The following is a 72,089-nucleotide window of genomic DNA, read 5'->3' on the forward strand; positions in this document are numbered from 1 at the left end:
TTGATCATTCAAAATATGCTCCTCATTGACTTACATTGTACGGTAAAACAGCTCTCAAAGTCACTCTTTTAGCACATAAACAAACACAAACAAAGCTGATTCAGACAATATAGAACATCACCAAACCCAGTACTGTTTGTTTTTTTAAATAAAAATGCCAACTTCTTGTTGATTTTACTATTTCAAGATCTGGATCCGGATCCGTAGGTCCAGTCCAGGTTTTCTACTTATTAAAAATGGCAAAATCAACAGGAAGTTAACATTTTTATTTAAAAAATAAACAGTACTGGGTTTGGTGATGTTCTATATTGTCTGAAACAGCTTTGTTTGTGTTCATTTATGTGCTAAAAGAGTGACTTTAAGAGCTGTTTTACCGTACAATGTAAGTCAATGAGGAGCATATTTTGAATTATCAATTTCTAATCAATGGAGCAATTATTTTTAATTTCTTGCCCACCTTTGGAGTTACATCATGGCAAGGTAACTACACAACCCAAACCTCTACCAAAGTGGTCTTACCCTTTAATTATGACAGCATTTCCCCCCCATCTTCTCTCATGATGGCCCTCTGCCAATGAGCCTGTGTGTGTCCCTGCCCTCACCCTTCCTCTTTGCTATTTCAAAGTGACGTTTGTAAAGCACAATCTAGTAGGCTATATTGCATTGCCTTGTTGTTGAAATGTGCTTTACAAAAACACTTTCCTTTCCTTACCTTGTGTTTAACTTTGATGCAATTATTATATATCACATAAAAATTGTTATATTTTATGTGTTGTGATTATTTGTGCTTATTACACGGCTTGGTTGAATGCCCTAATCTGATTGGTCAGTCATCGGTCATTGTCTAATCAGAGACTCAGAACACCTGCTCATGTCAACCTGCGCTGCTTGGTTTTATGCTTTATCCAACATGACAGCCATGTAAACAAACAAACAATGTCATTTACAACTAAACGTTTAAACGTTTTGGAAAACATTTTAAGTGAGAAATAGACGATGCAATGACCGAAAAGTGATTCTATTTGATCCTCTACACTTCCTTGTTTATCGTGGCGCACCGACGCAAGAATATCAAAACGCTTGCCCCATGACGCAGTCACCCCGGGGCAAATCCGGCGGTATTATAGGCAAATCCGGTGGTAAAGAATGGGGGCGAGTGTGTTTTGGGGCGAGTCTTCCGGTTACCTTATGGACTACTGTCATTTGTTTTCCGAGGCGAACTTGTCCGCCCAGCCCAATACTTATGGAATACTTTCTTTGCCGTAAGCAAGGAAATACTTTGTTTTGTTGTTACTTTTGGGTCAATTTATTAATGTATTTATTAAGTAGCCGTGTAATAAGCGGCTTATTACACACCCCTTCAGGGTGATTATGTACCTCAGCTCCGCCTCGGTGCATAATCACCCTGTCTGGCTTTAAATTTCAATAATGACTACCTCCCACTATAATATACATTATCCCTTGCATGTGTGAGGCCTTCAATGTGGCTATAAATAGGCTATTGTTCTAAGGATAGGGGGTGCATCAGCCCAGTTGGTATGTAGAAGGGGGTGCAATGCCTAAAACGTCTGGGAACCGCTGCTTTAGATCTAAAGCCAGTGATATTACCTGTAATTACATTTCACTTTTATTGTAATTTATTATTTACGCCAGAAACAAAACCACTTTTAACATTTATACCAGTCAATAAATGCATTAAAGGGTGAATTGATAAAGGTTGATTCCATGAGGCACCGTAAGTGTGCATTGCAGTACAAGGAAGATTACAAATGTGTTTAAGCTCTTGAAAGGATCTGAGACCATATGCACTGTCTGATCATTTGTGAATACCTTGTTTTTGCCAATTGGGGAATGTTTTATCACCCAACAATAAGAAGTTGTTATCAAAAATAGGGGTATAGGTGCCATTTTGTGTATCACTGTCCCAGGAATACAACATACATCATCAGTGAACTGTAGATCAGTGGTTCTGAACATGGGGTCCAGGGACCCTCAGGGTTCCTTTAAGGGATTCCAGGGGTTCCCCAACATAATGAGGAACAGATCAAACATTTAAGCCCAGAGCTGGATCGCTGATTGGGCCTGTCGGGCCTAGGCCTAGGGGGCCCAAAGGTCAGGGGGGCCTCTATAAAATTGGTTCGACTTATACACTTCCCCTCTACTCATGAAAGGCAAAGACCCCTGCACCTTCTGTATACTGGTTGTTGATGACACATGGCAGGACACTACAGCAAGGCATGATGTGTCAGGCTTTACCGGCAGCGGTTCCCTTAGGGGACACAAAGAGTCTCCTTTGTGTCTCCTACTGGAACCACTGCCTACCGTTCCGCTGGTCATCAAATTATTGGCTTAGGAATGCAACAAAAACAATATCCATGAATTGAAGTCTGTCAGTCATGGGATGACTAATCGATAGATTTTTTTTGTGTGTGTGTGAACTATCCCTTTAATCCCTTGCTCACGTTATTATCAATCTGTTAAAGAGGTTCTGTACTGCATGGTTGTTGCGCTGTACGAGGTAAGATGTTCCTTTGTTGTCAGTATGTGTTTTGCATATTATAATCCATAACTATTGAGCCTTGAGGATTACCTTTTCCATGACTATGTCTATGCCACAATGTTTTGCCTTTGGCTGATACAACCTAAAATACTGATCAGTGTTTTGAAAATACTTGAAGACATATAAATTATGCTGTGTGGTGGTTTCCCCTGTGATGACATAACCCAATAGGCCTACACAAGGCTGGAAGTGGCGAATGACTGAATGGTTGTATAGTCAAGAAAACACAAGTCTAACATGTGTATGGACGGTCGTGAATTGAGATTCAATTCAAAGGAGCTTTATTGGCATGAGAAAACATACGTTTACATTGCCAAAGCAAGTGTCAAAATATAATAAAAACAGTTTAAGAAAATGGGGAAAGTATATACAGTTGGAGTGGGTACAGCTTTGTGTTAAACAGAGCTATGTCACATTGCGTCGTTATATACATGTTATAAACAGTATACAGGGTATAAAGCTTTTTGAAACAATTTGACATTAAATACAAACGCTAAAGGGTGACAATTGTCATTTCCTGGGACCCCAAATGACTCCCCTGCCGGAGCAGGGGAGTCTTAGCCTGGTAAACCCTCCCTCCGGAAATCTCACAAATGGAAATGAGATTTCCGGAGGGAGGGTTTACCAGGCTAGGGGAGTCTTCCCTAAAACACCTTCCCTAAAACACCCTGGACAATGCACCACTTGTCACAGACTCTTCTCCCTCCTGGCTCCCAAACTGTGGAACAAGCTCCCCCTTGCAGTCAGAACTGCAGACACACTCCCAATGTTCCTCCACATTTGACTCCACCTCAACCGCTAGCATCTCTTCTTACTTTATATACCTTCTAGTCACTTTATTTTGGGTTAGATGCTAGTTCACTATGCAGACATACTGTATATGTTGGCTGCCTGTTTATGTTATACATGTTACTATGACATTGGACATTTAAAACGAAATAACAAAAAATGATGGTCGACACATTCATCAGAAGTTATGAGAAGAAGGAACGTGTGTTTACTATGAGTCTCACGTAGAATTGATGTTGACTGGGCTTATCTAGGATGCTCAAATGAATATTAAATATCTAAATATTGATGTAAGCAAGTTAAAAACTGTCTGGGTTCCACGCAAAATCCCAGGTTGGTTATGAAAATCATCTCATAGGAAATGGAATTCTGCCTAAAGTTTTTTTCTGGGGTGCCATGATGAACATTTTCAGCTTCATTTTCCCCATTTGTTTCCCCAGTACCCAAACTTACTTACAAAAATGAATTAAATATTTATTCATTAAGCCATTCATTTAATGGTGAAAATAGACCAGATTGTAGATCATCAATTTTCACTTTCTTAAAATTCATTTTGGATTTTTTAAATATTTTTTTATTTTGAAATAAGAATAAAAAATATGAAATAAAAATATATACACTTGTGAGTCGCGACCCGTAAAAATGATTCCCAAAAACGGGTCCCGACCCTTGTTTGGGAAACTGTGCCCTAGAGAAAACGTTTCCAATAAGAACGCTCCAACATGTCCCAGCACAACACTTTCATCCGGCAGATAATTACCCTTCTGGTGAATGTGCTGTGCTGGAACACGTTGGACTGTTCCTACTCTTCTACTACACGAACAAGCCCTTAAAAACATTGTATTTGATGAGCAGTGTCTTGGACTTCATTTTTCCTCTGCTTTTCCGAAGAGCACCTTCAATCACTTCTTAATCACTTAAGGCCCTTTACACTTAATTGTCCGGAGAACCAAGGGCTCTATACTACAGGTAGGTCTGCTCCTTTTTCCCCTCTACACCAAATATCTTCACCGAATGTAGCCAATCTTCGTCGCAGATCGGCTACTTTCACAAGAATGTTCGCCCCCCAGAATTGGGACACTAGGGTTCATGCGCATGTTAGATGCATGTTAGATGCATGTTAGATGCATGTTAGATGCATGTTAGATGCTCCAGCCATCTTCATTTGTCTTTGGATATTATAATACTTTATATTCATATTGAATGTGGGCTTACAATTTCTGTGAACTGTGACATGATGATGTATTTGATGTGAGGATGCTGAATGGTTAACAGTTTGTCTACGTGTTCTAAAAGATGTGATTGTTAAATGTGAGCATTAAACTATTATGTTAGTCAACGTGACTCAGAAGGCATGTTGCACTAAATGCTTCTGTCTCTGTGTGTTCAGCAACAATGAGTAAATGGCCTTCTTAATGGAACTCGCATTTAAAGTCCATCAGAGTTAATTAGACAAAACACACAGTCAAACACAGACATTAAACACACGCACGCACGCGTGTGCACGCACGCGCACACACGCGCACACACACACACACACACACACACACACACACACACACACACACACACACACACACACACACACACACACACACACACACACACACACACACACACACACACACACACTCAAACATGCTCTCATTAAACACACCCACACAAAACACATACAAACATTAACCGCACTCAAACACACACACAGACGCACGCACGCACGCACGCACGCACGCACGCACGCACGCACGCACGCACGCACGCACGCACGCACGCACGCACGCACGCACGCACGCACACACACACACACACACACACACACACACACACACACACACACACACACACACACACACACACACACACACACACACACACACACACAAATAATGAAAACACTCAGACATTCCATCGTCACCACTGAGCCCTCCTGCTGTCAAACAGGAAGTCATGTGACCTGTGGAAGGTGCTTAAAAGAAGACGCCTGGCACTGGCTCATACACAACACAACCCAGACACAACCTCCAGCACCCCGACCACATCAGACCACATCAGCAGATCCAGACCAGACCTGCAAAACTCCTCTGAGATCAAACTCAACACAGAAGTAAGTACAATACCCCCCCCCCCCCCCCCTCCCCTCCCCTCCCCTCCCTCCCCTCTTTCCATCGCTCTCTATCTCTCTCTGTCTGTCTCTCTCTTTTTATTTGTTAAGTGGTCTTCATATATGGGCATGTTTTTGTTAGGTCTATGACATAACACGTCATGTAATATTATGTCCGATTTGTGACAGTTTTGTACCCGTTAATATTACGTTTCCTGGGAGGATTATTTTTGCAGCCATTAACATTAGAATGTCCCATTTGTGACATTTTTGCACCTGTTGATACGAACCACGGACGTGGTGTGACAGTCTTTTTTTTGCACTCGGTAACATTAAAATGTTCCACTTGTGACGAAAGTTTTGGGACAATTTGCACCTGTTAACATTGAAACGCGAGTGGGACATGGCGTAACATGTCACATTTTTGTACAAGTGGTACCCGTTGACATTGCGAACACAGATGGGACAACAACACAAAAAAATGCCCTTGGCAGATTTGTTTCTGGCCCCGCTCGGTTGTGATTGGATTTCGCTGCCCCCTAAGTTGTGGGGCACCAATCAGGGCCCAGCATGCAAATGTGCGGTGGGTTTATCACCAGAGGCTTTTTAAAAAAATCATCCCCTTGGAAATGCAGGTTCCACACAGAGATTCCAGACTAATATCTATGCAGTGATATTAGTCTGGCCATGACAGGCTAAAGGTTGGTGTCGGGCAGAAACCTCTCATCTCCAAAATTCAACGTCTTTTTTTTGTAAATGAATGCCTGACTTCATAAGAGTGTCGCACAAAAGCATTGTGAGCTTGTAGATCGGCTATTTTCACTATTTTTTAAATAACATAAAGGAACGGTTTTGGACATACAAGGTTTCCACCCGACATGGACGAGTACAGTGGTTATCCTTTTGGCATAACCTTTGACTTTACTACCTGTACTGTTGAAAAATCTGTTAATAAAGTAGTATTCAATCAACCAATATATTATGTAGCATAATACATGGTTGTAATATCAGTTGTAGGTGTAGTAGGAGTAGTAGTAATATCAGTAGATTAGAACTATTGACAGTGGGCAGTGGTGGAAAGTCACTTGAGTACATGCACTAAAGTGCTGTACGAGTATTTCCGATTTCCAATACTTTTACCTCTACTCCACTACATCTCACAGGCAAATATTGTACTTTTACTCCACTACAATTATTTGAAAACTAGTTACTAGTTACTTACTAGTAGATTTTGATTATTATTACAAAACAGTAACCACTTCAGCCCTATATCGGTCATTTGCAAATAGCCGATCTACAAGCTCACAATGCGTCGTGATGCGATGCATTGTGAGCTTGTAGATCGGCTATTTTCAAAAGATTTCTATACATTTGAAAACTTGAAATGGGACATTTTGTCTAATGAGTACTTTTACTCTTGGTACTTTAAGCACATTTTTATGCAAATACTTTTATACTTTTACTCAAGTGCATTTTTAATTCCGGACTTTTACTTGTAACAGAGTATGTCTACATTGTAGTATTGATACTTTTACTTAAGTAAAACATTGAGTACTTTTTCCACCACTGACAGTGGGTAACTGTCCTAATGTCCTCTCCCCGCAGACATGCAGTCAGTTCAGACTTCCAGGGTGGTGATGCTCTTTGCTCTCTTCATGGTGATATCAAGCCCCGCCTCTTCTCAACCTCTCCACCCATTGCCACGACAACTCCAACCTCTGCAGCACCACCCGCTGCTGCAGAGAACACGCTCCGCCACCCTGCTTCCCCAGGTGACACACCGACACCACGCTATCTTACTGATAGTGACACACCACACTACTGTTATTAGTGACACACCACACTATATTTTTTATAAAACATTTTATCCCACGATTTTGTAACCTTTTTTCACCCATTGCCAATTATCTAAGTGATCCTGGGCCCTACACTCCCCCCGCTAGCCCAGTGGCGTCAGTTCAGCAAAAGCTAGGGTATGGCAGCATGCACGCGACCTCATGCACGCGCGCGCAGCGGTTCTGGGCGGGTTGAGTTCGTTTTTTTCCAGTTTTTGGTTACTTTATTTCGGTTTTAGGGTTAGGATTCGGGTTAGGTTAGGGTTATGTTATTTAATTCTTATTTTTGCCTGATTTTCCCGATTTATTGTCAAAAAAGGTACTCTTTTTTTTTTCTCCCCTGGAGCCAGGGTATGGCAGCTGCAATAGCCTGCCATACCCAATTGACGCCCCTGCGCTAGCCTAGGGAGCCCAGAGCCGAACTCATGCCTCCTTCAATGCATGAGAGCCAACTGACCTTCTTATCACCTGATAGGGGAGAGTTTCCCCGGTAGGACGTAGTGCGTGGAAGGAACATGTTATTCCAACCAGTTCCTTTCCCCTCCATCAGGCGCCCCGGCTGTCATGGGGGAGGCGGTATAGCGACCAGGATTACTATATGTTTTTGTGAGGCCGGGTATTACCTACCCTAGGAGACATGGGGGGAACATGCAAACTCCACACAGAGTAGGCCCTTTCGCCAACCCCACCTAGGGTATCCTTGCACCACACTATCTATCCTTACTTTTAATAGTGACGCACAGGGCACCAACCTTGGGGCGGGGGGTCAAACAGTCATACAAGAGAGTCGTGCAAAAGTAGTGGAAATAGCCGCCTCAGAGCCACATCTGCTCTGAATGATCTGATAATTCCTCTATTTGTTTTGTCTTTCTCTTTTTGTTTACTAATCTTGAAAGTGAAATTGAAAGTGGTTAAAGCTGCAAAATAACTTTCCTCTTCTAAAGTGTAACATGGGAATGTTTGAGAACAACTGCTCTAACAGAAGTGTACCCACAGCACACACACACACACACACACACACACACACACACACACACACACACACACACACACACACACACACACACACACACACACACACACACACAGAGTTGTACTGAAAAATTATAGCAGTAGTCTGTCTTCAATATCCTAACCCAGCGTGTCATGATAATTCTTAGACAGACAAATCCTTAGTGTCAACTGTGTGTGTGTGTGTGTGTGTGTGTGTGTGTGTGTGTGTGTGTGTGTGTGTGTGTGTGTGTGTGTGTGTGTGTGTGTGTGTGTGTGTGTGTGTGTGTGTACTTGTATCACTATACTTATACTCCCCACAAGTATGGTAGAAATTGAGAAATAGACAAGGTGAGGAACATTTTCCTGGTCCTCACAAGAGAAATGGTTGTATGTATGGTTAAGCTTCTATTACAAAAAGTTTCACGCTGGGGTTAGGGTTAGGATTAGGCATTTTAGAGGTTAGGTTTAACGTTTAGGATTGGAGTTATGCTTTATTTATACTTAGAACCTAAAAGAGCCGAGCTACAATCTCACAATGCGTCACGCTGTAGATTTCAGCTGTAGATTTCAGCTGTATTTTCAGCTTCAGGATTATTAAAATGACAAAAAATAAATAAAGGACATTCGTAAAATTGCGCGCGCCTGCGTGTCTGTGTCTGTGTGTGTGCACATCCAGGACTGGAAGAAACGTGCGGTAGAAGACCTGCTGTCTCAGCTCTCGTTGCCAGGGGGCGATGCCACTCAGCGTGAGGCGGAGGTGGTTTCCATGGCAACGGAGGAGGGGGAGACGGTCGCCATGGTGACTGACGAGGAGGGAGGCGTGGCTAAAGAGGACTTGGAGCGCTCGGTCGACGCCCCCAACAGCCTCCCACCCCGAGAGAGGAAGGCTGGGTGTAAAAACTTCTACTGGAAAGGATTCACCTCCTGTTAATGGTATACTATTGGTAATGGTTTACTATTTACTGTCACTTATACTATATAAGTCAGTGGCTCTCAAACATTTTCATGTCAGGGACCCCAAATTTATATATATTTGACGGCGGACCCCCATCTGAAAGTATGTTGTACTATATTCAGGGGTGCACATAACTGGTGCACAGGTGCGCACCCAAAATAAATAATGCGCGGCACATCAGACAACGCGAGGCGCTTTTGCGCACAAACAGCTGGGACAGGAATTTCCAAGCTTTTATTTTTTAGCAAAACTAAAAAATAAAAGTCTGGAAATCGAGGCTAGGAATTTACTTCCTGAAGCCACACTCACACAATCACGCTAAAGCACGCGTCGGCCCCATGTACAACCATTAGGTGCAGGGGGAGGGGACGTGTGCTGCACGTGATTGTGTGAGTGTTGCTTCGCATCCTGACACACAGACACGCAAAATATGCCGTGAACGTCCCAATCTGGCGGATAAAAGCAACGCAGCACAGGGCACCAACCTTGGGGGGTTCACCAAACGGTGTGAAAAAAAAAGGCGAAAAACGGCGGAATTTGGAAGCAGAGCGTCCTTCTTTCTCGCGCATGTTTTTTTTTTCTACAAAAAAGAAAAACATCAAAACTTATATTATGATGACCAAGACAACAGCGTATGGGGTTTAAGTGGTTAATGATTTCCTGTTTCTGAGCCTGACTTGTTGTTTTGCTCCTAGTTGAGAGCCCGCCCACGGCCATGCCAAGACCAATCAACCAATTACAGACGATGACCTGTACCTGGCCAAGACAAGCTACCAATCAGCATGAAGCGTGTGTGTGTGTGGCACCTGCCTAAACCAATCAACCAATTACAGACGATGACCTGTAGCTGGCCAAGACAAGCTACCAATCAGCATGAACCGTGTGTGTGTGTGTGTGTGGCACCTGCCTAATTGTCCAATAAAGAAATTAATCAAGTCTCTGACTCCACCCCTTTCTTACAAACTTTTTATTATGTGTGTCTGACTTTGTGCGTGTGACTGTGCATGCGTATGTACAATATGTGTGTGTATCTGTGTGTGTATATAGCAGTATGTGCAGAGATGGTCAGTATTTTAAATATATTATAGTATTTGAAATACGTATTTCAAATAAATTTGTATTGGCTGGGACGGAAAGAAATTGATCTCATTTGTATAAAGATACTTTCAAATCTTGTATTTTCTGTATTTTACATACATAAAATACATATGTTATTGTGTAATTTTATTCTCCAATTGACACATTTTAAACATTTACACAGGTTTATAGTGCATGTGGAATAAATAAATAAAACACAATGTGAGATATCACTTCTACTCTCTGATTGGCTTACCCACCCAAGAACCTCAAATGAGAGGCGTTTGTTTAAAAAAAAAAAGAAAAAAATCATATACCCTCCAGTAACCATCGGAGGAAGCGTATCTGATACGCAGGAGGAGGGGCTGGGAATGTAAACTTAAAATAGCCTTTTTCATGTGATAATGTGATGTCCGACTCCGAGTTGAAGGCTTACAGTATGTGTGGCTATTGTCTTGAGGTGATAATGGCCACTGGACTCATGTATGATGCACTGTCTGAGCTTTCACACAGTCTATGCAACTACATGGCCACTCAGTCACACTTCTGCTAAAAGTTTCTGAGTCGCGGCAGCATACGAGAGCTTAAATCGTAAAAAAAATCTCCAGGATTGTAGCGTAGCATTTTAAAATGTTTTTCAAAATAGTAAAAAAAGTTTAAGCATAAGGATAAGGGGTAAGGCACGCGCAAGATAGAGCCCAATTATTATGTGTGTTTCTTGTCTATGGCACAGGGGGTGTGTGGTCTGTCTGTGTGTGACACACCAATTGCTGTTCCAATCCATCCATGTACGTATGTGCGTGGTATGGTTTCTGGGTTGACTTAAGTAAATTTAAGTTAAAAAAACTAAACAAAAAAACGAAATACTCCTACAGTGTTGCTATAGCCAAAAATAACTGATCTGGAAGTTAACTACTTTGACTAAGCCTATAGTACCAAGTCAAGAGTGTGACCCATAGAGTGGATAATATGGATAATATATCATTAGGCTATGTATAAAGAAAACATCCACCCCTACTAGTTAATCTAGTTTGGTGAATGAAGAAATATCCTGGCTGGGACACACTCATCTGGTTTTATCCATGATTTTTGCAATCATAAAATCCAAAGCTGTGCACAAAGTTATAAAAGCCCCCAAACTACTGTCTTCCTTGATCCTCAAATGCATCTAATTATTCATTTATTAGCACAAAGATGCTGGGAAGCCTATTATTGTTGTTCAGATCAGATTTTACTGTCCAGTTTTTCATTTTTTCCAAAAAATGCAAGTTAAAGTCAACCCAAAGCTCATTATGGATATTTGGAGGACCCATCTGGAGGTCAGAGGACCCATTCCCGGTCCATAATACAGCCCCAGTTCAGATTATTAGGGGTCCAAGCACCGCAGGTATCTGGATTGCAGTGGTGGGAAAAGTACTACATTTTACTTAAGTAAAAGTATCAATACTGCAATGTAGAACTCTGTTACAAGTAAAAGTCCGGAATTAAAAATGAACTTCAGTGAAAGTGCAAAAGTACTGGTATCAAAATGTACTTGAAGTACCAAAAGTAGAATGTACTCATTATGCAGAATGTCCCATTTCATTCTTTTGAAAATAGCAGATCTACAAGCTCACAATGCGTCGAATCGCAACACATTGTGAGCTTAGATCGGCTATTTTAAAAAGGCCGAAATATATAGGGCTGAAGTGGTTAATGCATGTTTTGTAATAATCCAAATCTACAAAGTAACTAGTAACTAAAGTTCTCAAATAATAGTAGTGGAGTAAAAAGTACAATATTTACCTCTGAGATGTAGTGGGGTAGAAATAAAAGTATAAAAGAAATTGAAATACTGCAGTAAAGTTGGGTGAATTTCACCCGAACAATTGTAATTATGTAATTTTCATAATATTGCTGATGTCTGAGGTGGGCAGGTCCTTACGTACCATCAGGATGCTCACTGACGTCATAGAAGGTAGGTTTGTTTCCCTGCCCCCATTCCTGGCTTTTCTACAGGCAGATCTTCGGGTGATTTTCACCCAATGTTAGTGATAGAGGGTAAAAAGAAATCCCATAATCCAACAATGGTCAGCTGATGCAATTAGACTGTGCCTTCACTGGACACGGTTCACATGTCCCAGGAATGGGTGGACCAAAGGAAAAGTTCCCAGCTCCATTATTTTATTTTAGGAATATTTTTTTTAACAATACCCATTTTTTTCACAGATTCTGCTGCTTTTTTTTAATAGGGTTCCCCCATGATATCTGTTTTTTTTTTGTGAAATTTCATTTTGATGTGTATCATGGTCAGTATTATGGTCAGTATCATGGTCAGTATCATTCATGGTCAGTATCATGGTCAGTATCATGTTAGTATCATGGTCAGTATCATGGTCGGTATCATGGTCGGTATCATGTCAGTATCATGGTCAGTATCATGGTCGGTATCATGGTCGGTATTATGGTCGGTATCATGGTCAGTATCATGGTCAGTATCATGGTCGGTATCATGGTCAGTATCATGGTCAGTATCATGTCAGTATCATGGTCAGTATCATGGTCGGTATCATGGTCGGTATCATGGTCGGTATCATGGTCGGTATTATGGTCAGTATCATGTCAGTATCATGGTCAGTATCATGGTCAGTATCATGGTCAGTATTATGGTCGGTATCATGTTAGCATCATATATCATGCAACACAACAAGCAGAGTTGCCAAAATATGAATACAATTTTTGTTTCAACTGAACACTTCCGCTCTTTTTAGTTTTTGTTTTTTTTAGCTGTATTTATTAGCACATAAAGGGTTAGGGTTAAAAACAGAAGGAAAAAAACATAGTAACCATATTGTGCAGATATTTAGAAGCCTAGGGGCTCATAGATTACTTCCCCTATTTTGTATAATTAAAACAAACATCAAACATAATTAAAAAATCACACCCAGTGTGAAGTGGGCGGTGTGTGGTCATCACAACATGACTCCCTTTAAAGAAAGGATAAATTACTTTTTTTAAAGTCCATACTGCTATTCATAGGGCTGCACATGTGTCATGTGTTTCGCTAGCCAATCACAGTCCTGAATTTGCAAAGTCAGCCAATCACATTACAGTTAGTGGTGATGACACTAGCTGTAATGTGATTGGCTGATATGAAAAAAGTATCGATTTGCATTAACAATGGAAGGGTTAGGAGGTACACAAATGTTTTGGTCGGTGTCCAAAACTCACTTATAGGGGGCGGCTACACCGCCCCAAAAATCACACCCAGTGTGAAGTGGGCGGTGTGTGGTCATCACAACATGACTCACTTTAAAAAAAAAAAGGATAAATGACTTTTTTTAAAGTCCATACTGCTATTCGGCTGCACATGTGTCATGTGTTTCGCTAGCCAATCACAGTCCTGAATTTGCAAAGTCAGCCAATCACATTACAGTTAGCGGTGATGACACTAGCTGTAATGTGATTGGCTGATATGAAAAAAGTATCGATTTGCATTAACAATGGAAGGGTTAGGGGGTACACAATTTTTTTGGTCGGTGTCCAAAACTCACTTATAGGGGGCGGCTACACCGCCCCAAAAATATATACAAATTATTTAAAAAATACCAGTAATAATTCAAGAGATATGTGTAAATACATACATACACACACACAGTACATACATGCATATATACTGCATACATAACCACCTACACACCCGCCTACAAACCTACACACCCACATAACCAAATGCACACATACATACATGTACATAGACCTATTTATCTACTGCTTTTTGGATATGAGCTTTTTTTTAAATGTTTTCTTTAAAGACAAGCAGAGATAGAAGTCCAGTCTTATTGAAAAGGGCCCGACACTGAAATCTCATCACAGTACTGTGTGTCATGGTGTGTGTGGATTTTATCACTCTGGGTTTGATTGCTAATACCTGAAAGCCAAGACACGCCACCTCATTAGCATATTATGGTTGAAGAAATATAGAAATAGGTGTACCCATATTTTGGTAGCTGCATTGGGAACTCCTTATATAGTTATGGCTGAGTCATGGTGACTTGAGCGTGACATGCCGGCCGGTCAGTCCTCCCTTAAGCTTCAAAACTCTGGCAGCATTGTGCTGCTAAAACCAGGGTGCTGCTGGTGTACGGCTGGTGATGTATTGTGCATGCTGCCGTTGGGCTAAGGAAGTAACTCCCCACATTGTTTTCACATTATCCTACATTACAATTGGCTTAGGCCAGGCAGCATGCACTAGACATCACCAGGCGTACGTACACCAGCAGCAGCTGGTTTTACAAGTGACAATGGGCCCGATTCACTAAGCAGTTAACGCCCATATTTTGAACGTAAAGGAATTTACGCAACTTCCCACGTGAGTAGTCTTATTCCTACTGGACTATCATACCAACTCCAATGTCATGCTATTAATTTATAATATGCCCATCACATGAATGCAGTCTTATCTTGATAAGGATACAGAACGGATGAAATATCCCAGGTAGCCAGCCGACTCGGCCCGATTCCGGCTGAGTTACGGCAGTTCTGGCTGACGATCGGCACCGGTAGGCCGTAAGTGAACCAGATCTGGGCCAGATCTGTTTGCCAGATTTGGCCCAGTTTTGGATGTGTGCAATCGGCCCGATTTTGGCCAACTTCTGGCAGATTGGCACATAAAAATAATAGATTTAAATAGACTTGATTTCCATTCTCTGTATTAACTAATTGATATTTCCTTCAATATATGATATTAATTTTAAAATGGGACAACATGAAAATAAACTGTACATTAGTAAACTATTTATATTTTTGATGTGCAAAATGAAAAATATTTTTTAAACATACTCTCAATTTATTATAATCAACATCATTATGGTTTATCATTTATTCATATTATTATATATTGTTCATACTACTAGTATCGTTATTATCATCATTATTGTTATGAGTATGATTGTGATAATCATCATTATCACACACGCACGCACGCACGCACGCACACACACACACACACACACACACACACACACACACACACACAGGCGGGATTTGTATCGTATCCATGCGTCATCACGTCAGAGCGTGATGTCATCACGTCAGAGCGTCAGCCCAGAGAGCGCGCATTCTGTGTTGCTTGCTGCTAACTGCTAACAAGACGGACGGACATTCGCACGGTAATAATGACTATAATTCATATCACTCACACAACTTCTAAGAATTAAACTGAACTGTGGCCGCAGCGTCGGATATCTTATATGCATGCCCCAGTATTTACTGAAATTAAGTTTTTGCAAAGTATTTTAAAGTTCACTTGTTTGACATTTACAGCTGCGTGGATGATGCTAACGCTAGCATTGGCTAGCATAGCTGTTCGCATAGGTAGCTCGAATCACAGAATTTCTGTCTGTAGCACGGCACGGTGCGTGTTGTGAATTAGAACTTGTGTATTAAATTGGTTTAGTGGTGTAGACGTGAGTTGGCTCGTAACTTGTGTGTTGTGATAGTTTTGTTTGTTTAATAGTTTAGTTCCCTGTACAAAGTATTGTAAACGGGGCCTATTTGGTGGGTGCAGTACGTTAGTCCGACAGCGCATTCCGCCGACAGCGCAGTGCTCCGACATTAAACAGTAAACCCGAACCAAACCCGCACCCTAACCCTAACCGCACGCGGATGCCACATAGTCGGAGAAAAGGTCTGTCGGATTAACGCATGCCTCCCCTATTTGGTGCTAGACTGTTATTTCCTGTCTAGTATCGGAAACGGAAATAGAATGTGTTCGTGCGTGTATGTGTATGTGAAAATGGGGCCGGATACAGTTCTTGATTACGCGGGCTTTAGACCGGATAGGACGCATTAAAAGTTGAATAGACACAATGCTTTTCACCAACACAAATCACGTTGTTTGACGAGCTCGCAAATCGTCTCTTTTAGCCCCATATACAGTATGTAAGTGTTTCTCCTTTTTATATTAATACACTCATAGTGTTTATGGTTTAAACCATTGGTTCTCAAAGTGGGGTCCGGGGACCCCCAGGGGTACTTGAGGGTGTTCCAGGGGGTACCCAGCAAAATGTGTAAATATAGCATCAGAATAATTATTACTTTTTATACTTTGGCTATTCAAAAATAGCAGATATACAAGCTCATAGCGCGGCACCGAGTGCCGCACTATGAGCTTGTAGATCTGCTATTTTTGAAAAATCGTGTAAATTTGTGCAAATCTTTGAATATATATATATATATTTTTTTAAAGCAAACATTTGTAACTCAAATCTTTGCTTCTGGGGGTCCCTGGAACAAAATGTTTTTAGATGGGGGTCCGCGGCCAAATACATATCATTTTGGGGGTCCTTGACATGAAAAAGTTTGAGAACCACTGGTTTAAACCTAATGGCATAATTTGGTGTTATAGCCTACAATGTCAAACTATCAGAGTGTGTAAGCTTGTAGATGGCTAGTTCTTGCGTTTTGTTTTCTTTTAATAGCAGATTTACAGTGCTTTGTGAGGTTACTATTTGTCATGAAGTGTGTAGGACTTAAATTTAACAACTGCTTTTGGTAGTGACAAACGATTGAATGTTGAACAGAGTTTCAACACCAACCATTGACAGCCCATACATCCAAACAGAAAAGTCCTATCTTATTGTATTAAACAGCATTGTAGCTGTATGAAAGCTTAAATGGTCCTCTTTCTATCTGCAAAGTGTTTAGATAAAAAAAAGATAGAAAAAGAAAAAAATGAGCTACTTTCTGTCAAATGCTGTGCATGTGATTTTGTTTGGAAGTGATTAGTTTGGAAGTGTCCTGTGTACCACCTGTTTCTAAATTGCATATAATGGCAGATCTACAGTGTGCTAGTGAGTGTTGTGAGCTTGTAGATGCTTGCTAGGTATTTGGGGGGCGTGTTATAGAGACGTTTTATTAACCACAGACCTTATTTTATGCATTTAAGCAAAAAGGCCATGTTAAATCTCATAGGCGACATTTTCAAATGCTAGCCAACATGGCAAAATTTACTTTACCCAATGATATGCAACAGTTCAGTAATTCACTAAAATACATTTGCAAAATCATGTTAATTTGGTTTTCTGTCTGTTTAATCAATGTTAACCTAGCTTGTTCTAATCTCTCCCTCTTTCCAGGTCCAGAGGGACCGGTGGGGAATGCACCTGATCCTGGGCCCATTTTGGCTGGTATGTATGTACACATTTAGATTTCAATGTACCCTTTGATCCTAGGTTTAGATTTTTCTTGCAGTGAAGTGAGAAGGGTCTATGGATTTTATCTGATTTGCACTGTTCATACTAGTGGTGACTGCATGGGGCAGCATCTGTGTGCCAATGGGCCGTGGTGCCGACAGTCTGCAGTGCCGATGGCTCGCTACCTTGGGCATACAAACCCCTCATCCTAAACCTAACCTCCCAGGTGGCAGAGCCTCACCTCTAACCCCTACCCTCAGCCTAAACCTAACTTCACAGGCAGCGGTCTTGAGTGGATCCTAACCCTGCATCACAGGCTCTCTAAGCGGACCCCGTCGGTACCGCAGGCTGTCGGTACAGCGGGTGGACCCCGACTGCACATGTCACAGCCATCGTGTGCTAGTCTACAATTCACCCCAGTGGGACTGGTTTCACAAAGATTTTAAACTGGTCTGTATGAGGGGGTGTTTTGGAAGCATGGAAATGGTGATCACACTGGCCAGTTTGAATGCCTAAAAAAAAAACATTGTTACCTACTTGTGGTGTATTTGAATGTTTTCATTGCAACGTATGTCAGTCCATTTTTCCATGTTTACAGTATTTTCCCGGGAGTGGTGATCTGAGGGACTTCTGCAGATTTTCGGGGTCTTAAATTCGGGGTCTGTTCCGTACCTGTCAGCCATAATGACTGAGCGTTACTCGGAGTACAGTAAGTCATCAAATCGGAGAAAAAAGGCGAGATCTGCAGTCAATTCACGTCTACAACCACATTCTGCAAATATTCACACCTCTATAGATGAACCGGCTGAATGTGCTGATCCTGTGGAAAGTGGTCATCAACTTCCTAATTTAGTTGAACAAGTAGTCCATGGGCCAGACGAGAAGTCAGGGACACGAAAGGTGGCAAAATCTCTTTGGCCCCATTTTGTTTGTAGGGTCCATATAAGTACTTTGAAACATGATAACCTTTTCAAATGAGTAGCTTTAATACTTTTTTTAGGACATTCATTGTTTTGCCATTATCTCCCCACATTATCTGCACAGTCGGTTTTTGTGCAGTTTATTGTATCAATTTACGCAATAATTAAGTTTGATTCGCACTTAAAATTATGCACACATAACATATAACATATGCAAGTATATTATCAAGTTCAATGAGTTTGATTTTAAGCAGTAACACCTGGCCCGGGTCAAGCTGATTGGACTCTGAGCCCTACACACCTGTTGTGCATCGAGGTAATTGATGCCCACAGGATAAATCAGCCATCCCCCAACCCACAGTATCATATGAAACCAGACAACCTAAGGCATCCATTTGAGTAATGTCAGCTTGTCATAGGACTAAATAATGCTCCACATTTAGGCACAATTTGGCGAGGGAAAAACGAAAATCGGCACTTTCAAAGTTTGGCACAAGGTGCTGAGCTTATTAGATTCATTTCATTCTCAGATGATGAACATCACAGAATTAAAAAATATGGCAGAACAAAGTACAAGTGAAACACAGCCAGTGTGTTCCATGATGGACTGTTTAATACACTGTTCGGATGATAACACAAAACTTTTGGCACCTACGAATTTGGATTTGTGGAACACACTACTGAGAGCAGCTACAATAAGAGACTACACCCCCATCCTTGATCTTGCAAAAGACCTCCCTGAAGGTAGGATACCATCCGTACTGTATCACAGGAAATGCCGTAGCCTCTTCACAATGAAGAAACTGCTTGACATCATCCTCGCAAAAGAAAGTTCTTCAGAAAAAAATGAAGAAAGACAGACAGAAGACAGAAGAAAGTCCACTAGACAAGGACCAAGCACATCACGGGTGTATGAGGCCAAATGTATATTTTGTGACAAATGTAGAAAGTATTTGAAAGGCCAAAGGTCGAAAGAGAGTCTGACAAAAGTCTGACAAAATGCACAGAGTTGAGAGCTGATGAAACAATCAGGAGAGCAGCTGTCAGGAAGGGTGATAACAGGTTGTTGGCCATTGTCAGTCGCGAACTAGTAGCAGCTGAAGCTCATTACCACAGATCCTGCTACAGGGCGTACACAAAGGATCCATATGCAGACAAAGATATTGGTGAAGTTAACACGGACCAAGCAGAATCCTCTTATGAAGAGGCAGAAAGAATTGCACTACATAAGGTTTTTGCATACATAAGGGAAGGACTGATCGACCATCCTACAGTGGTACCATTCACTGATCTGACCACTAAACTGGTCACAGAAATGGCTGAATGTGGTGTAACACAAGTGATATTTTCTACAAAGAAAAAGCTACGTCGCAAGATTGAAGCTTAATTTGGTGAATCTTTACATAGCATACCAAACGACTCAGGAAAGCTCTTAGTATATCCTGACAATTTGACAAGGGATGAACTTGTAAAGGTCTGCCATGAACTCAAAGAGGAACTGAAGGTGTACAAATCGAGCAGTGAAAAATACATCATATCACAAGTGGCACTGAAGATCAGAGATGACATTCTGAACCAAGATATTACTCAAGCATGGCCACCACATGCAGCAGATCTTGAGAAGATGAACTGTACGCCTACATCTCTAGTGGAGTTTCTCCAGACACTCCTAACGCACAAATCCATACTAGGAAATAATAGCCCATCTCAGAGGGTGCAAAGGCTCACAACTTCATTTAGCCAAGACCTAGTTTATAGACCCCTTAACAGACGACGTCATACTGGCTGCGTGCAGCCAGTATGCGCGCAACGAAACCCATTATATCAGGTCTCGTTAGGACGCGTCTCACTAGCCAACACACACAAGAGGGGGTTGGGGTGTGCTGAAACCAGTGCACCCCGAAACAGGTTGGGAATTGATTGCGTGAAACAATCACCTGTGCGTCCAGGCTCAATGTTAGTAAACAAATAATTGGTCTATGCTGTTACCTGTGGCAAAGTCAAGCCTACAAAACACATTGTGTTGCCCTTTGCTGTCAAGTCACTTACTGGAAATGTGGAACTGATACAGATGCTGAACAGACTTGGCCATGGTATCTCATATTCTCAGTTAGAAGAAATTGACACAGCCCTTTGTCTTCAGAAGCAAGCAGCAAGTGGAGATGCCATCCCACTACCACAAAACATCAAAATTGGTGTGTTCACGACATTGGCATGGGACAATATAGACAGACTAGAGGAAACAATCAGTGGTGAAGGGACATCCCACAGAGTGAATGGAATTAATGTGCAAGCAAAGCATATTGCTGATCCTACTGCTGAGACCAGAGCTTTGCCTTGCATACCAAAGACCAAGAAGAGAAGCATTGGAGCAGTAGAGACAGTACTTCCCATTTACAATGCAGGAGAACGTGCCAATCCTCCAGTTGTACGGACAGTTGATATTGATCATGCTGATTTTCTACAGGATGCAGTGAACAGAAATCATATGTGGCTGATGACTCGTGTTTCTAACAAAGACATTTGTAGTTGGACTGGGTTCAACATCCTCACCCACGGTGATACAAGTGCACAAGATAGTATAGGCTATTTGCCAACAATCAATGCTCCTGCTACACAGCTATCAACAGTAGATGAGATACTTCACCAGTCAACAAGTATCATGAAGTCTCTGCAGCTCAACAACATTGTTGTAGTTTTTGACCAGGCATTGTATGCCAAAGCTGTTGAAATTACATGGAAACATCAGGAGCTATTCAAGGACACCATCCTTAGAATGGGCGTCTTCCATACCATCTGTACTTTCATGGCAACGATTGGAAAACGTTTTGCAGATGCTGGTCTAAGAGACCTTTGCGTTGAGGCAGGAGTGATAGCTGATGGCTCAATCTCAGGGGTTATTGATGGTCACAGGTATAATCGAGCAGTAAGACTCCACAAACTTCTCTATGAGGCGTTATTGAGACTAGCATGGAAAGGTTTTCAACCATGGTTAGAACAGAATCATCAGGAAGACCTTATTCACTTGGAAGAAACTCTGCAAGCAGTCGACAACCTGTGTGAAGACGTATCACAGAAAGGATTTGAGGGAACCCTTGAGCAGGATTCATGCCAGCACATACTGACACGATTCAACGAGTACCTCAGCTACCTCAGAGGAGACAACGGTCCCCTGTCTGCCTTCTGGATGTCTTATGTCGACATGGTTGAGATTTTGCTTAGTCTTATTCGAGCATCAAGAGAGGGAAAGTGGATTATGCACCTTGCTGCGATTAGAGCCATCATTCCTTGGTGTTTTGCTTATGATAGGCTGAACTATGCAAGATATCTGACATACTACTATGCTCAAATGTCTCGTCTGGAGGTGGTGCATCCTAATGTGTATGCCCACTTTGTAGAGGGAGTTTTTTCTGTCCAGCTGGGAAAGAACAATCCCTTTGGCAAGATTCCTGTAGACCAGACAATCGAGGAGACAGTAAACAAGGACACCCAGACTGCAGGAGGAACCAAGGGCTTCAGCCTCAAACCTGGAGCAGTCACCCGATACTATCTCACTTCAGAAAATAGAAGTCAGTATCTTAGACAACTCAGGAACATGATAGGCAAAGAGTCAACAGAGTATTGCAGTCATCATGATCTACAGAAGCCCAGGATAGAGAAGGATAGGGCAGATGTAAATGCCTTTGTTGAGCTTATGGAGAAAAGCTGGTTAAACCCTCTAGCTCCAGAACAGTCTGAGATCATCAGTCTTTCCACTGGAATTGCTGTGTCACCAGAAATAGTCAATGATCTGCTGCAAGCTCACCAAACTGGAGAGGAAGCATATCTGAAATTCAGAAGTGAACGCTTGGAGAAAGAGTCACCAACAGTCAAATTCCATGACAAACTGAAAAAACAGAATCTGAAGACATTCTCAAGCATCACGAAAAGTACTAGAATGAAGCAAGCACAAATCAAGGATGTTGTCCTGAAAACAGATAAAAATCTATTTGGGCATATGATCATTGCTTCCAAATGTAGAGATCTTAACCTTAAAGATGTCCTGGCTCATCCACTTGGTCCATTGCCATGGGCACTCTCAAATCCAGATGGATCACTGCGGAAAACTAACAAGGCTGCTCTTGCACGTGAGTTAGAAAAATCTGCATCAGCAGCTGAAGATGTTGGAGAACACTCTGCATGCATCATTGATGGAATGAGCCTTGTTCAGAAACTGAAAGGTGATGGCAAGACTTTTGGCGAGATTGCTGGTTCTGTATTGCACCTGGTGTTACGCGAAGGAAGAAACAGCAAGCGTATAGATGTGGTGTTTGATGTGTACTGGAAAACATCAATTAAGAATGCTGAGAGATGCAGTCGTGGTTCGGCAAGTAGCACTCAATGGAAGAACATTGCCCCAGGACACAATGTTGTGCAGTGGAGAAAGCTGTTAAGCAATACAGAGAGCAAAACTGCCTTGATAACCTTTATAGTGGACCAGTGGAAGCTAGCAGAGAACCGGGTAGAACTTAAGGACAAGCAGTTATTTGCAACCTGTGGAGAGACATGCTATTGTCTGAGCAAAGATGACTGGCATGTTGTTGAAGAACTGAAATCTTCCCATGAGGAGGCCGATACCCGTATGCTCCTACATGCAAATCATGCTAGCCAGAATGGCTATCAATCCACAGTCATTGTGAGTGAAGATACAGATGTCATGATCCTTTGTCTTGGATACAGTAAGATGATAAACTGCCCCTTGTATCAGAAATGTGGCACTCAGAATCGGACAAGGTACATCAACATCAGCAACCTTGCTCAGCTCCTTGGATATGAGCTATGTGATGCTCTTATAGGTGTACATGCCTTTACAGGTTGTGATAGCGTAAGTGCTTTTGCAGGACGAGGAAAACTCAGCGCTTTCAAACTTGTGAAAGGAAACAGAACATTTCAAGAGTCCTTCAAATCCCTTGGAACATCCTGGCACGTATCAAAGGAATTATACAGCAGTATGGAATCATTTGTCTGCAGGATGTATGCATCATCGTCTAGCATATGTGATGTCAATGAGCTGCGCTACCTGCTGTTCTGCACCAAGAGGGGAGAAGCGGAGTCCAGCCTACTACCCCCTTGCAGGGACTGCTTACAGATGCATATACAGCGTGCTAATTACCAGGCAGCAGTCTGGAGGCACTGCCTGGAGGGACAGCCAGACATACCTGAGCCAAAAGGACATGGATGGACAACTGACAGCGAAGGTATACTTATATAAATACAATAAATAAATGTTGCCCTAATAATAATTTAGTATACAGATATGTACTGTATATGTAATTTATAGTCATCTGGGCTCCTAACTGAAATGGATGACATATCTTCCTCTTATTCTTCCAGGTATGCTGGTGTTGGACTGGATGCGGGGACCACCAGCACCAATGGCCGTCCTGGAACTTATGGCCTGCAAGTGTGTACGGACCTGCAAGCTTCCAGACTGCTCCTGCCTGGCCAACAAATTAAAGTGCACAGAAATGTGCAAGCTACAAACCTGCAGCAACCAGAAAGAAGAGGAGGAAGATGAAGTGGAACTGATTGATTATGGTGACGATTATGATGACGATGATGAGTACTGAAGAATAGTTCAGTTCAGTACAGTTATGATGATAATGATGTTCATTGATTAAAGTGAATGAAAGAGAGAGAATTCTTCATTTTTTCCATCCGTATATACATGTTCTGTTCAAAATAAGTGGCACGCTTTCTTCATTATTTGAATATATGGTTGGTGTCTTTGAAGACTAACAGTCTTAAAGAATAACTGTGACTAAGCTACCACCTGGGAAAGGCTATCATGATCAAATATCATCTAGGGATATAGACCTATTCAAAATACCAAACTAGAATTAGCAAATGTTGCACTTGAATGACCCCGATTAGTGAATGTTCTGTTCACATCGTATCACAACACGAGGTGTTTTGAGCTTATAGACATGCCATTTGCTGAATGTTTGGCCCAGAATAGGCATGCTAGGGTTCATGTGGTTAAATAAGTGAATGAAAGAGGTTGAATGATGTTTTTTTCCCTCTGTATGGCATGTTTTATTCAAAAAAAGTTAGACGATTTTTCCATTCTTTGGATCTATGGTTGGTGTCATGGAGGGATGATAACTGGGACTAAGCTACCACTTGGGAAGGGTTATCATGTTCAAATATTATCTAGAGATATAGACCTTTTCAAAATACCAAACTAGAATTTGCCACCTTGAATGTCCCTGATTAGTGAAAATCCTGACCTTGGCCCATGGACTAAAGGTGCCGAGTGTGGTGATCAAGTTGAAAATGGGGATCACAGTGGTCAGGATTCAGAGGAAGTGGATTTTATGGACACTGAATGGACAGCAGAGGTTTATCCTGAGACAGTGGGGGACTTTGAAAATGGGGTTGAGAGCGATGATGATGAAATTCAACAGCCGACTCTAGCTACTAGCTTGATGAACTGGGCCGTGGAATATAGTATCACTCTGGTTGCATTGACTGCCTTGTTGTCAGTGTTGAGGCATCACCACCCATCCCTTCCTAAGGATGCTAAAACACTCCTCCGTACCAGCAGGAATTATGTGATCAAACAAGTTGCGGGTGGTACCTACTTTTACTTTGGGATTGTAAATGCTCTGTCATGTTTCTTGAACAAGACTTGGTCGAAAATTCCAGATCGGCACACAATCAAACTACAACTAAATTTTGATGGGCTCCCTCTTTTTAAGAGTTCGGGTATCCAGTTATGGCCAATTTTGGGGTTAGTGCAGGGATTTGGTGTAAAAAAACCTTGCTTGATTGGCTTGTTTAGTGGAAGATCAAAACCACATCCTCTGCGAGAATACTTGAGAGATCTAGTGACAGAGATACAAATCGTAGCAGCCGGCTTTACATTTAAAGGAAAAACACTGTTCATAAAAATTGCATCAGTAATGTGTGATGCTCCTGCACGAGCATATATAAAAGCTATAAAATCTCATACTGGATATGCAGGCTGTGACAAGTGCACAATACATGGGCTTTATGTAGCTGGCAGAATGACTTTTCCAGACACCAAAAGCTCTGCTAGAACAGATGAAAGTTTCAGACTTCAATTGGATGAGGAACATCACAGAGGCATCTCCCCACTTACAGAGACTGGCATCGGAATGGTTTCTATGTTTCCCCATGATTATATGCATCTTGTCTGCCTCGGAGTCACAAGAAAGCTCTTAGAGCTGTGGGCAGGCAGCAAGGGCCGTCTTAGTTACCGCTTGCCATCCGTGAAAGTAAATCTGTTGTCAGAAAGACTTTTGTCTTTCAAATGTCACATGCCCAATGAATTTGCTCGAAAGCCCAGATCTGTTGAAGAGAGACATAGATGGAAGGCAACTGAATACAGACAATTTCTATTGTATACTGGGCCAGTTGCACTACTTGATGTCGTTAGCACACCAGTCTACAACAATTTCATGTTGTTATATGTTGCCATATCGCTATTGGCATGTCCAAAGCTGTGTGTGCTCTTCAGTGATTTTGCTCAAACTTTGCTTGTGTCTTTTGCAGAACACTTTGGACAGCTTTATGGCAGGGAAAATCTTGTGTACAATGTGCACGGCCTTACACATCTCAGCGATGATGTAAAAGAGCATGGGGAATGTTTGGACAACATATCCGGGTTTCCCTTTGAGAATTATCTTGGTCAAATAAAGAAAATGGTCCGCAGCCCCCAGTTCCCAGTTGCGCAAGTTGTGAGGCGAATGTCAGAGTCTGACAATGCAGTTTGTTACTCAGATAAAAATGAAAGCAAATTCAGAAAGCCACACAGTGAGGGTCCGCTGCCATCGCACATCACATGTGCAGCCATGCAGTACAAAGAAATTAGTCTTCCACAATTTTGTGATAACTGCATATGTTCTAACGGTACAGTTGGCATTGTCCGGAATATCTTTGTGGTTGATGAGGATCCATATTTGGTGTATAATGAGTTTACCCATTGTTCAAGCTTCTTTGACTACCCGATAAATTCATGCCAACTGGGAGTGTTCCTTCTTGCAGACCTGTCTCAGGAACTAAAATGCATTAGGATGGATGAGACTGTGACAAAGTATGTACTCCTTCCATTCCGAAACAAATTTGTGGGCATGCCATTTCTCCATTTGTCATAACAGATTAATTTGAGCACGTCTTCAATCCTTTTGGGCCATATGAAATCTGTTTGAATTGTTTCCAAATGTTTTTATTTTTTCCAAATTGAGCCTTTTCCATTTTAATTGTAATTTAGGGTTTAGGATCGGTATTTTTTTTGTGTTTTTGAGACTGACATGTTTGTCAGTCTCAAGTGATAGATTTGCCTCTGGTCAATCACATGTAATGTATTAATTATTATTTTACGACACCTTTGATTATTTACTTGGCACTGAGAAAAATATTTCATTCAAGTGCCAGCATAGTCTGGCTGCCAATGACTACAGCTGGTGAGACTAATTCACGAGACACTGAGCCAACATGGTACAGCTGCCATGAACTAATGCAGATGCCTGGACGATGAATACACTGGATTATATGTAACACGCGTGGAGCTGTTAGAAAGCGAAGAGGCACCTAACCTTTTTCCTGGATATTGCTAGGTGGACAATGCTAGTTGCTAGCTACAAGCCCACAGTGAACATTTTTTTCCATAACAAGATATCAGACCTTATTATCATCACTGAAAATGGGAGTCTTTCATATCCTTTGAACTGCAGAATCAGAACCTGGACCAAGCTTGAAGTGTTCCAAGCCGAAAGCCACGCAACAGAACTGAGTGGAGCGAGTGTCCCATATCTCAGCTTGAACGCCCACGCCAAGCAGCGGGAGGTTAACAAGAAGACAACTAACTGTGAGTTACCCGTCATGAAGAGTCAGGTGAAATGGCAGGACACATAGATAATGTTTCAAAAGGTTTAATCCGACACAGCAGTATAAAACGGATGTTTCAGCCTTCTGCTTCAATGTTAAAGCCTTAAAGCTGCAGTAGGCGATTTTTAGGATTTTATGTGTTACAATAAGTGTTAAATGGCTCTATATTCTCGTAGAGACTCAAGGGTGTCTGCGTTGCATTCAGGGTGAAGAAAATATATTGTCCTTTATAGGTATCATGATCTGACCTTTAGTTTCCCAGAAAATGTCAATGTCAGGGCTGTGGAAATTTTGGCTGATACCGATAACCAATATTAACAATGCAGCACCAATGCTAAAATGACTGACCTCGGCTAGGGATGTCACGATTCTCCAAATTCAATTTGACTTTACATTTTAAGGTCACTGCGATTATCGATTATTTACTGTATTCGTGTTTGTTTGGAATATATATAGAAGTGTTTGTTTTGATTTCGCCTTCGTGTAAGTGGGGTGGAAAGGCAGAAATAACACTGGTCTGGGAGAATCGCGATCCTGTTTTTAAGTACAACGTTCGAAATCGAATGCTCCTTTCGAACGAATTTCGATTGAGAATCTAAATCGTGACACCCCCCAGCATGGGCTGATACAATATGGTTGTCGATATATCCCTAGTTCCCAGTATATACAATAATACTGTCAAAATGTGTTTTCTGTAAACGTTAAATTTCTGTATTTTTTTATCCCTTTCAATTTGAAGATAATATTCCACAATGTGGTACATTGTGGAATTCCTGGACGAGGGAGGGACGGAGGTTGTTCCAGCCTCATGGGTGCAAGATGGAAAAAGCTTTTGGCCTCCCTACGATTCCAGGGACAGATGCGACCGGGCCATAGTGAGAGAAGACCCTCCAGAGGAATCTTGGACAACTTACAGGGTCAGGATCAGGGCGTCAAAAGGTATGCTTTAATTATAATTTCATGGTTGGCAACCACAAATCACATTCAATTTATGGGTAACCATAAACAGAGAAAAGTATTGATTTCAGCGTTTAGTAAATTAAATGTTAACTTTTATTTTCAGATACATATAACGAGGCACGGCTGCTGCTCCCAAGGGCCCTGCTTACTTCGGATCTCACTGACGATGAGCACGACGATCGCCCAGCCCATAAAAAAAGGAAGCGAAGGTAATCTAACTTTGTCAGAATCCATGTTTTGTTTGGATATTGTTTATTGCAAGCACAACCGAATGAGTGGGAGAAGTAGAACAGATCTTTTTTTCAGCAGGGAATACATTTGCAGGAACACCGCACTGTTCCTGTGGGGCGGAAGCCCCACCTCTCTAGCCACTCTCTGCCTTAGGTCGTGACCAGGCTTTTCTCTTTGCAGATGAGTAAGCCAGGCTACGTGAGGTTAAGTAGAGGATGGGTCAAATGCAGAGGATGATTTTCCCTGTGGGGATAAATAACGGATAACTTAACTTAGAATTTGTGCACTTCTGTGTATTGGATAAAACATTTCTGAAGTAGAGACTTGTCTTAGTACTGCTTGCTTGTATAGCTAGTAATGAAAACACAATTTTTGTTAATAGAGCTGCAAGCCACCTGATTCGGATGCCATCAGTGCATTGAATGGGAGATTATCACGTTTTATCAGACCATTGAATGGGCGAAGTAGGCGACCTACCACCTACCCCGCGATTTATCAGACCATTCATTGGGTGTTATCAAGACATACTGACCTACCGACGGAGATGACTTAAATAATTCACTTTTGGTTTCGGACCATGACGGAGGCGCGCAGTCTCAGGCGAGCTGGAGCCCCGCGACGGACCACCGAAGGAGTTAAGGCGATTGAGTTGCCGTCCGGAGCGGTGCGACGCTCGCCTGTGCCTACTCAGCGCCGTTCGAGTTATGTACCGATAGGCACAGAATCGTAAATATTGTTGTGGGGACTGCTCCGCCTCCAAAGTAGGTCAGTAGCTCCTGATTACGCCCAATGAATGGTCTGACAAATCGCGGGGTAGGTGGTAGGTCGCCTACTTCGCCCATTCAATGGTCTGATAAAACGTGATAATCTCCCATTCAATGCATTGATAGCATTCGAAGCCGGTGCTGCAAGCAGACTCCTTGACTCGAGTAGTGAAGAAGAGCAACCCAGCAGTCATGAGCAACCCAGAGGGAGAGCTACCAGAGGTCAATCTCCTTTGGCACCTGCACCAGTCATTGCTGCTCCAGTCGCCATCAGACAAGCCATCCCTGCGCAACCCAGAAGTCATGAGAAACCCAGAGGGAGAGCTACCAGAGGTCAATCTCCTTTTGCACCTGCACCAGTCATTGCTGCTCCAGTCGCCATCAGACAAGCCATCCCTGCTCCGGCTGCCACCGTGACCAGACCCTTCCATCTGTCTGACATTTCTCCAGGTTTCCGCAGACCTAACCCGGGGATGACTGTGCCTAGCCGTCCTAACCCGGGGATGACAACTCCTCGCCGTCCTAACCTGGGGATGACTACGCCTAGCCGTCCTAACTCTGCCATGCCAGCCGCTAGCCATCACAGGCCCCCGCCCGTGTGTGATTGTAAGTGTCTGACAGCAATTATGACCATTATTTCTGTCTGTGACCAAATACCTCCAGCCTTAACTTTGTGTTTAGTGCTTTGTAGGCTTTTTTATTGTAGTGATGTCACTGTGTTTCCACATCTCAGATATTAACTTGATAAGTGTGTTGTGTTGTATTTTACAGCAGTTCTACGTGAGGTTTTAACGTCCCTTGAGATTCTAAAGCAAAACCAGCAAATGATTTTGCTACATTTACAACGGTCTTCTAATCAGCCAACCGTGGTGCCAGAGGTTTTTGGCATTCCTTTGAAATCACTGGATGATCTGAGGACCCTTGAGGAGAGCATTGCTACACAGGAAAACAAAGAAAGACTGGTAGGCGAAATTGTCGCACAATGTCACTTCTTTTTTTTTTTTACTATCTTTCTATCTTTCCACTGATCTTGTTTGTGATATTCATGGCCAGGATTTTGAGGCATAGTGGGCGATGAACTACAGTGAAAAGTACAATTGTATTTTATACTTTATATAATTACATTTTATAGATTGATTTTCACTTTGGGCCTTTTTAGCCTGATCAGTGTAAAAAAAAAAGAAAAAAACGGCAGTGACATTTGCAATAGTGACATTTGCGATGAACAATTTTGTCTTTCAGATCACGTTTCTTGGGCTGGCTGGCGGTTTGACCGTAATGGAAACCGTGTGGAGAATCATGGCAAAACTATTGACCAATGACCTGGCCAAGACTATGAACTGGAGAGGGGTCAATGGGAAGTCTGGCTTTGAGCCACTTGCCATCAAGGATGTTCTCCTGAGTAAGTTGTTTTAGTATATAATATAGTAATATAGTTTATTAATTTTCTAAAGCATTTGCTTTCTTAATAATATAATAATAATAAACTATTTGTATAGCACCTTTCATGACATGAAAATGCAGCGCAAAGTGCTTTACAGAGCAGAAAAAGAAAAACATGAAAACATTAAAAACATTTAAAACCTCACCATGAAAACGACCAAAAAAAGGCGTATGTGTAATGGGAGTTTATTCCAAGCCGGTCCGTATAAGCAGAATGCTGCTTCACCATATTTTTTATGTCATTGTAGGCACATTGAGCAGGGCAGCACTAGAAGACCTGAGGGTGCGGTTTGGAACAAATCTAGACAGACAGTCATAGAGATACGAAGGCGCTAGACCATTGAGAGCTTTATAAACAAGTAAAATCATTTAAAAATCAATCCTAAAAACAACTCTGAGCCAGTGTAGTGAAGCTAAGAATGGAGTAATGTGTTCTCTCATCTTAGTTGTAGTTAAAAAGAGAAGACAAACGCGTGGATCAGCGTTTTTGCATCTTTCAGCGACAGATAGTCTCTCATTTGCGCAATATTTCTAAGGTGGAAGAAGGCAATCTTGGTGACATGATTAATGTGTCTATTAATATTCAATTCAGAATCAATTATCACCCCAAGGTTCTTGACTGAGGTGTTACTTTCTTCAGCCAGGTTACCGAGTCTACTTATTATTGATTCTCTCTGCTCACTAGAACCGATTATAAGAACCTCTGTCTTATTCTCATTTAGTTTGAGAAAGTTCTCACTCATCCAGCATGGGAGTTACGGTGCCAACAGGAAACGTATCCGATGCAGTGCATCATGGAAGCGTCAGATGTTTTGATCTGCGACGGTCACAAATTGACTTCATCCCTGGCTGCACACAAACGCTTGCAGCGATAACAATTGCAATAACCTGCCTATTCTTTGGTGTGTGTGTTCTTTAAGGAGCTGTGCGGCGCAATCCAAGCACCGCAAATGCATCGGATGGCGAAATCGAGGCGTATGTCAAAAGGTGGCTGCAGCTTGCATCAGACCGAAACGGTGGAAGGAGTCGCCGGGCCGCGAGACAAGCCGAGAGACGCTAATTAAGTAAGTCGTGTTCCAAAAGTGCTTGTCTGAAGTGCCCGTCGGTCTATGTGACGGTCTGTCAATCTGACTATGTATCTGTCGGACCGTCTAAAGCTGATACACTAAATAATTCCCCTGATTTTATTGGACAGAGTCTGTCCTAGTCTACACTAGTCCACAGTAGTTGTGGGCAGTTGGGCACGATATTGGCTTATTCATGACGATACGATTCAATCATTTAAAATCGATATAGTAACTATTTAGCAAAGAAATGAAATCTGTGAGTCTGTGTGTATAGACCAAATTCAAATAACTGACGAGTTGTACCTGTCTTATTTCACAGGACACTATTGGAGGGGGGTTCGTGCCACACAGGCATTCGTTGGTGAAACAGCTGCAACAGCAAGGAGGAGCATGGAGGATATTGGAGCCCTCAACTGAACTTTTTTTTTTTTTTAAGCTGTCTTCATTTGAGACAATATGACCTTTATTTGTCTAAGCTTAAATCCGGCGTTTAAAGTGATGTTTGATGCGGTACAGCTCCCAGACCTTCCCCGCTCTCCCGGATCTTGCACTTTGACTGACGAGAAAGGAAAAGCCAGACGAGGAGGCTGTGTTGAAGGACTTGCAAAGTCGACTGTGTTGAAGGACTTGCAAAGTCGACTGTGGTACAATTCACTTTGTAATTGTTCGCTTTAAAGGACAACTTTAGTTTTTTACAACCAAGGTTTATGTTTTAGATTGTAATTAAAGTAAATAAAAGATGAGTGTTAAAAATTTTAAATGTACTGCTTTCTATAGTTTGAGCAATTTTCGCAGTCTTTTTTACAGTGGGCGGGGGCATTCTGTCCGGTGGCTAAATATGTATTTTTTTACATAATAACCGGCTGTTTTCTTTATTATTATTTACAGTAGCTCTTCTAGCCCCCAATAACTCACATCTGGCCATCAAAGACCACAGGACCTTTTTTATTGTGTAAAAAAATGCATATTTAGCCACCGGACAGAATGCCCCCGCCCACTGTAAAAAATATCATGAAAATTGCTAAAACTATAAAAAACAGTAAATGAAAAAAAAATAACACGCATCTTTTATTTACTTTAATTACAAGCTAAAATATAAACCTTGGTTGTAAAAAAACGAAGTTGTCCAGTTTAATTGTTTCTGTAAGAATGTTGTTACTTGCCAACATGCTACAAAGCCTGGGTGGTATTCATGTTTTCGGGTTGGAACTGAGTTTCTTGTTAAATGTTACACATTTGTTTGGTAATGTGACATGATGTGTTTTGGCAGGCATTAATACCAAGTATTAATAACGTTACAGTATCTGTATAGTAACAGCATGAATGTCAATGCTGTGAAAGCCTCGTTTTGGCAGGCGTTAACCTTTAAGACCTGGTGCCGCGTGGAAAATGTTTGAAAGTTTATTTGTAATAAACTGATACAAATGTTATAGTTGAGTGTCACTTGTTTTATTGATGTTTGAGCTTCACTTCAATATTTGCCTATGGCTGAGCTTGGAACAAGCTTATCCATAGGCAGATATTGGAGTAGCTCTGGCTTACATATGGGCTAGTTATGGCAAAAATTGCACGGCCCAGTTCTGGCAATATTATTGGGGTGATTCCGGCCCAATGCTGGCAATGCTGGTTCAGTTTCCGCAGCCGGACTCGGCCCAGTGTACTCGGGCCGATTCTGGGGCGTCATTCCAAACAGATCTGGCCCAAGTCCGGCAACCGGACCCGGGCCGAGTGATTTCTTCCGGCCTGCCGGATCTGTGCCGGAATTGGGCCAAACAATTTTGGCTACCTGGGATAGCTGTGTGTCCATTACTTTCCAATTCCAATTTCCAATTCCGATGAGTCGGACAGGGGAGGGTTCGTCCGAAGGACAGATTCCCCTCAGTAATCAATAAAGCTCTGATAAAAATTATATATGCGGATTCCAGCATAATCTTTTTGTGAGCAATTGTTCAGTAGAAAGGGCTTATATAATATCCATTCAAAGTTGTATTAGCCTTTTGTTGTGAGGTTAAACTTCATTACACGTGAGAGTTGGCTATTACTTTATTAGCGTTCGCTTGCGCTGATCTACAAGTTGTCATGCGGTGCGTCGCACCGCGTTGTTAGCTTGGAGATCTGTCAATTTTGAGGCGTGGTGGCGTCATAGGACATTTCCGGTTTGCCTTTTATGGTCTTAAATGGGGCGTGGAACAATGCAAATGATTCTCCACATGAACGCGCCTTTGACTACATCAGACAAAAATGAGGAGCAGCTGCGATACACACATATCAGGGATCTACGCACACGTTCGTGAATCGCACTGCAGTTTGTGCTTATAGAAAAAACACCCTCCTTTAGTCACTTTATTTACACGTTATTTACAACCAGCTTAGTGAATCCAGGCCCAATGTCTCACTGTAAAGTATACATCCCATAGCCCAAATGGACGGCACACCGTAATTGGCTAGTTGGTTGTCCGGCAAACGATGATGTAATGAAGCAACAATGAAACCGTTCATAAGGTACTTCAGTTCTGTTTGTGTGAGTCGCCAGTGAAATGACGCAACGGCAGCAGGTGTTTGGCATTGACCAGGATCAGTTCTCCTGTTCCATCTGCCTTGACATTTTAAAGGAACCAGTGGCTCTACCTTGTGGACATAGTTACTGTAGAAACTGTATAGAGGGCTGCTGGGACCAGAGAGGAGTCTACAACTGTTCCCAGTGCAGAGAGAGCTTCGGTCGAAGGCCTGTTCTGAGCAAGAACAACATGTGGCCTGAGATTGAAGAGAAGCTGAGGAATAGTTCAGGAGGTCCCTACACATACCCAGTCTATGCTGGCCCAGCAGATGTGGTCTGTGATTTTTGCACTGGAACTAGATGCTACAAGGCCAATATGTCTTGTCTGGTATGTCTAGTTTCTTGCTGCGAGACTCACCTCCAGCCTCACTACAATGTTCCTGCATTGAAGAAGCACAAGCTTGTCCCAGCCACGGTCCGATTGCAGGAGAAGATGTGCCCCAGTCATGACAAGCTGATGGAGGTGTACTGTCGCACAGACCAGCAGTGTATCTGCTACCTGTGCATCATGGAGGAACATAAGGGCCATGACACTGTGTCGGTTGCAGAAGAGAGGACTGACAAACAGAAACAGCTGGTAACAAGTCAGCAAAAGGTCCAGCAGAGACAAAAGGAAGTGGAAGACCTCAGACATACCTTAAAGACCCTGAAGACTTCTGCAGAAGCAGCTGTGGAGGCCAGTGACAAGATCTTCTCTGAACTGATAGTCTCTGTCGAGAGAAGGCGCAGAGAGGTTAAAGAACTGATCTGGGACCAGTTGAATACTTCAGTGGCTCAGGCTGAGGGACTCCTGGGGCGGCTTGAGGAAGAGATAGCTGAGCTGGAGAGGAGACATGCTGAGCTGGAGCAAATATTCAACAGTGATGACATCCATTTCATTCACAGTTTCCAGTCTTTCTCCAGTTCCAGTGGATCTCTGGTCTTACCCAGTATTGTTCATCCTCTGCATTCCATCACGGATGAGAGTGAAGATGTCTCTGATCTGCAAGACAAACTCAACAATAGTGTGAAGACAACTTGGCCAGAGATATCAGAGAGAGTGTCTGCAATGTCTGTCAATGTTTTACTTCCACCAGAACGTCAGACCAGAAAGGACCTTCATGTGTTCAACCAGACAGTGAGCAGTCCTGCCGGTACTGTTTCTACGTTTGGTGGCACCAGCGTAAACAGTACCAGTCTGTGTAAAAAAACACGTGACACGTGCTATGTAGGAAATGCAGCTTATGTCAATAATCGTGTCGCCTGTCAAAGCCCTAATCCCTCAGCTGCAACAACAACTTCTTACAGTTCTGCATTCACCTTTAGCTCTGGAAGTGGAAATCCATCCACTCAACCTTCTGCAACTGACAATCCAACACCTGCACCAGCGTTTGAGTTTGATTCCATGTTACCGAAGAACATTGCTAGTAAGCACAGAGAAAAAGAAAAGGAGAGTGGTATCTCAACACCAGCTGTGGATGAAACAGACCAAGATCTAAATCCTTTTGCAGACTTGGCTAAGACTATGGAAGGAGTCTTCCAGTTTGCACAGAAAAACCCAAATTTCAATGGCTTTCTTAGCGCTCTATTGACCCCCAACAAGACAGCTACCTCAGCTGACCAGGACGAAGAGGACATTTACTTAAATTTTGATTTACTTAAATTTCAGCCTGTGGTTCAGATGCCCGACAAGGTAGATCTGGTGACTGGGGAGGAAGACGAAGAGGTTCTCTACTCCCAGCATGTCAAGTTGTTCAGATTTGACCCTGCCACCAGTCAGTGGAAAGAGCGGGGCGTGGGGAACCTCAAGATCCTAAAGAATACAACCGGCAAACTGAGAGTTCTGATGAGAAGAGAGAAGGTCCTGAAGGTTTGCGCAAACCACTTGATCACGACCACTATGAAACTGAAACCCTTGCGGTGTTCTAATAAGGCGTGGATGTGGCTTGCCAATGACTTCTCTGTTGGAGACAGCAATCTGGAACAACTAGCTGCAACGTTCAGAACCCCAGAACTGGCTAAAGACTTTAAGCAAACGTTTGAGGAGTGCCAGAAGCTTCTTTTCGTAACAGGGAGACGTTCTCTGGAGGAGGTTGTTAGCCCACAGCCAGATAGCCAGCAGGGGGGGCGCCCCCTTAGCCCCCTTTGCTGACCTACCCTGAACCGTTCTTCGCCAGGCTCCGAGACCCTACCGGGAGCACAAGGCTCTGGACAACATAGCTCATAGGGTCATAGGGACAAATCTCTCACAAATCTCTCCACCACGATAAAGGAATGGTTCCTGGAGAGGAAAAAAGAAAGCCGCCGGCTGGAAAACGCCCCAGCAGTGCCCCCCACACTCTGTGGATCGATGTCATCACCAGGGACCAACACCAAATGGGCCTGTCGCTGGCTGAAGCCGAGTCTCTAACACTGGACCGACCCAAATGGAAGAGTATTGGTGAATCTAATTGGCTCTATGCATGGCATCGCCCCCGCTGAGCAAGGGACCTGATGATGATGATGATGATGATAATAATAATAATAATAATAACTAGAAAATGTGCTCCTCGGAGCACAGGTCTCCGCCAGTACTGTTCCTGATTAATCCTGTCTATTACATATTGTCACTTGACCATGTTAGCTTGGCTGATGGAAGCTCACTTAAAAAATATAAATGATTTTTTGAAGTGACACACCTATTTATAGGTTTATATTTCATCATGCGTCTCGCTAGCCAATCAAAAGCATTGGTGACAACATATTGTCACGTGTCACGTGAAGCTTGACCAATGTTAGCTTGGCTGAGACGGACGGACACACGGAAGGACAAGAACGAAAACATACTCTCCACCTCTGGCGGAGACAACAATAATAATAATAAATATAGCTGCAAGCAGCGATAATACGGGGCCAGTGAATAGAGAGAGAGAGAGAGACATGGAAACGGAATAGATTGAAGAGAGAGAGAGTGACATGGAAACAATAGATTGATGAGAGAGAGAGATGGAAACAGAATGGTTTGATTGGACATCTCAACCTATTGCCATTAACAGGATTCGAACTCTCAACCTTCAGACTAGGCTGCAACACTACCTATAGTGCTATAGCTTTGTCCAGGCTGATATTGTCTGTTGAAGATCATAAACTCTTGCCTTCTTTCATGAACCAAGCCCCTGTTTCACTAACACTAAGATCACTCGTTCACAAACCATTTACCAATGAAGAAATTGTACATTTCCTCAGAACCAAAACTAGTGAAAGTAGCCGATCTACAAGCTCACAAACCATGAAAAGTTGTGAGATTGTAGATCAGCTATTTTCAGAATGAAGTATGTCATACGTTGAAAAAAACGTACTCTCAAATAAGCATTTCAGGTTATCTTTACCATTTGCACATGTATTCATTGATACAGTCATGTTGTTTGCAATTCAACTTAAATTAAGTCTGCATCAAGTGAGGCTTGAGCTGGCGACCTTGAGATTGTGAGGCATTCATTTAAGGGAGACGCCATTGGCCCGACAGACAAGTAACTGTGAAAAAGGAGATCACACAGATGATACAGTTTCACGCAAATAGCTGAAAAATCCTGGGTTAAGTGTTTTTCAAACTGCTCAAAATTGCGGACAATCTAAGGGCGGAGCTTACTGGTCAAAGCGATAGATGTGTTCCTCATGAGTCAAGGCACTTGTGTAAGCAAGTTTCATGACTTTCGGCCAAACGAGGCATGACTTTTGCCTGTTTAAAGTTTGCATTTTCAAAAAATTGCTATAGCGCCCCCCTTTGGCCAATTGGAGTGAGATTGGTTTCAGTGATATTTGGAATGACTCTCTACATTACTGCAACGTTTCAAAGAAATGTGAGTCTTGCATGTATGTGTTAGGGGCAGATGAATAATTTTCATAAAACTGCAATAGTTAAAATCTATGGAATCGTGGGATTTTGGAGCAATCTGCACGAAACGTTTAACACTTGAACTTTGGACCTCTGCCGACAACTTCTAGGCGGCGGAATTTCCATAAGTGAAAAAATGCAGAAATTAGGAGCCAATGGCTGTTTTTCATGTAATTCAAAATGGTGGGCGATCTAAAGGTCAGAGGTCAAAAGTCAGACCACGAAAGTTGTCGGGCATGAAGAGACGCATGTGTGTATTGAAGTTTCATGGTTGTAGGTCAAACAGGGCATGAGTTGTACCTGTTCAAAGTTGGCACTTTCAATTGAGTGCTATAGCGCCACCCTTTGACGAATGAGTGTGAGAATTATTTCTTGGTAGTTTTTCATGAGCATCTACCATATGGCCGAGTTTCGTAAAAAGCGTATGCACGGTTAAGCCAGAACTGGCAAAAACATTTTTTTTTCAAACTGCTCAAAATTGCGGAAAATCTAAGGGCGGAGCTTAATGGTCAAATCGATACGTGTGTTCCTCATGAGTCAAGGCACATGTGTAAGCAAGTTTCACGACTTTCGGCCAAACGAGGCATGACTTATGCCTGTGTAAAGTCTGCATTTTCAAAAAATTGCTATAGCGCCCCCCTTTGGCCAATTGGAGTAAGATTGGTTTCAGTGATATTTGGAATGACCCTGTACATTTCTGCAAAGTTTCAAAGAAATGTGAGTCTGCATGTATGTTTTAGGCGCAGATGAATAATTTTCATAAAACTGCAATAGTTAAAATCTATGGAATCCTAGGATTTTGGAGCAATCTGCACGAAACGTTTAACACTTGAACTTTGGACCTCTGCCGACAACTTCTAGGCGGCGGAATTTCCATAAGTGAAAAAATGCAGAAGTTAGGAGCCAATGACTGTTTTTCATATAATTCAAAATGGTGGGAGATCTAAAGGTCAGAGGTCAAAAGTCAGAGGGTGAAGGTTGTTCAGCATGAGGAGACGCAGGGTTGGGAGGGTTACTTTTAAAAAGGAATCCCCTACAGTTACAAGTTACTTGCTAAAAAATGTAGTCAGTAACGTAATCCCGATTACTCCATTTAAAAAGTAACTATTAGTTACTTTCAGTTACTTTTGGATTACTTTTAAGTAGGGATGTCCCGATCACGTTTTTTTGCTCCCCATCCGATCCTGATCTTTTGATTTTGAGTATTTGCCAATCCTGATCTTTCCCGATCCGATCTTTTCATTTTTAAAAATATTTTTAAATTATAATTTATGCATGTAGAATTTATTTTTATCATTTATTTTGTAGCAATAAAAGACAATATGTCTCAAAACACTGTCTGACAGTTGAATTATTCACAACAAAATAAATGTTAATTAAAGAAATTAAGACAAATACTGAATCTCTGAACATTGGCTTGCAGTTATCGCACATAACCAAAATACAATAATAATATTAGACTTGTCATTCAGGATGGAAAATAAAGTTGTCCTTTTGGGGAGAAGTGGAACTTAGAAGTCATTTAAGTTTAGTGTGAGGGAGAGGGTCTACTCTGATTACTACAGCAGGGGTCCCCAATGTTTTTTAGCTAAGGGAGAGATGAAGCAGGGACCCCCTCTACATATTGTATAAAATTTGTGTTGCAGATTAAACCTTTTCATAGATTTCATAGATAGCTTCATAGACTTGTTTAACAACACTGTCATCATCAGTGTATTTTTCAGAAATGTCAAACTCTCTGTACTTAGTAAAGTTGAGCCTAGGCTCTGTACTTGGTCTGCTCTTTTCCCCTCTACCTCTTCTTAAGTTCCCCTCAGAATATAGGGATATTAGGGTTCATGTGGTTAATGTAAATACAAGAAAAAGGTCCTATCAGGTCCTAGCGAGCCAACGAGCCATCGTTAACCAGCTAGTGTTACACAGCTGACTGCCAATATGCGCATTTCTGTTGAAAACGCATCACTGACAGGCTGGTGAAGGCTATACATAGACTAGATAAAATAAATAGAATATACCAAGTTACTATCAGAAGTAACATCTGAAAGAGAGTCAATCAAAAGTAAGCCCTGGGCAGTGCTCCGTGCTGTTCCGAACGCACCCCTAGTATCTGTCTGCAGTGTTGCCTGGTCTGATTATTATAAGCCACATTGGGCTCATTTTTCTGAAGTTGCTTGTAAATAATGGTAGAACGGTTGTGAGCTTGTAGATCGTCTATTTTCAAATAGCCAACATTTATAAATATGCACATTGTTTAATGGACGACATATATAGCTTTGAAGTGCTTGTGTGGCCTTTTATAGTCGCTTCTTTTGGGCTTGTTTTTATAGACCCGTTTGCTTATTTCTCTCGCAAAGTCTGGCAACACCGCTGTTGACGCAGCAGCAGACTCCTTACACAGAGAGCTGCGCGTTGCGCTCAGCTCCAATCCATTGCCGTCTGTGCGCTGCCGTGTGCGCTCTTGCAGGTGGTTGTTTGGTGTTATAATAATTTATTTGTTTGTAAAAAAATTAATGAGGGGAAGGGGAGAATGTAACCCTCCTGTAACGCCCGTTACAACACCCCCGTTACTGTAATCCAGATTACACATTTTAAAATGTACTCTAGGACGTTACCGTTACGTTTTTTTTTTACTCCGTTACGTAACGGCGTTACATGTAATCCGTTACTTCCCAACCCTGAGGAGACGCATATGTGTATCCAAGTTTCATGGCTGTAGGTCAAACAGGGCATGAGTTGTACCTGTTCAAAGTTAGCATTTTCAATTGAGTGCTATAGCGCCACCTTTGGACAAAAGATTGTGAGAATTATTTTTTGATCGTTTTTCATGACCATCTACCATATGGCCGAGTTTCGTAAAAAGCGACAGGACGGTTCAGCCAGAACTGCGAAAAGTGGCAGAAGAAGAAAAAGAAGAAGTGACAGAAGAAGAAAAAGAAGAAGTGACAGAATACTGCCAATAACAAAACAGGTCCAGAGCTGAGCTCTGGCCCCGTAACTAGAAAAAGTGTTCCTCGGAGCACAGGTCTCCGCCAGGTCAGGTAGGCTATTGTGGCCTCCTGGGTGGAGCTATAATAGGCCAATGTGAAAAGGGTGCCATTTGTTCTTAGGCCTTGCACGACAATTGGACCCTGACTGCATTCATAATTTGAGGCATTTTGTTAAAAACATTAGTTTTGCTAAATTAGACCTGCTGGTGGCGCTATAACAGGCCAATGTTAAAAGGGTGGCATTTGTTCCTCAACATAGTGTGAATGTGCGTGCAAAGTTTGAGCGCAATTGGACGGTGCGTTCATGATTTGCGGAATTTTGTTCAAAACAAGCCAATAATGCAAACTTTAGATGTCAATCTTAGCCAATCAGGATGGAATATGAAAAATCAAACACATCCGTCGTGATCACATGGCTATAGAGATCATGTGTACCGATTTGCGTGAAATTTGGATAAAATTGGAAGGAGTAGTATAAAATAATGTCTTTTACATAAGTCGGCCTCCTGGTGGCGCTATAAAAGGCAGATGTGAAAAATGCAGGGCAAAGGTTTTTCCTTGACCTCTAGGGAATGTGCATACAAAGTTTTACACAGATCGGTGCAATTATAGGTAAAAACACGAATCGGCCTGTTATAGCGCCACCATGAGGCTGATTTGAAAAAAATCAAATGGTAGTTCTTCCTTGGCCAAATGGGAATGAGCGTGCAACATTTCATGGAAATTGCATGCTGTGTTCATGATTTGAGGCATTTTGTTCAAAACGGAGCACTCCTGCAAACCAGCCAATTTAGCCAATCAGGATGGAATATGAGAAATCTGAAAGACCCGTTTCGTTTAATGACTATAGAGATACTGTGTACCGATTTGCATGATTTTTGGACAAAATCCGTAGGAGTACTGTCAAAAAATATGTTTTGCACAAATCGGCCTCCTGGTGGCGCTATAAAAGGCCCATGGGAAAAAATTGGGGCAAAGGTTCTGAATTGACATCCAGGGAGTGTGTGTGCACAGTTTCGCTGCGATCAAGACAACGGTGCCGGAGATTAGCTGGTCACAGACGGACGGACACACACACACACACACACGGACACACGGACGGACGGACGGGGTGGAAAACATACTCTCTCGCCATGCCTTTCGGCCTGGCGGAGACAACAACAAAAAGTATTGAACAAAGCAAAACAATTATGCTGTTACATATTCATGTGAATAAGGATTAAATTATTTGGAAGCTGGTCTAGTTTTCCATTTGGGTATTTATTAACTTACTTATTAGGCTTCTTTTATAGGTAGGTAGGGAGGATGTGGATGTGGTAGCCACCAAACTGAAATGGGCGTTCCATAATGAAACTCCTTTGATGGCGAACTGCCCCCTATTGGTGGTACATAGTGGGACATGCAGTTGGTTTGCTTGCCTAGTGGGATATGGGTGAAAGCTGGAATTTGGCTGGAAATACTAATTTAAAATGATTTGGGAGGTGGGTGTATTGGTATTTAGTTTTATATACAAATAGACATGTTTGGAGTACATTTATATTAAAGATTGTTAGTATACTGAGTGTTGAAAAAAGGGGTGAGGAAGGCTCCCGTGGACTAGAATTTGTGGCTAATCTGACAAACCTTTTTTGTAGTATAAATCATTTATGGAGACAGGAAGGATAGGTACTAGCCCATACAATATTACAGTAGGTTAGGTAAGGATATACTAGGCTGTAGTAAAGGGTTTTTAGACAGGCTCTGTTTATGAATGGGCTGATTTTTCTAATAATCCACACTGATTTTGAGACCTTTTTTGTTACCTGGTCGATGTGTTCTTTCCAGCAGTATTTTTCGTCTATCATTATTCCCAAAAAAGGGGTGGAGGGTACTCTGCTAATTTCGATACCGTCAATACTCAGCTTTGCTTCCTCCGGGTTGAATTTCTTCCTACCAGGAAATATTATAAATTTAGTTTTTTTTATGTTTAATGACAGTTTATTAAGTTGGAACCATTTGGAGAGTATTTGCAGACCTTGATTCGCTTCGTTGATAAGTGTATTGACATTTTTGTGGGAAAGGATGACGCTTGTGTCGTCTGCAAATAAGATTGAAAATAAGGTATTTGATGCTGCAGGTAGATCATTTATGTAAATTAAAAATAGCAGTGGGCCAAGAATTGAACCTTGCGCCACTCCACATGATAGTCTTGCTCTAGGTGATTCCGTATTTTTCACTGCGACATATTGTTGTCTATTTGTAATATAGTTTTCAAGCCACCACGAAACCCATATCTGAACATTTTAGCAAGCAATATGTTATAATTGACAGTATCAAAAGCTTTCGAAAGGTCCAGGAAAAGTTCATGGATGCTAGGGTTCAAGTGGTTAATGTAAAAAAACAAATCATAATCACACAAAGATTTGGCGGACCCCCTGTAGTAACTCTGAGGACCCCCTAGGGGTCCCGGACCCCCTGTTGAAGACCCCTGGTTTAGACTGATGTGTCTGTGTCTGTGTGCATTCTGTGTGTTAAAGAGACAATGCCTCTAACTTGTAATTTGAGAGACCTTGACTTGAACATGTTTAAGCCCCCCCCCCCCCCCCCCCCCCCCCCAATTGACAGAAAATAATCATTTTTTGGGTGAACTCCTCCTTTAAGTTTCCCAGGGGGACTCTATACCCATTCAGCTATGACCACCCTAGACAAGCTTATGGAAAGCAGTCTTTTTGCAAACACCCCAAAATCTGAGAAGTTATCATTTGCACACCCTATGAAGCCTTGAATACATGGATATATTTTGTTTTTTGTCGCAATAATTTGATGCCCGGGTGTATTTCCGGTAGGAGACACAAAGATTCTACTTTGTGTCTCCTACCGGATACATTAGCCGGTAGGTAGTGATAACTGTCATTAAGCTACTGAATTGGAAGATGTATCATACCAAAATATAAACTAGAGACATGTAGGAATACAAAAATACTAAAACTTTACAGCCACCTCAGGTGGTACCAATTTGTGAAAATATCAGTGTTGGCCCCTGGACTATACCGGAACCGCTGCCGGTCATCAAATGATTGTCTTAGGAATGAGACAAAAACTAAACAATATCCATGAATTCAAGTCTCCATGGGGTGACTAATACATAGAAAAAAAATCACACCCTGTGTGAAGGAAGCGGTGCCTTTGATGAGTTTATTTAATTGGGCTATATACAGTGGTTAGCACTTCATAATGGCAGTGGTGGTGCCCCTCTGGTGCCTCTGTGGTGCCACCTATTTTTGTGGTACCGCTTTTTTCTATGTGGTGCCACTAGATGGCGGTAGAGAGCAACTAATGCCCAGACATAGGCATGTTGTGTCTATTTGAGACAGGGCTGCTTTCAGTCAACAGATAAAAGCTGCAATTGAAGCTGAACTTGTTGAGAAGTGAAACAAATAATTGTATGGGTTATATTATCAAGATGTATTTTGGTAAATTGCACTCAGTGGGCTACTAAATATAACCCTCAGGAATGAAAGGGTGAATGCATTTCAAAGTGATTGTTATTTTTTTTTTTTGTAAACATAGAACATAATGCAGTGCTTAGGATGAATTCAAAAGCAATTGTTTCTTTAAACACAACTATGTTTCATGGTGGAAGAAGTACACAGACATTTTACTTAAGTAAAAGTAGCAATACCACAATATAAAAATACTCTATTACAACTAAAAGGCCTGTGTTCAAAATGTTACTTAGCCTAAGTAGCCTAACTAGTAACTAAAGTTTTCAAATAATTGTAGTGGAGTAAAGGTACAATATTTGCCTCTGCAGATGTAGTGGAGTAGAAGTAAAAGTACAGTAATACTCCAGTAAAGTAAAAAACACCTCAACATTATTCATTATTTTCTAGGCGCCCCAACCTGGAATCAAACCCTGCTCTGCAAATTGTAAGGCCAACCTCTACTCCACTACACTACTGGTACAGTGATTGGTCTGCGGGGTCAGGACGTGTCTCATTCTCTATGTTCTGTGCACTACTCCTTGGAAAGTCAGAGATAAAAAGCTTGCAGCTCTCAAAGCTGCTACTGTCTGAGAGCAGTAACTAGTAACTAGTCAACTAAAAGCATTATAAACTACTGTCCGGCACAATTATATTGTTTTAGAATGTGAAACAGAGTTAAATGAACACAGGAGAGTATAATGTACTAACTAACTAAGGACCCCAATTTAAACAAGCCATATGGATTTCTTATTCCTATTTAGCAGCCAGCTTCCTATTTAGTCGACCTTGGATTTGAACTGTACTTTCATGTGCTTTTTGTCTGCAAACTTCGAAATAAAGTATTCAATCAATCAAAACACTTTTCATGGTTGGAAAAACAGAGAGAGAATGAGAGTTTTCATCTGAAGAATTGCTGGGATCCACAGAAAATCTCTGCTATCAGTCTGTCTGTCAACGACATGCAAATGAACTGGTTTAGCACCTTGGCCAGGGTCTTTTGTTAGTCTCTAGCCACACTTCATTGTCATCACAATGGACTTAGAGCCCAGGAGCTGTGCCCTCCCCCCACACACACACAAGCACACGTTTTCAATTGCAGTTTGTTTTCATTTGATTTTAAGTGGATTTGCTAGTTTCGTTTTCAGTTTGTGAAAAGGCTTAGTTTTAGTTGAGTTTTTAAATTAGTTTCAGTGTTAATTTTAGTTGTATTATTGTAAGGGTAGTCAGGGGCAATATTCAACAAGCTCAGAATAGTGAAAATGGCTGATCTACAAGCTCACAACATGTTGCATTGCTACAACTGCTGTTGTCATCGGCTGTGTGGAGACAGAAATGAAAACTGATTCAGATTTTTTGCTTAATCATTCTGAATCAGCTTTGCTTAATCATTCATCAAAAGTTATGAAGGCTTTAATGAAGGAACGGGACTCAACTGGTGACGTTGACAGAGAAGCATCAGAAATATTCATCAGACTTACAAACATCCCATCAGAGAGAATTTGATGCATTTGGGGTTGACCTTAAAAATGCAGTCGATGCCCAGTTAGTACTGAAGACAGAGAGAAAAAGTCTAAAATGTAATGAAAACAAAGTGCAATTGAAAACATGTAGTCAAACAAAAATACAAATGTGTGCGTGTGTGAGGATAAAATCTCTGTTGATTTATCTCTGAGAGGGTAGCCTAAAATGTATGTATCCACTAGTAAAGTTACTCTGGTTTGGTAACAAAATGTAAAGTGCGTTATAAATAAAATCCATTATTATTATTATTATTACTCTCAGAAAGTTTGGGAGCTGCAAGCTTTTTATCTGACTTTCCAAGGAGTAGTGCACAGAACATAGAGAACGAGACATGTCCTGACCCCATAGACTTATCACTGTACCAGTAGTGTAGTGGAGTAGAGAGTGGTCTTACAAGTTACAGAGCAGGGTTTGATTCCAGGTTAGGGCGCCTAGAATTCTCATGTGCATATTGTTGAGGTGTTTTTTTTTACTTTACTGGAGTATTACTGTACTTTTACTTCTACTCCACTACATCTGCAGAGGCAAATATTGTACTTTCACTCCACTACAATTATTTGAAAGCTTTAGTTACTTTGCAGATATAAATTGTTATATTATAAAACATACATATTAACCACTTTAGCCCTATTTTATACCACAGCCATTTGAAAATAGCCGTTCTACAAGGTAGATCGGCTACTTTAAAACATTTTAGTACTTTTGGTACTTTAAGTATATTTTGATGCCAATACCGTTGTACTTTTACTCAAGTAACATTGCACTGTTACAGCTGGAAGTGAGATGGCCCATTCTGTGTGTAGAGTATTCTGATCACATACAGCCATCATGGCTACTGTACCAGTAGTCTAGTGGTTAGTGAGATGGTTCTCCAAAGTTGGAGGTCAGGGTACGAATCCCGCTTGTGTTCCATAGAACCTTGGGGAAAATGACGAAGTGTTTACTTTTTACTGTACTGGAGTATTAGTGCACTTTCACTTCTACTCCACTACACCTGCAAAGGCAAATAGTGTACTTTTACTCCACTACTACAATTATTTGAAAACTTTAGTTACTTTGCAGATATAAATTGTTATATAATAAAACATACATATTAACCACTTTAGCCCTATTTTATGCCACAGCCATTTGAAAATAGCCGATGTACAAGCTAGATCGGCTACTTTCAAACATTATAGAACTTTAGCTTTTGGTAAGTATATTTAAAAATAAGTAAATATAAAAATAGAGTATTTTTATATTTAAAGAAATAATTGCTTTTCAATTCATCCTAAGGACTCATTCCCTTATTTTCTATGTTTACAAAAAATAAAAATAACATTCACTTTTAAATGCATTCACCCTTCCCTGTTGCTAATAATGTACTGTAGAGTTCATGGACTCACATGCGCCACATGGTGGCCGTTCAGCCACACTACACCTTAAAAGAAGGTGTCAAATGTGGCACCACCAAGTAGTAGTGGCGCCTCTGTGGTACCACAGAGGCGCTCAGATGGTATTACTGCCATTCTCAAGTGCTAACCACTGTATGAACAAGATACGGACGGACGGACGGACACACACACACACACGGCCAAATGTGTGTGTGTGTGTGTGTGTGTGTGTGTGTGTGTGTGTGTGTGTGTGTGTGTGTGTGTGTGTGTGTGTGTGTGTGTGTGTGTGAGTGTGTGTTGAAGTGGCGCATTTGTTGCTTCTTTGCCGTGCTCAAACATACAGACGGACGGACACACACACACGGTCAAATATGTGTGTGTGTCTGTGTGTGTGTGTGTGTGTGTGTGTGTGTGTGTGTGTGTGTGTGTGTGTGTGTGTGTGTGTGTGTGTGTGTGTGTGTGCGTGTGTCTGTGTGTGTGTGTGTGTGTGTGTGTGTGTGTGTGTGTGTGTGTGTGTGTGTGTGTGTGTGTGTGTGTGTGTGTGTGTGTGTGTTGAAGTGGCGCATGTGTTGCTTCTTTGCCGTGCTCAAACATACGGACGGACGGACACACACACACGGTCAAATGTAGAGCGGCTGGCACCGCTAAAAAGTAATTTTGGGTGAACTATCCCTTTAATGAGATTTTTTTCATTTTATTTATGAAATACATTAGAAAAATGTTGGAATTGTTTTTAATTGATGAAACGTTTTCAGTACTTTTACTCCACTACATTTATTTGAAAACTTTAGTTACTAGTTACTTTGTAGATTTTTGATTATTATCACAAAACATACATTAACGGATTAACCACTTCATACAGTATATATATATTTTGGACATTTGATCTACAAGCTCACAATGCGTCGTGATGTGCGACACATTGTGAGCTTGTAGATCTGCCATTTTCAAATGTTTTTTTTTTTAAATACATTTTAAAACTTGTGAAATACTTTCTACTTTTGGTACTTTAAGTACATTTTGACACCAATACTTTTTTACTTTTACTCGAGTAGATTTTTTATTTCAGACTTTTACTTGTAACAGAGTATTTCTATGTTGCAATATTGATACTTTTACTTAAGTAAGAAATGTGAGTACTTTTTTCCACCACTGTGTGCCAGCCAGTCTTTGTGAGTGTGAGTGAGTGTGTGGCTCCAAGCAGCAACACTGCCCCCTCGTGGAGAGACGCCACATGTGTCCCTTCAGGATAAGACAGCGTGGTGCAATAACGCAGTGGTGTAAAGTAACTAAGTACATTCACTTAAGTATTGTACTTGAGTACATTTTTGAGGTATTTGTACTTTACTTGAGTATTTCCAATCCTTCTACTTCTACTCCACTACATCTCAGAGGCAAATATTGTACTTTTACTCCACTACACATTTATTTGAAAACTTTAGTTACTAGTTACTTTGCAGATATAAATGATTACATTATAAAACACACATTAACCACTTTAACCCTATTTTATACCTAGGCTATTTTCAAATATTTAGTACTTTTACTTTTGGTACTTTACGTACATTTGGATGCCAATACTTTTGTACTTTTATTCAAGTAAATTTTGAATTCTGGACTTTTACTTGTAACAGTATTTTTATAGTGCAGTATTGGTACTTTTACTTAAGTAAAGAATTTGAGTACTTTTTCCACCACTGGCAATAAGGAACTGGTCCTCAGACTGCTCCATGTCAAGGACCCCCACATTGACACCTTTTACCCCGCGGACCCCCATTTTAAAAGCATAAGCCAGAGAAAGAGTTTTTTGTAGATTGTAGATTTGGCTTCAGGCCTTAATGGGTTAACCCTTTAAGACCGGGAACGCATCTGTGTCATTTTAAGATTTCTTTGGCTATATAAAAATAGCAGATCTACAAGCTCATAGCGCGGCACCAAGTTTTTAACTCAAATCTTTGCTTCTGGGGATTTTACAAATGTCTTCTAAATCCTAAAGTACCTTTTTCCTAAAGTTTTTAACTTTTTTTTCTTTTCTTTTTTTAACTTATGTTGCTATATTATCAATGGTTTTCAAACTTTTTTTATGTTAAGGACCCCCGAAATAATATGTATTTGACCGCGGACCCCCTCCCATCTAAAAATATTTTGTTCCAGGGACCCCCAGAAGCAAAGATTTGAGTTAAAAATGTATATAAAAGATTTGCACAAAATTTCAGGATCTTTCTAAAAAATAGCAGATCTACAAGCTCATAGCGCGCCGCGCGGCACTCGGTGCCGCGCTATGAGCTTGTAGATCTGCTATTTTTGAATAGCCAAAGAAATCGTTTAACCACCCGAACCCCAGCATCCCTATTGTGTGGGGGGGGGGGGGGGGGGGGGGGGACATCACGCGTTGTGAGATTTGGTGTACAGTAGATGGAAAAAGAACACATTGAAGTGGTTAAACTGAAGTGATATATTGATGATTTCCAAATATTATCAAAGTATTCCCCCCCCCCCCTTGGCCCTGGACTTGTGTCATGGCACCCTAGGGTGCAGCGGGGGCCGGGGCACCTGCTTTGAGAAACCCTGCCCTTGGACAGTAGTTCTCCACCTTTTTAGGCTGCGACCCTCCAAAATAATCATATTTGAACTGGGGACCCCCTAAAATAATCATATTTGAACTGGGGGACCCCCCCACCCTGACAGGAACTTAGTAGGAGTTGAGGCGCTACATTTAGTTTGACTCCACAGATAAATATTGTGAAAATAGCAGATGTACAAGCTCACAACATGAGGCGTTGTGAGCTTGTAGATTGGCTATTTTTTGGGCTATTTTATATTATTTGACAATTTGGCCAATGTTTGACCTGTTTTTATAGTATTTTGTTGATGTTGAGTTTGATGATTACTATTCATGTAGTAATTGTGTTTTTTGGTATTAAAAAGGTCTTAAAAGTCCTGTCAGGGGACCCCCACCCCCAAAATCATGTGGGGACCCCCCTGGGGGTCCAGACCCACAGGTTGAGAACCACTGGCCTAGGAAACAGGGAGGGGTGGGGCTATAAGAGTCCTCTAATGGTCGGCCCTTCCCCCCTCTCATACAAATGTTTGAGACCCAGCTGTGTTGTTTGGAAATAAAACAACTCTTATAGTGAAATAAACAAATCATTGTGTAAAATGATTCCACATGGACCTTGAGTAGAGTTATATCAGCGTTTACCAGGCTGTTAAAACAAGCTGTTAAAACACACTGTGTGACCAGACTGAGGAAACATTATCTCCATCCAAATGAAACATGTGAGTTTTCTACAGGTGTGTTAGCTACTTAGCTTAGCTAATTAACTGTTTAGCATTAAGGAATTGATGACATTGTGTGTAATTTCACTTTTATTTGACTTGGTAAAAAAAGCGACGACTAGTGAGAATGAAGCCTTGCTGTGTGAAATGACTATGAACAGTGTTTGTTTTAGCCCTAAAACATGACCGTCATATCATGAGTCATGTATTAACTTCAACCTGGTGTTTGCACTTTCTCCATTTACGGCCCTTACATCTACATAAATGTTCAGATCTCAAATATAAAGTGCTTACCACATGGCCACGGATGTTAAAATTATGTACAGGTCCTCAGAAGTACCCGTATCTTCCGTATTGTTTAATAAATAGCATTTTAATCCGGTCAGTGGCCATTTTTTTCTGGCTTTCGCCATGTGCTTTAAACTATGTGACCCTATCGGTTGGGAGATGTATTGCACTCTTGTAACTCTATGAGGAAAATGGCCACCGATCGGATTAAAATGCTATTTATTAAACAATATGGAAGATACGGGTACTTTTGAGAGCTTGTATATAATTATAACACCCGTGGCCATGTGGTAAGCACTTTATATTTGAAATGTGAACGTTTATGTAGATGTACAGGTTGTAAATGGAGAAAGTGCAAACACCAGATTGAAGTTAATCCATGACAGTCAGTGCTGTAAGTAAGTACATGTACTCAAGTACATACTCAATACATTCACTTCTACTCCACAGCATCTCAGAGATAGATATTGTAGGCTACTTTTACTCAATGTGTGTGTGTGTGTGTGTGTGTGTGTGTGTGTGTGTGTGTGTGTGTGTGTGTGTGTGTGTGTATTAAAAAATAGATCTACAAGTTCACAACGTGTGAGCTTGCATTCTTGATATTTTTTATACATTTTGAAACCTTTAAAGAGACATTTCTGCATAATAAGTACTTATACTTTGGTACTTTGAGCTATTTTTTAATTGGAATCCTGATTTCTTTTGGTGCTATTTTTGAATTGGAAAAGTAGCTTTTATTTAATTTCCAATGCATTTACTTACTTATATGTCAACTTTATGAACTTAAATACAATACGTTGGACATAAAAAAGACAATAGAATTTTAATACTAGTTATTTAAGCTACTAATATAGATTGAAGTAATTAAAGTGGGTCATGTTTGCATGTTTAGAATCATAACAGCTGAAATCAATAATATATCAGTATTCTGATATTAACCTGCGGGCCGCATTAACCCTTGAAGCCTTGAAGAAGCATCTGTGTCAATTTTTGATTTGAGCTAAAAAGCATTATTTTACACTTTGGCTATTCAAAAATAGCAGATCTACAAGCTCATAGCGCGGCACGCTGCCGCGCTATGAGCTTGTAGATCTGCTATTTTTGAAAAATCGTGAAAATGTGTGCAAATCTTTTAATATATATTGTTTTAAAGCAAAAATGTTTTACTTGAATCTTTGCTTTTGGGGGTCACTGGAACATATATTTTTAGATGGGGGTCCGTGGCCAAATACACGTCTTTTTTTGGGGGTCCTTGACATGGAAAAAAGAACCGCTGATATTATGGCGACATACGTTTTTTCAAAAAACTGTTGAATGCCCCAGAAGCAAAGATTTGAGTTACAAATGTTCGCTTTTCTAACTCAAATCTCAAGATTTGCAAAAAAAATAACGATTTAAAAAAAATTGCAGATCTACAAGCTCATAGCGCGGCACTCGGTGCCGCGCTATGAGCTTGTATGTCTGCTATTTTTGAATAGCCAAAGTCTAAAATCTGTAAAGTCTAAAAATGCGACACAGACGCGTCCCAGGTCTTAAAGGGTTAAGTGAAGGTGAGGGCCGCATGTGGCCCCCGGGCCGTCAGTTGCCCATGTATGTTGTAGTGTAGATGGAGGTTGAGTGAACAGTAGATGGAAATGTCTATTGAATAGTAACCAGGTTCTGAGTGTTTTTAACAACTTTGTTAGTGGTGTGGTTTGTAATGTTTAGAGGTAGTGAGGAAGACCGCAGTGCTTATAAGTTAAAAAATGATTTTTTACAAGTACCATTACTGCAATATAGAAATATTCTGTTGCAAGTAAAAGTCCGGAATTCAACATTTACTTGAGTAAAAGTACAAAAGGATTGGCATTACAATGCACTTAAAGTACCAAAAGTAAAGTACTCATTGTGCAGAATGTCCCATTTCAAGTTCTCAAATGTATATCAATCTTTAGAAAATAGCAGATCTACAAGCTAACAATGCGTAGCGATGCGCCACATTGTGAGCTTGTAGATCGGCTATTTTCAAATGGCCGAAATGCATATAGGGCTGAAGTGGATGTATGTTTTGTAATGATAATCAAAATTAAAGCTAAAGTAAAGTTAGTAACTAAAGTTTTCAAATAATTGTAGTGGAGTAAAAGTACAATATTTGCCTATGAGATGTAGTGGAGTATTGGAAATACTCAAGTAAAGTACTAATAGTTCAATCAGTGTATCTAGAATGTTACAAAGGGCCACGGCAGCAGATCACATTTCAGCAAAAGTGTGTTGCCTGTGATGTATGAGAAATTAAGGCAAGAGTTACTAAAGGGCTGAGCCATGTAGAATTAATGGACTGCCTTAACTAGAACGCTCCTCCTCAGAGCACTGATTTCCGCCAATCTCCGCCAGGCCGGGTTGTCTACCCAGGGCCCACCAACTTTGGAAGTCAGTCATAGCCACTTGGAATGGGAAAAAAAATCTTAACTTGTGTGTGTGTGTGTGTGTGTGTGTGTGTGTGTGTGTGTGTGTGTGTGTGTGTGTGTGTGTGTGTGTGTGTGTGTGTGTGTGTGTGTGTGTGTGTGTGTGTGTGTGTGTGTATTAAAAAATAGATCTACAAGTTCACAACGTGTGAGCTTGCATTCTTGATATTTCTTATACATTTTGAAACCTTTAAAGAGACATTTCTGCATAATGCATAATGAGTACTTATAGTTTGGTACTTTGAGCTATTTTTTAATTGGAATCCTGATTTCTTTTGGTGCTATTTTTGAATTGGAAAAGTAGCTTTTATTTAATTTCCGATGCATTTACTTATATGTCAACTTTATGAACTTAAATACAATACGTTGGACATAAAAAAGACAATAGAATTTTAATACTAGTTATTTAAGCTACTAATATAGATTGAAGTAATTAAAGCGGGTCATGTTTGCATGTTTAGAATCATAACAGCTGAAATCAATAATATATCAGTATTCTGATATTAACCTGCGGGCCGCATTAACCCTTGAAGCCTTGAAGAAGCATCTGTGTCACTTTTTCATTTGAGCTAAAAAGCATTATTTTACACTTTGGCTATTCAAAAATAGCAGATCTACAAGCTCATAGCGCGGCACGCTGCCGCGCTATGAGCTTGTAGATCTGCTATTTTTTTTTAATCGTGAAAATGTGTGCAAATCTTTTAATATATATTGTTTTAAAGCAAAAATGTTTTACTTGAATCTTTGCTTTTGGGGGTCCCTGGAACATATATTTTTAGATGGGGGTCCGTGGCCAAATACACGTCTTTTTTTGGGGGTCCTTGACATGGAAAAAAGAACCGCTGATATTATGGCGACATACGTTTTTTCAAAAAACTGTTGAATCCCCCAGAAGCAAAGATTTGAGTTACAAATGTTCGCTTTTCTAACTCAAATCTCAAGATTTGCAAAAAAAATAACGATTTAAAAAAAATTGCAGATCTACAAGCTCATAGCGCGGCACTCGGTGCCGCGCTATGAGCTTGTATGTCTGCTATTTTTGAATAGCCAAAGTCTAAAATCTGTAAAGTCTAAAAATGCGACACAGACGCGTCCCAGGTCTTAAAGGGTTAAGTGAAGGTGAGGGCCGCATGTGGCCCCCGGGCCGTCAGTTGCCCATGTATGTTGTAGTGTAGATGGAGGTTGAGTGAACAGTAGATGGAAATGTCTATTGAATAGTAACCAGGTTCTGAGTGTTTTTAACAACTTTGTTAGTGGTGTGGTTTGTAATGTTTAGAGGTAGTGAGGAAGACCGCAGTGCTTATAAGTTAAAAAATGACTTTTTACAAGTACCATTACTGCAATATAGAAATATTCTGTTGCAAGTTAAAGTCCGGAATTCAACATTTACTTGAGTAAAAGTACAAAAGGATTGGCATTACAATGCACTTAAAGTACCAAAAGTAAAGTACTCATTGTGCAGAATGTCCCATTTCAAGTTCTCAAATGTATATCAATCTTTAAAAAATAGCAGATCTACAAGCTAACAATGCGTAGCGATGCGACACATTGTGAGCTTGTAGATCGGCTATTTTCAAATGGCCGAAATGCATATAGGGCTGAAGTGGATGTATGTTTTGTAATGATAATCAAAATTAAAGCTAAAGTAAAGTTAGTAACTAAAGTTTTCAAATAATTGTAGTGGAGTAAAAGTACAATATTTGCCTATGAGATGAAGTGGAGTATTGGAAATACTCAAGTAAAGTACTAATAGTTCAAACAGTGTATCTAGAATGTTACAAAGGGCCACGGCAGCAGATCACATTTCAGCAAAAGTGTGTTGCCTGTGATGTATGAGAAATTAAGGCAAGAGTTACTAAAGGGCTGAGCCATGTAGAATTAATGGACTGCCTTAACTAGAACGCTCCTCCTCAGAGCACTGATTTCCGCCAATCTCCGCCAGGCCGGGTTGTCTACCCAGGGCCCACCAACTTTGGAAGTCAGTCATAGCCACTTGGAATGGGAAAAAAAATCTTAACTTTTCAAAGAATGTTAAAGGTTCTATACATTCATTTTCACTTTTTTTGGGGGGGGGTTATGACCTCAATTACACCCAAAGAATCAGAACTTTGAACATTCAGTGGATTTTCTGTGGTGTGTAAAGTAATCTGAGCTTGGCCCTTTTGGCAGTGAAGTCACAGCCCATTAATCCCGACCACTCTCCTTTCCTTTGGGGGGGGGGGGGGGGGGGAGCAGAGGCGATGATTGACAGGCAAAATCCCTCAACAGCGACACCCGCAGGCAAAGATTTCTTTGCCTGCGGGTGGATCAATGGAGTGGAACTTTTTAAAACTTTTTATACACATTTGAAGGACCATGACAGAGACTTTTAATGTGTGGTAAAACTGAACGTCATGAAACCTTTAACTAGTCTTCTTAAGGAATATTCAGAAAATGACAGTTGATAAAAAACAAAGTTTATATTGTAACGCTGGGGTACTATCACACATGTGTTTTATGTTCAATGACCCTAAACCTCTGGTTAGCTTTGTGCTGCGGCAAGGGAATACATCTGGGCTCAGTGTGTTCGAGCTGGTACCTTGCACATCGTCGCCTCGTCTTTCTAGCTTCCCCGCAGAGAGAAAGAGCGCGAAAAAAAAAAACCTTTAAAAAGTATACTTGAAAAAAATACCTTTAAAAAGTAACAAATCAACAAAACAGTAGTGGCTAGACGTTCTGAGGTCCAGATCCGCCCAAGCCCTTAATGTGATGTTACTTAGCACTGAAATTTTGTTATATTCATGTTTCTACTGTTTTTGCACCCTCCTGTGAACCGACCCAGGCTGCCTGCACCTTCCTGTGAACCGACCCAGGCTGCCTGCACTCTCCTGTGAACCTACCCAGGCTGCCTGCACCCTCCTGTGAACCGACCCAGGCTGCCTGCACCTTCCTGTGAACCGACCCAGGCTGCCTGCACCCTCCTGTGAACCGACCCAGGCTGCCTGCACCCTCCTGTGAACCTACCCAACCTACACTAAGTCTTTTGAAGAGGAGACTCTGTCTACACCTCCTATGACTCGTCTGAGCCCGCCTCCGCCTCTCTCTATCCATGGATTTAGGGGGATTCCTCCGCGCCGAGGCCCATCGGGGGGTCCGGTGGTCTCCACCGGCTGTATCGATTCTGATTCATCACAGAATTCCACTTCAGTGTGTCTTGTGTCTTCATTGATGCAGAAGCACACGACAGTGAGTCACGACAGTGTTGTATGTGTCTAGGTTGATGCATAGTTTCACGACAGTGCGTTCTGTTTTTTGTATCCCCCATTGATGCTCAACGCCGGTTGGTTTCCGCCGTCGACCTCGGCCATCGGGGGTTTCCCCTGAAGACGCCTCAAGGTAGGAACCTCTTTAGGGCTGTCACGATTATGACGTTTGACTTGACACTTGATTAACTGTCGCTTAAATAGTTAAGATTAACTATTTTAATTGCGTCGCAGTAACATTATGAATAAAACTTTGTCTGGCTTTTTTTAGGCTTCGTAAACAAAAGCCGAACTACAAGCTCAAAACGCATCACGTCGTGATGCGTTTTGAGCGTGTAGTTCGGCTATTTCCACAATGTTTGGAAAATGTTTGAAATTATTATGAACATGTTTCAACATGGAAACGATTATGACTATTATCCCCCTAAAAAGCATTGCGGTTATCTCAAATACTTGCGATTATGTAATAATTGTGACGGTCCTAATTCGGTCCTTTTTCTTTTCCTTTGCTGGATGCTGCAGTTGCTTCATGCTGCAGATTGTAATGGATGATGCTTGTGGTGTATTTCGTTGGTGTTGAATGCTGTCGAACGTATGGCAATGTGGTTAAAGATGTGTGCTCTTTTTTTCAGATTTTTAGAGACGTTGAATCTAGTCTTAGAGACGTTGAATCTAAGACTATGTTGGTAGTGTAGTTGTTGTTTAATTTGCATTCAATATTTATTTTGACATGGCAAATCCAGGTCTCGACCTGGTAATTGGTCCATAAGACCAAAGGTCACTTTTTGGTAGGTACCAAAAAGACACTGTTTGGTAGGTCCCAAAAGTCACTTTTTGGTAGGTACCAAAGGTGACTTTTTTCTGGCTGGGATGGGGGGGGAACTGTGTAAATCCGGGCCTAGACCTGGTCATCTTAAAGGACAAATTTCAATTTCCAAACCAATGCCACTCGCCCAACTGTGGAGTAAAATCAAAGCAAGGTAACTATACCCCACACACACACACACACACACACACACCACTTATTGTTTGTATCTAATAATGAGCATTTTTCTTTTTTATGTTTGGTAGCTGTCTTTCAGACGAGGAGAAGCCATTCCGGTACACTTCGGCAAAAAAACAGAAGGCGCATCCTTGGATGTATTCATCACACTGTTCCAGTGCGGTCGTATGGACCAGGTGCTGAAGACGACGAGAGACTGTCTGTCTGTGTCTGTCTCTGTCTGTCTCCCACTGTGTCTGTCTGTCTCTCACTCTGTCTGTCTGTCTGTATGTGTCTGTCTGTGTCTGTATCTCTGTGTCTGTCTGTCTGTGTATGTGTGTTTGTTTGTCTGTCTGTCTGTCTGTCTGTCTGTGTCTGTCTGTCTGTCTGTCTGTCTGTCTGTCTGTCTGTCTGTCTGTCTGTCTGTCTGTCTGTCTGTCTGTCTGTCTCTCGCTCTCTGTCTGTCTGTCTGTCAGTCTGTCTGTCTGTCTGTCTGTGTCTGTCTCTCTGCCTCTCACCCTGTCTCTCTCTCACTCTGTCTGTCTGTCTGTCTGTCTGTCTCTCTGTGTCTGTCTGTCTCTCACTCTGTCTCTCGCTCTCACTCTGTCTGTCTGTCTGTCTGTCTGTCTGTCTCTCACTCTCTGTCTGTCTGTCTGTCTGTCTGTCTGTCTGTCTGTCTCTCACTCTCTGTCTGTCTGTCTGTCTTTCTGTCTCTCACTCTGTCTGTCTGTCTGTCTGTCACTCTGTCTGTCACTCTCTCTCACTCTGTCTCTCTCTGTCTGTCTGTCTGTCTATCTATCTGTCTCTCTGTCTCTCTGTCTCTGTGTCTGTGTGTTCATGTGTTTTATACATATACATGCCTTGTGTCAGCAAAGCAAATGCGTTGGCACCGCAGATAATCCATCTGAGGACATCATCCAGAGGACTCACGCCTTCTCTCTAAGTAAATGAATAACCTGAGCAGGTTTCATGGTTTCATGTCCACCTCTCCTGCAGGAACTAGAGTTGATGGCCAAATAGACCTGACAAGTTCAACATTGAAGAAGATGACAGCGAGGTGAGACATTTAGCCACAGTACATGTCACGCATGCAGCTGAAGACGCAGATGTTGTGAGCTAGCTCATCAACCGTTTTGCCAGTTGGTACCGGTTGAAGAGCGCTGTGGCCTGGACTCTGTGTCAAGGATCTGCTTCTACAACGCTGCAGAAAAAATATAATGGAGATGTACAGACAGATCCCAGCTGTCAAACGACAATTGTGTAGCAGAAAAGACATGACCAGTCAGAGAAGTCGTCCATTGACAAAGCTTGATCTGATAATCCAAGATGGAGTACAGATAGTTGGAGGCCATCTCCATGCATCTGTCATGCCAGAGCATGGAAAGCTCCTTCCACCACCTCCTTCTAACACCACCTCCTTCTAACACCACCTCCTCCTAACACCACCTCTTTCCATCATGCTTCTGGTATGGCAGATGCATGGAGTAGGCCTCAAACTCTCAGTACTCCATCTTGGATTATTAGATCAAGCTTTGTCAATGGACGACTTCTCTGACTGATCATGTCTTTTCTGCTGCACAATTGTCGTTTGACAACTGGTATCTGTCTGTATATCTCCATTTTTTTTTCTGCAGCATTGTAGAAGCACATCCTTGACACAGAGAATCCAGGCCACAGTGCTCTTCAACCGGTACCAACTGGAGTAATGGTTGATGAGCTTGCTAAAAACATCTGCGTCTTCAGCTACATCTGTGACATGTACTGTGGCTAAATGTCTCACCTCGCTGTTGTCATCTTCAATGTTGAACTTGTCAGGTCTATTTGGCCACCAACTCTAGTTCCTGCAGGAGGACAGGTGGACATTGAAACCAGCTCAGGTTATTCATTTACTTAGAAAGTCTGCAGCGTCCGCACTGGCAGCGACGCTGGTCCCTAGAGCTTCATCCTGGGTGGTCCTGCCAACGTTCCCAGTCTCCTGTGTGGCTCCTTTTACGAAGGTAGGCTGCCAAGATGTCCATGTGGACATGATGGAGGTCATTTGGGGTAGAGCGGCTGAGTTGGATTTGACAGACCAGGAGTGTTGGTGTAGGGAGAGGGCATGGCTGAAGAGCTTTGCACATCACTGACTTCTTGCTGCAGCCCAAGTCAAAACAGTGTGATAGCTGAAGTAAGTCTACAAGTACACCTGACTGGTAGCAATAGCCTGGTTGTGATGTGTAGATGTGATCAATCACGGTGTGCTCTTTGGTCATTGCAGTGGAGATAAGCATTTGTTGTGGCTTTTTTTAAATTACGGGGCCAGGCTCTGCAGAGCAAGGCTCCATTTTGTTATTGGCATTATTTTTCTTCTTCTTCTTCTTCTCTGTGTCTGTCTGTCTGTCTGTCTGTCTGTCTGTCGGTGTCACTCACTCTGTCTCTTACTGTGTCTGTCTGTCACTCTGTCTCTCACTGTGTCTGTCTGTCTGATTATAGATTATAGATTAATTGTTAACATCCCTAGTCTCCAACTAAACTTCCTATAAAAACAGTGTGAACAAAACTGTTATGGCAAAAGCTACAGGCTAGTGATGCACTTAAAGTTTGGGCTAGGTTGTCGTTTTCAATGTTTTTTTAATTTATTTTGTAAATTCATTTGACGCGGCGTGTGCTAAAATGAATCGCTGCTACGTAATTTATTGTGACTATTTATTTTCAGTTATGCTACACACCGCCCGTCGATACTACCGATCGGATGGCTTAGTGAGGTCCTCGGACGGGCGCCGGCGGAGTCGGTCACGGCCCCGGGGAGCGCTCGGAAGTCGCCCTGAATAACCTGAGCAGGTTTCATGGTTTCATGTCCACCTCTCCTGCAGGAACTAGAGTTGATGGCCAAATAGACCTGACAAGTTCAACATTGAAGAAGATGACAGCGAGGTGAGACATTTAGCCACAGTACATGTCACGCATGCAGCTGAAGACGCAGATGTTGTGAGCTAGCTCATCAACCGTTTTGCCAGTTGGTACCGGTTGAAGAGCGCTGTGGCCTGGACTCTGTGTCAAGGATCTGCTTCTACAACGCTGCAGAAAAAATATAATGGAGATGTACAGACAGATCCCAGCTGTCAAACGACAATTGTGTAGCAGAAAAGACATGACCAGTCAGAGAAGTCGTCCATTGACAAAGCTTGATCTGATAATCCAAGATGGAGTACAGAGAGTTGGAGGCCATCTCCATGCATCTGTCATGCCAGAGCATGGAAAGCTCCTTCCACCACCTCCTTCTAACACCACCTCCTTCTAACACCACCTCCTTCTAACACCACCTCCTTCTAACACCACCTCCTCCTAACACCACCTCTTTCCATCATGCTTCTGGTATGGCAGATGCATGGAGTAGGCCTCAAACTCTCAGTACTCCATCTTGGATTATTAGATCAAGCTTTGTCAATGGACGACTTCTCTGACTGATCATGTCTTTTCTGCTGCACAATTGTCGTTTGACAACTGGTATCTGTCTGTATATCTCCATTTTTTTTTCTGCAGCATTGTAGAAGCACATCCTTGACACAGAGAATCCAGGCCACAGTGCTCTTCAACCGGTACCAACTGGAGTAATGGTTGATGAGCTTGCTAAAAACATCTGCGTCTTCAGCTACATCTGTGACATGTACTGTGGCTAAATGTCTCACCTCGCTGTTGTCATCTTCAATGTTGAACTTGTCAGGTCTATTTGGCCACCAACTCTAGTTCCTGCAGGACAGGTGGACATTGAAACCAGCTCAGGTTATTCATTTACTTAGAAAGTCTGCAGCGTCCGCACTGGCAGCGACGCTGGTCCCTAGAGCTTCATCCTGGGTGGTCCTGCCAACGTTCCCAGTCTCCTGTGTGGCTCCTTTTACGAAGGTAGGCTGCCAAGATGTCCATGTGGACATGATGGAGGTCATTTGGGGTAGAGCGGCTGAGTTGGATTTGACAGACCAGGAGTGTTGGTGTAGGGAGAGGGCATGGCTGAAGAGCTTTGCACATCACTGACTTCTTGCTGCAGCCCAAGTCAAAACAGTGTGATAGCTGAAGTAAGTCTACAAGTACACCTGACTGGTAGCAATAGCCTGGTTGTGATGTGTAGATGTGATCAATCACGGTGTGCTCTTTGGTCATTGCAGTGGAGATAAGCATTTGTTGTGGCTTTTTTTAAATTACGGGGCCAGGCTCTGCAGAGCAAGGCTCCATTTTGTTATAGGCATTATTTTTCTTCTTCTTCTTCTTCTCTGTGTCTGTCTGTCTGTCTGTCTGTCTGTTTGTCGGTGTCACTCACTCTGTCTCTTACTGTGTCTGTCTGTCACTCTGTCTCTCACTGTGTCTGTCTGTCTGATTATAGATTAATTGTTAACATCCCTAGTCTCCAACTAAACTTCCTATAAAAACAGTGTGAACAAAACTGTTATGGCAAAAGCTACAGGCTAGTGATGCACTTAAAGTTTGGGCTAGGTTGTCGTTTTCAATGTTTTTATTTATTTTGTAAATTCATTTGACGTGGCGTGTGCTAAAATGAATCGCTGCTACGTAATTTATTGTGACTATTTATTTTCAGTTATGCTACACACCGCCCGTCGCTACTACCGATCGGATGGCTTAGTGAGGTCCTCGGACGGGCGCCGGCGGAGTCGGTCACGGCCCCGGGGAGCGCTCGGAAGTCGCCCTAACTTGACGGGTACCCAGAACTCGAGGCTGTTTTCCGGAGAAAAACAGCCTCGCCGCCGCGGTCCACGGCCGGGGGCGGTGAGTGGCGCGTGGCACCGGGCTCCACGGGGCCCGTTCTCGCCTGCGTTGCTCAGCTGCCGTCCCCCGGCAGGGCCCAAAGGCCTTGTCAAACTCACGGGTACCCAGAACTCGAGTCTCTCCTCCGGAGGGTCGTCGGGGGGTTCAATGTCCGTAGCCCCGATCCCCGCCTCGGCGGGGCGGTGACCTGCGGCGCCCGGGGGTCCGTCGCCAAGAAAAAACCTTGCCGCGGTCCGCAGCCGGGTGTCGGCAGTGGCGCGTGCCGCCGGGCTCCTCGGGGCCCGGTCGCGCCCGCGTCGCTCAGCTGCCGCTCCTCCGGCCCGGGCCCAAAGGCCTTGTCAAACTCACGGGTACTCAGAACTCGAGGCTCTTCTCCGGAGGGTCGTCGGGGGGTTCAATGTCCGTAGCCCCTATCCCCGCCTCAACTGGGCAAAGCCACTCGGCGGGGCGGTGACCTACGGCGCCCGGGGGTCCGCCGCGGTCCACGGCCGGGGGCGGTGAGTGGCGTGTGGCGCCGGGCTCCACGGGGCCCGTTCTTGCCAGCGTCGCTCAGCTGCCGCTCCCGGCAGGGCCCAAAGGCCAAGAAAAACCTCGCCGCGGTCCGCGGCCGGGTGCGGTGTCGGCAGTTGCGCGTGCCGCCGGGCTCCTCGGGGCTCGGTCGCGCCCGCGTCGCTCAGCCGCCGCTCCTCCGGCCCGGGCCCAAAGGCCTTGTCAAACTCACGGGTACCCGGGGGTACGACTTTTACTTCCTCTAGATAGTCAAGTTCGGGCGACTTCCGAGCGCTCCACCGGGGCCGTGACCGACTCCGGCGGCGCCCGTCCGAGGACCGCACTAAGCCATCCGATCGGTAGTAGCGACGGGCGGTGTGTAGCATAACTGAAAATAAATAGTCACAATAAATTACGTAGCAGCGATCCATTTTAGAACACGGCGCGTCACATGAATTTACAAAATAAAATAAAAAACATTGAAAACAACAACCTAACACACATCACTCCATAAAAGCCCAAACTTTAAGTGCATCACTAGCCTGTAGCTTTTGCCATAACAGTTTTGTTCACACTGTTTTTAGCGTCTGAGGAGTTGCTGGATCATTTTACTATGGACCAATTGAATAATATTGCTCAACATTATTCCATAGACATTGACACCAAACGTACAAAAGAAACCATTAAAAGTATCATACGGGCTAACCTGGAAGATTCTGGGGTACTGGTGAAGGAGGGAAGTAAGGGTGGTGAAAAGGCGATGGCTGGGTTAACATTTGAACAACAGAAGGAGCTGTAAATGTTAAAAACAGAACATGAACAGGAGTTGGAAAAATGTTTATTTTATTTTTTAACATTTTTGTGGAATTCTTTGTGACATAATATTGTCACATTTGGCGAGTCTTTATTTGTTTATTTTGTGTGAATTGTTGTGGCATTGTTGTGAAATTTGTGTCTTTCTGTCAAATTTGCATTTTTTTTAGATCATTTTTTTAGATTATTTTTGATTTTGTGTGAATTTCTTTTGTGGCATTTTTGTGAAATGTCTTTGTAGCATTTTGAGTGGCATTTATGGATGTTTTTGTGAGTTATTTTGTGACCATTGTCATTTTTGGGGGGAATTTGTGACATTTTGGGGATCTTTTGTGAATTTATTGTGGCATTTTTGTGGCACTTTTTGTGATTTGTTTTGTGAACGATGTGTTTTCACTTGGACCCCCCCCCCCCGATAACCTATACTTTATTTAAGTTTTAAGGTGAGTATCACACATGGAAGTAGTTTTTTTTGGAGGGCATTTTTAGTTTAGTTTGATGAAATGGGGAGGTTTAAGTAATCCTTTTTGGGCTTGTTGGGTTGAGGTAAACTGATAACGTAAGCTAAAATTTGGAGTGGCATTAGGTAGAACTGGTTCTCCTCGGGGGGCAGCATTGACAGAGAAAACGCGGGTAGAGCATCCTAAAATCCCCCCCTTCCCTACATCGGCTCGGGATCACGTCTCAGGGTGTCTTGGGGGTCGCTGTGCACCCAGTTGCCTTCCAACCCCTGAGGTTACAGTGAGTAAATACCCCCCGCAAGTATCTGTCTGAAGAGGGGGCAGGGGAGAACTGGTATTTTGAGCCACTCTTTTGGTTATGAAGTTTGCCTCAAGTCTGATACATTTTTGTTTTCTTTGGTATGGCTACCAGTGTACCAGTGAGTTTTTTTTTAAAGTTTAGATCATTTTTTGAGATTATTTTTGATTTTGTGTGAATTTCTTTTGTGGCATTTTTGTGAAATGTCTTTGTAGCGTTTTGAGTGGCATTTATGGATGTTTTTGTGAGTTATTTTGTGACCATTGTCATTTTTGGGGGGAATTTGTGACATTTTGGGGATCTTTTGTGAATTTATTGTGGCATTTTTGTGATTTGTTTTGTGAACGATGTGTTTTCACTTGGACCCCCCCCCCCCGATAACCTATACTTTATTTAAGTTTTAAGGTGAGTATCACACATGGAAGTAGTTTTTTTTGGAGGGCATTTTTAGTTTAGTTTGATGAAATGGGGAGGTTTAAGTAATCCTTTTTGGGCTTGTTGGGTTGAGGTAAACTGATAACGTAAGCTAAAATTTGGAGTGGCATTAGGTAGAACTGGTTCTCCTCGGGGGGCAGCATTGACAGAGAAAACGCGGGTAGAGCATCCTAAAATCCCCCCCTTCCCTACATCGGCTCGGGATCACGTCTCAGGGTGTCTTGGGGGTCGCTGTGCACCCAGTTGCCTTCCAACCCCTGAGGTTACAGTGAGTAAATACCCCCCGCAAGTATCTGTCTGAAGAGGGGGCAGGGGAGAACTGGTATTTTGAGCCACTCGTTTGGTTATGAAGTTTGCCTCAAGTCTGATACATTTTTGTTTTCTTTGGTATGGCTACCAGTGTACCAGTGAGGTTTTTTTTAAAGTTTAGATCATTTTTTGAGGTTATTTTTGATTTTGTGTGAATTTCTTTTGTGGCATTTTTGTGAAATGTCTTTGTAGCGTTTTGAGTGGCATTTATGGATGTTTTTGTGAGTTATTTTGTGACCATTGTCATTTTTGGGGGGAATTTGTTGTGACATTTTGTGGATCTTTTGTGAATTCATTGTGGCATTTTTGTGATTTGTTTTGTGAACGATGTATTTTCACTTGGACCCCCCCCCCCCCCGATAACCTATACTTTATTTAAGTTTTAAGGTGAGTATCACACATGGAAGTAGTTTTTTTTGGAGGGCATTTTTAGTTTAGTTTGATGAAATGGGGAGGTTTAAGTAATCCTTTTTGGGCTTGTTGGGTTGAGGTAAACTGATAACGTAAGCTAAAATTTGGAGTGGCATTAGGTAGAACTGGTTCTCCTCGGGGGGCAGCATTGACAGAGAAAACGCGGGTAGAGCATCCTAAAATCCCCCCCTTCCCTACATCGGCTCGGGATCACGTCTCAGGGTGTCTTGGGGGTCGCTGTGCACCCAGTTGCCTTCCAACCCCTGAGGTTACAGTGAGTAAATACCCCCCGCAAGTATCTGTCTGAAGAGGGGGCAGGGGAGAACTGGTATTTTGAGCCACTCGTTTGGTTATGAAGTTTGCCTCAAGTCTGATACATTTTTGTTTTCTTTGGTATGGCTACCAGTGTACCAGTGAGGTTTTTTTTAAAGTTTAGATCATTTTTTGAGATTATTTTTGATTTTGTGTGAATTTCTTTTGTGGCATTTTTGTGAAATGTCTTTGTAGCGTTTTGAGTGGCATTTATGGATGTTTTTGTGAGTTATTTTGTGACCATTGTCATTTTTGGGGGGAATTTGTTGTGACATTTTGTGGATCTTTTGTGAATTTATTGTGGCATTTTTGTGGCACTTTTTGTGATTTGTTTTGTGAACGATGTGTTTTCACTTGGACCCCCCCCCCCCGATAACCTATACTTTATTTAAGTTTTAAGGTGAGTATCACACATGGAAGTATTTTTTTTTGGAGGGCATTTTTAGTTTAGTTTGATGAAATGGGGAGGTTTAAGTAATCCTTTTTGGGCTTGTTGGGTTGAGGTAAACTGATAACGTAAGCTAAAATTTGGAGTGGCATTAGGTAGAACTGGTTCTCCTCGGGGGGCAGCATTGACAGAGAAAACGCGGGTAGAGCATCCTAAAATCCCCCCCTTCCCTACATCGGCTCGGGATCACGTCTCAGGGTGTCTTGGGGGTCGCTGTGCATCCAGTTGCCTTCCAACCCCTGAGGTTACAGTGAGTAAATACCCCCCGCAAGTATCTGTCTGAAGAGGGGGCAGGGGAGAACTGGTATTTTGAGCCACTCGTTTGGTTATGAAGTTTGCCTCAAGTCTGATACATTTTTGTTTTCTTTGGTATGGCTACCAGTGTACCAGTGAGGTTTTTTCATTTTTTGAGATTATTTTTGATTTTGTGTGAATTTCTTTTGTGGCATTTTTGTGAAATGTCTTTGTAGCGTTTTGAGTGGCATTTATGGATGTTTTTGTGAGTTATTTTGTGACCATTGTCATTTTTGGGGGGAATTTGTTGTGACATTTTGTGGATCTTTTGTGAATTTATTGTGGCATTTTTGTGGCACTTTTTGTGATTTGTTTTGTGAACGATGTGTTTTCACATCCCCGTGTTTTCACATTCCCCGCCCCCCCACCATGATTGGTGGGGGGGGCGGGGTCCCCACTCTCGGCCTGCACCTTGTCGTGGTGAGTGGGCTTTAAACCAAGACAGGCCATTTAACCAATTTAAAACCGGGACAGCGTCTGTCTGTCTGTCTGGTATGTATAAAGTGTTTTAAGTGTTTCAGAAAACTCGTAGGGTTTAGAATATTGGTTCTAAAAAATAGCAGATATACAAGCTCGCACACATCTGTTATTTTTTAAGATTTTGGAAAAAAAAGTAGCCTAAGGTTTGGTCTTGATCAAAAAATAATTGAAAACCTCAAAGGGGTATTTATTAAATATAGTATATAATAATACAAAAAAAATAGCAGATCTACAAGCTCGCGGCACAAAGTGACGCGCTGCAAGCTTGTAGATCTGCTATTTTTGAAAATCATTGAAAAATATCAAATGCTTGGAAAATGTTGAATCATTTTGAGTTTTTAGTTTTTTACATAATTCTTCTCTTCTGGGGGTCCCTGGCACAACACATGTGCAGATGCTGGTCCACAGGAAAATGTATACATTTGGGGGTCCTTGTTTGAACTTGTTTCCAGAACATTGTAAAATGGTGAAAATAGCCGATCTGCAAGCTCACAACACGCCGCATCGGGAGCGTCTCTAGGTAAAAGTTGAAATATAAATGAGAATGAATGTTAACCCTTTAAGACACTCGATGCCGCGCTATGAGCTTGTAGATCTGCTATTTTTTAAGGAAAAAAACGTGAAAATGTGTGCAAATCTTTGAATGTATATATTTTTAAAGCGAATATTTGTAACTCAAATATTTGCTTCTGGGGGATTCTGCTAATGTCCAAGTTTTTTTGGAAAAAAGTAAACTTTTTCATGTCAAGAGCCCCCAAAATAATATGTAGTTGGCCCCCATCTCAAAACATTTAGTTCCAGGAACCCCCAGAAGGAGTTTGAGTTAAAAAATGTTTGCTTTAAAAGAATATAGGCTATACAGTAGTATATTAACACATTTGCACACATTTTCAAACTGTTCAAAAATAGAAGATCTACAAGCTTGTTTTTGAATAGCCAAAGTGTAAAATAATGTTGTTGTTTTTTTTAGCTCAAATCTAAAAATGACCGTTCCAGGTCTTAAAGGGCTAATGTGTGATTTCTTGAACCTGTAAATGAGTCAAAGAGGTGTACTACACTGGTATGGCACTCCTGGCTCACTAGGACGGGGTTCAAGTCCCTGCGGTGTCCTGTTGATTGCATTTACAGGCGTCACTTGCTCGTGCCGCGCTGTGAGCTTGTACATCTGCTACTTTTGAATAGCCAACTGTAAAATAAAAAAAATGACTAGATTCTTTCCCGGTTTTAACCCATTCAATCCGTGAGCGCATCTCTGCCACGTTAGATTTCTTTGGGCTATTCAAAAATAGCATATCTACAAGCTATTAGATGTGAAACAACACATAACCGACCTACAAGCTATTAGATGTGAAACAACACATAACCGATCTACAAGCTATTAGATGTAGTCACTTGACTAATTGTTCAACATTTTGGTCATCTGCATCCACATCAACACATGTACAGCTTTATAAAAACCCACACAGCGACAACAGGCTAAACGATGCGCGGTGTTTGTAGCTGCGTTTGCAGCTGCGTTTGCATTTGGAACCGTTTACCAGTGGTGGAAAAAGTACTCAAACGTTTTACTTAAGTAAAAGTATCAATACTTCAATGTAGAAGTACTCTGTCACAAGTAAAAGGCTGGTGTGCAACATTTGCTTGAGTAAAAGTACAAAAGTATTGGTATGAAAATGTACTTAAAGTACCAAAAGTAAAAGTACAGAAATGTTTGAAAATAGCCGATCTACAAGCTCACAACGCGTCGCGAGCTTGTAGATCGGCTATTTTCAAATAGCCTATATGTATAAAATAGGGCTAAAGTGGTTAATGTATGTTTCATTATATCATAATGTATACCTGAAAAGTAACTAGTAACTAAAGTTTTCAAATCATTTTTGTGGAGGGTAAAAGTACAATATTTGCCTCTGAGATGTTTTTAAAAAAATAAAATCTTTTGAAAATATCAGATCTACAAGTTCACGATGTGTTGCATCTGCTATTTTCAAATGGCCAAAATGTATATGAGCCATTCTACCAAATTGGTTCAAATTCAGAGTTGGAAATTGTGTGAAATTTTAATTCTATTTTGGAAAAACTTTGACCATATTCACGTTGCACCAGATCTAAGGGACATATATTTAGTAAAAGTACAGTCAATTATCATATTGTATTTTCATAAATTTTTAGAATATCTTTCCTCTCCCAGAATTTGTCACTACCGAAACATGTAGAATTACCTTAGAATAAAGATACTTATATGAATGTATTAATTTATTTTTTCATCCTCCCCTGTACAGACTATTTCTAAAAATGAATGTAGGTGGTTTCTGCAATTAACATTACATTAAAATGAATATTTTAACAGATTTTGTAATATTGAATTCTTAAGATTTATCAAAATGAAATGCTATATTTCTTTGTAAAATGTATAAAGTTGATTATATTGATTTCAGAATGAATGATAGTTGAAATTACACATACACCTAACCAATCATTATCATAAAATATTGGCTGATAACTCACTATCTTTGATTTTTGACAAAATAACTGGTGTTTCGGTTGTGACTGCACTATTTCGGTAGTGACCATAGTATTTTGCTTACAAGGCTGTGCCATAGTCACTTACATTTTTTGCTAAACATTCATTGTTGACATAACACATACACCTAACCAATCATTATCATAAAATATTGGTTGATAACTCACTATCTTTGATTTTTGACAACATAACTGGTGTTTCGATAGTGACCATAGTATTTTGTTTACAAGGCGGTGCCATAGTCACTTAACTCTTTTAGTTAAATATTCACTCATAACAATGTTATGAGTGAATATGTTTGCTTTATGTTAGAAATATAATGAAAAATGATCAATAAAATATATTAATTAATTATTGACGCAATAACAATAGGTTTCATCTTCCATATTAATGTATTTGGAAGGACAAACAATATTTGCAATTAATATTGAAATTAAGTATTTTGTAACTGAAACACTTGACTAAAACATTTACAAGTCACTTGAGCATGCATCAATATTTTCACAGATTTGGCTTTTCGAACAATGCTTTAGACACTGCTGGGCTTCTTTGGACATGCCTCTGAGTGACTTTCTCAGGTGGATGGATTAAGATGATGACCGTGTCCATGGTGCACAGTACCATATATTGTCCTCCATTCGCAGCTGTAAAAGAAGCGTGGATGGATTGTGGATAGTACAAATAAGTTGATGCATGCTCAGTGTACCTTTGTTAGTGGGCAGCTCTTTTGGAAGGATTGCGCTTATTCTGCATATCTGTTCCTCTTCCACATAGATGAGCTTGACTTTAAGAGGTAGGAGTGTGTTATAAAGGGCTTTAGGTGTGGGCTTGTTGGACTCGTACCCCTAGCTACTTGTGATTCTGCAGTTAGCTTCATGGTGGCTCCAACTCCATAAGCAGGCCCTTTTCTGTGACCAGCTTCCAGGTACCAAACTCCAATTTACAGCAGTGAATCCCATCTGGAAGGTTCTTTCCTTGATATTGAACGGTCGGCCCATCACTGATGAAGACGTTTTTGGGTGTTTGGATTGTTGTCCTTCAGGAACTAAATCATTATTTGAAGTTGAACACAAATGGCAGGATGGTCATGTTTCATGGAAGGCGATAAGACATTGTGAGTGTACCATATGTCGTGTACACAGACACACATATGTGGTGTACACAGACAACACTTCTAGCCCACATCTCTGTATCACAGCTTTTGTGACACTGATCTCCTCTACTTCTCATAGTAGAGAAGATCGAATGCTCATGCATTCCTTTTTCATAGTCTTCTGTCTTCATGAGCCACAGGTACCACCATGTGACTCCAGTCCCCCCTGATGCACTTGTGGTGTGTTGGAGTGACTTCCTATACATGAGACGTTAGCCTGTGTGTCACAGCGTAGGTCTTCTGCAACTTTGCTCAAGCTCTTCAAGTTGATAACTACTGTCTGATCACCTTCGGTGCTAGGACGTGTGGAAGCCCAACAAAACTTCTCCATCTACTTCTCCTGTCTCCCTCTTAGATTGAAATGATTGAAATGAGGATTTTACAATGGCTGCAGAAAAGGGGGAAAAAACAACTGCTAATATTGAAAATGCAAATGAAGACTTTTTGGGAGAAAGGATGCAGTTACTGGGGGTGAGGGGAAAAAAGGAAAGTAATAAGTAACGAGTAATAGGTAATATATTTTTGTTTTGTTGTATTATTATCTCCAAGTTTTGTCAGCTTTCTACCATCTTTCCTCTTTCTCAATTTTCCCCTAATGGCTCTGAACTTTTCAAAGCAATCAAGAAAAACAGAGACAGACAGATGCTTCTAAAAAAAAACACCCAGATTATTACTTAGTACTTTTGTCTCCTTTCTTCCTAGCCTTTGCTCTTTCTAAATTGCCCTGTGACATCAATATAAAAGAGCAGCACAGATGAGTTCTGAGTGCAGTTCATCCTTCACAAACCATCCCTTTGTAACAATTTCTGGGTCTTGGGTGGATGTTGTCCATTTGCACCAAAGAAATAATTCACCTGGACGTCATCATAAGATTTTGTGCTCTTATCAGCCGGGTGCTCAAAACAAAAACCTTTCATTCATACGAATATGTAAACACTTCACCTAGCCAGCATTATGGGCTCAATTTAGTGCCAATATTATTTTGTACTTCTAAAAAGATTTTGTATTTGTAAACACATTTTAAAAGATTTGTATTCGTACATAAAAGATTTGTATTTGTAAAAAAAAGATTTGTATTTGTAAAAAAAAGATTTGTATTCCTAAAAAAAAAGATCTGTATTCGTAAAAAAAAGTTTTGTATTTGTAAGCAAAAGA

At 41.6% G+C, this 72,089-nt stretch overlaps 2 protein-coding genes and 1 long non-coding RNA gene across 5 annotated transcripts; all 3 read left to right on the top strand.

Moving 5' to 3' along the window:
* The first annotated feature begins 4,124 nt into the window (after positions 1 to 4,124).
* On the top strand, positions 4,125 to 10,144 carry LOC311049983 (somatostatin-2-like). Of its 3 annotated transcripts, none has more exons than XM_084063950.1 (5): positions 4,125 to 4,318; positions 5,291 to 5,453; positions 7,056 to 7,222; positions 8,955 to 9,222; positions 9,929 to 10,144. In XM_084063950.1, exons 3-4 carry the CDS (start codon positions 7,058 to 7,060, stop codon positions 9,207 to 9,209), a joined length of 420 nt encoding a protein of 139 aa, XP_083920076.1. In that variant the 5' UTR covers positions 4,125 to 4,318; positions 5,291 to 5,453; positions 7,056 to 7,057; the 3' UTR covers positions 9,210 to 9,222; positions 9,929 to 10,144. The 3 variants fall into 3 exon arrangements, with proteins under 3 accessions (XP_083920076.1, XP_083920077.1, XP_083920075.1); XM_084063951.1 differs by having other exon boundaries at positions 9,934 to 10,144; XM_084063949.1 differs by having other exon boundaries at positions 8,955 to 9,211.
* Positions 10,145 to 26,332: 16,188 nt separating this feature from the next.
* LOC311050431 lies at positions 26,333 to 28,466 on the top strand. The gene is made up of 3 exons (XR_014601299.1): positions 26,333 to 27,277; positions 28,037 to 28,236; positions 28,361 to 28,466. It is a non-coding gene; the product is annotated as an uncharacterized lncRNA (long non-coding RNA).
* Positions 28,467 to 28,528: 62 nt separating this feature from the next.
* On the top strand, positions 28,529 to 32,374 carry LOC311050481 (uncharacterized protein; the record flags this gene model as incomplete). Its single annotated transcript, XM_084064565.1, has 6 exons — positions 28,529 to 28,541; positions 29,379 to 29,858; positions 30,024 to 30,214; positions 30,495 to 30,654; positions 31,616 to 31,759; positions 32,082 to 32,374. The coding sequence occupies 5 exons, from the start codon at positions 28,529 to 28,531 to the stop codon at positions 31,753 to 31,755; spliced, it is 984 nt and encodes a 327-aa protein (XP_083920691.1). The 3' UTR covers positions 31,756 to 31,759; positions 32,082 to 32,374.
* Positions 32,375 to 72,089: the final 39,715 nt, after the last annotated feature.

This window comes from Gymnoscopelus microlampas (assembly GCF_963454915.1).
Source record: "Gymnoscopelus microlampas genome assembly, chromosome: 8".
NCBI lineage: Eukaryota > Metazoa > Chordata > Actinopteri > Myctophiformes > Myctophidae > Gymnoscopelus > Gymnoscopelus microlampas.

What these genes read in the sequence shown, in the direction of transcription:
- LOC311049983 (XM_084063950.1), top strand. Translation starts at nt 7,058, where the DNA reads ATGCAGTCAGTTCAGACTTCCAGGGTGGTGATGCTCTTTGCTCTCTTC. An exon ending in CCGCCACCCTGCTTCCCCAG is followed by an intron (nt 7,223 to 8,954) that starts GTGACACACCGA and finishes GTGCACATCCAG; the next exon opens with GACTGGAAGAAACGTGCGGT.